This window comes from Erigeron canadensis, chromosome 4 (assembly GCF_010389155.1).
Source record: "Erigeron canadensis isolate Cc75 chromosome 4, C_canadensis_v1, whole genome shotgun sequence".
In the NCBI taxonomy this organism is placed as follows: domain Eukaryota; kingdom Viridiplantae; phylum Streptophyta; class Magnoliopsida; order Asterales; family Asteraceae; genus Erigeron; species Erigeron canadensis.
In genome coordinates this window covers 41,118,093-41,186,816 of record NC_057764.1, presented here as the reverse complement: position 1 = coordinate 41,186,816, position 68,724 = coordinate 41,118,093, and the positions used below count along the sequence as shown (strand labels likewise).

The window sequence follows — 68,724 nt, the reverse complement described above, 5'->3', positions numbered from 1 at the left end:
TTCATCTTCGATTGACATTTTCCCTAAGCCACGGTAAGTACTTTCGTTTGCCCACCACTTGTCGTGTTGCGCGTGTTCGCTTCCTGTATTAACCATTTAAGGTGCTTGTATCTAACACCTGCATAACAAAAGATCTTCGGATGTAGTCCACACTTGTCTTGCCATTTTGAAATTGAATGGTTTGATGAGGATAAAAATGAGTTTGAAATTGAATGGTTTGAAGAAATGAGTTGAAATGGTGTTTTGTTGTTGATTGATTGTTGTAAAATGATAAGGTTTAAATAGAAAAAAAAATTTTAATTCCTAAACTAGTCGTTGGAAACAAATTAAAAAAAAAAAGTTTTTTTTTTCCTTCGTCCGTTCCCTCGGTCCCACGCATGGTCGTCTTCAAGAGTCCTCGTGAAGACTAAAACCTGGGACGCAGCAAATTGGACGCTTGCTGCCTATGGTGTCCTGTGTCTTCGGCTCCAAGGACTCCCCTATAAGCAGGGGCCTAAATGGAATTGAAATTGAATTGAATTTGAATTTTATTTCTTAATGCGTTTGATTGTTTAAAAAAGGAGAAATCACATTATGTAAGAATATAAACATTCTGTCATTTGATGGAATCTATATTCCTTATGGATGGAGGAAGGAATTTGATTCCTTCAGACAACTGAATCTGCAAAAAATAAAAAACATTCCATCAAATTTTTTTCCTTCAAATTCCAATTCATTTGATAAATTCCATTCCTTTCAAAAACATTATGTGAAACAAACGCGCCCTCATATTCTTAAAAATCTCTTGGTAATCTACTCCTACAAATATAGGATATGAGATTATAACTAGTATAATATATTTTACATTTTACTAGTAGGTAATCTGCGCAAATGATATGACGACATCGAGACATAAAAGGTAACTAAGAGAGTGGTAATGATAATATTATTGAGATTATAAACAATTTACAACAATATTTTACTAGCTGGACATATTACAATATGTTTTTTTTATTCACTTTCTTTTTTTTATTGGTGAACCAAAACTTCATTTGGATATAGTTTGTCATTTAAGATTTTAAGGTATTTTTTTTTTTAACAGCAAACTTTAAACTACACTACTCTACTTAAATACACTAAGAAATACTGTTACCAAGGTTTGAATCTTGGTTTTTTCCTCAAGAGGAGAAAGTCTCTACCACCCCACCAAAGTGGTGATGGCATTCTAAGTTTTATAACTTAAAACGAAAAAATAGAACTTTTTATATCTTTATAATTCAACAACAATGGTCCAATTTTTACAATTAAATCTGTTTCATCCTAGTTATGGTTAAAAACCAAACTGAAAGTCAAATCCAATTACATGTATAAATAATTATCTAAAACAACTTGGAATAGTAAATGAAAATATGAACATTTATATTAATACATGGTATATATTCACTTTTGATAAAAAAAAAAAAAAAAAAAAAAATTCTACCCATTCAGAATTCATTTGTTGGAAAGAAATTTGCGCAGCAAAAAATCTACATATCTTGGAAAATTTCATCACCGTTCTTTTGCTCTAATCTAACTTAAAATTCTAGCTCGATCTATCTACCTCTAATTTTTATCTGTCCTTGTGAAAAAATAAAAATATTCTTTTCTTTTTTAGTGTCATTTTCTTGTGTGTGGATTTGATGAAATAGCCCAATTGCAGTTCATGGACTCTTTGAGTCAAAAAATCAATTTCACATAAAAGGTCTTCTTTATGTGATATGTGATGCATGTGACATGGGTTCAAAACAGACCATCTAATGGGCTTTCCTCATTTATAAAATTGGGCTACACACCTCAAATAACGTCCACAAAACTCAATTATGTCACTAAAATTTATAACTTTTGTGTACTATGGTATAATTTATTTATTTATTGCATAAGGCACGGGTATTCCTCGATGAAATTTTTGTACGGATAGAAACTTTTTGAGGTTACGGTGTTTTTAATGATTTTGGTTGAAATCTTTACAAAACTAATATTCTCGACGTTTTAAACTTGATTTTTATGGTAGGAGTGACGTTTTAAAAGTCGAGCTTGTATTATGTGGCGTTACTTTTCATTTTTGGCTAATTTAGTTTTCCCTTACTTTTTATGAAGTCTGGCATTTAGAACGCCACTTTTGCCATAAATATCGAAGTTTGTCACTCTTTTGTTTAAAATGCCGGGGTTTCTAGCGTTGCAAAGTTTTTAACCAAACCAAAAACACTAGAAACACCACACAACCTTATAAAGTTCCTACCCGTACAAAAATTTACTCATTGGTAGATTAATTTGGGAAGAAAAAAAAAAGAGAAAAGGAAGATGAATTGCCGCTGATGGTTTAACCCAATCAATCAATCTATAAAATAAAGAAAGTTTATGGGAGGAGCCTTTAGGTCTTATGTACAGTTTTGATATCCAAAATTCACATTGGATAGAACTTATATGCGGTTACTTACCATTCTCACACATATACTTCAAGATATAACTATTTCACTTATTTTTGATAGATTTTCAACTTGTGACATGTAGTCGATGACCATGTGATCACATGGATTATACCAATTGGTCAATCAATTTATAGTCCGGTAGCAGTCCTATTAATAAGACACTTTATATACATATATCATTTATTTATTAATAAATGCAATAGAATATAAGTTTTTGTTAAATAAACAAAGACTTTTAGGATTTAAGAGAATAAATGCAATATAATATAAGTGAGAACATCCCGGTTTTTTCGCCTCTCTGCTCACTTTGAAACATACACCTCGAAACAACCCAACATCTCTTTAATCACGGCTCATTTGCGGATCTGTTATGGATCCACATGCTAAACTGGTGCCCTGTTTTCATCTCCAAACCACATAACCTGTGAGACCTTCTTCTCTATCATTCTCACTTTGGTACAACCCCAATCAAGCGAAAGTCGGCCTAACTTGTCATTCTGGTCTACCCTTGGATAATCTGAAAAAGTAGGAATGAATGCATCTTCTCAAATAAACAACTTTCCATCTGATTTGCTTTCAAGGATCTCAAGGAAATTAGCTTTATATGTATTTCCAATCAATCAACTTCACTCAACATTACTTGGCCTCAATGGCAGGGGCGGATCTATGTAGTGTGCATACCCTATGGAAAAAATTGATAGTGTAATAATATGGTTTTCTTATATTTTTTAAATAAGTAATACATTAATGCATACCTTATAAAAAAAATGTGTGTACGTCCTATATTTTAGAACCAATTGAAATGAAAGGGGCAAACAACCATTCTGGTGAAATTGAAGAATTTGTAAGTTGTAGGTGACGGCACGACAGGTAAGAATGTAAGAATGAAGAAGAAGACACACTTCACATGTTATTCTTTATTAGTTTTTCATTTTAACCCTTGAGTTAATAAAAGCTTTTCAAATCAAATATATGAGTTTCAAAATATACACTATTACCCCTTGAATGTAACGACCCTAATTTTCTAAATAATACAAAATGATATCAAAGAACCAAAAAGGCCAAAAGGGCGTTAATCTTATTCAAAGTCAAACAAAAGTCAACCTTACAAATCAAAATTAATACTTCTAAAGCTTGAATTAAAACTCTAAGGCAAGGGTGCTAAGTCCCCTTCTAGCTACTCTCTTCTCTCGATCCCAAAGCCCGCTTGATTACCTGCCTTATAAGAAAGAAAAAGGAATACGGCTGAGCAAAAGCCCAGTGACGGATATGACAAAAGCTGAAATATAATATTAAAAGCAAAGACGTAATTCAAAAAACAAACTTATTACCTTAACAAACTTTTCAAATCAAAGCACACATACATATAGTTTCACAAATACCTTATACTTAACAAATAAAAATATATTATAAAACCAAACTTCATAAAATAATGCAACATAAGAGCCAAACAAATAACTTATCAAAAGGGTCGAATGAAATCATAGGGTAGCTACTCCACTAATCATTGATTTATGGTGCAAACGCCTCGTATGACACTACAAAAACGTCCACCGTCAAACTTATCAAATTATGCCTAGGACTGATCCATACGCCTCCTATCAAAATATCAAAGTGCGCATACCACTACCGGGTAATCAAAAGGAGACACTGTAGATCAGATCAAATACACCGCTACGGCCGGTGCCACGTCATCGGTGTCACAATAACGCGCCCATAGGACCTCCATGGATAGGTTACTCTTATATGCACATCTTAAAAAACCGTTTTGACCGATTTATATACTTAAATACCAAATATGTTTTGAAGAGACAAAATAAGATTTTGAGACTAACCAAATAATTAAAACATTTTAAATAATAACTTAAAAGCACATCTCTGTTCACCCAATTCTTACAAAATTATAATGTAGTCACTTATAAATTTTCGGGCCAATCAATATGATTCATAATATGCGATTGTATTAATTTTTGTGGCCAATAAATATGATTTATAATATGCGACTGTATTATCTTTCGGGCCAACGAATAATCGAGGGACATTAGTGTATAAATTGGGACAAATATGTAACACACCAAACCCACCTTTTTTGGGACAGTTTTCGAATCGGGTTTCAAGAGACGGTTTTGACACAAATATAGAGAATAAAATAGTACATCAAAGTTAGGGATATCACAATACTTATACAAAGGCTACAAACAAATAGTTTTCCAAATAAATTATCGAATCCATAAAAATTTCTACAAAATTTAAACAAAGTTTTGAGATGAAAGATTTTACCGGAAGGATAGATCTTAATAGCACTAAAAATATCCGTACCTTATCGCTGCTTACAAATATTGCTAAAGTGAAAGAACCACCAAACGAATGCGATCAACGAATCGAATCTAATAAATACAAAAAGTATAAGCACAAAACATATCCATATAAGGGTATGTGATATCCTTCATGTTTTATGAATTTAATATACATTTTATTGAAATTATTTCTTTAATTTACTATAATTTCATTTCTTATGACTCTGTATTTTACCCCATGAAACCAGACTAGATTTCACATGAACTTCATACACCGCCTTTTCTAAGATTTCACTTATATTAGTGTTAATTATTGTGGACATACACGTTACGAAATTAAGAGGATAAATTCATAAGTCGATGTGTAATATTATATTTGTCCCTTTTTACTAGCAAGTAGCCATGAAACAATCTTTTATTATATACTATAACAAAATTATCTATTAAACCTTATTTTAAATGTTACTGTGAAAAGATCATAAACTTTAATTTCGCATCGCATGAAAAACCACACGGATGTTTTATACCAAACTCTTTACTACAAAACCAAGACCATGACAAATTCATTAAAAGTGAATATGAAATCCAAGTCTTCATGCTAACAACTTTAAATCTAGAAAGTTAAGAAAATATTGGTACGGTCATACTTATAAACGTATACTATTAGTTGTAATAATTGATTCAATTAAAGGGAAAGTTTGTTTAAAATAACAAAATAAAAGATATGTGTTTAAAGCATTAGAAAATTTATAGTATAAAATCTATATAAAACTTATCAATAAAGATGATATTTGAAGCCTCTTACAATTTGCAGATCCCCTTGACTAATCGACCAAATCTTATATTCCTAAAAAAACAACCCAAAACTATGTTGTCTTTTAATCCTTTTCCTCACAGCCCTTCATTTTTTTTGTAATATGACCTTCTTTGGATATCGCTTGAACGAAACAATGGATGAGGACTCTAGTATTTGGTGTTTTTGTTGTTGAATATTTGCTCCTGTATCTTCTCATTTTCTTAACCGTAAAAATTCCATGAGCCATTCATATAAAGAGCCATGTTATTAAATAGTCATTACCTCACTTTCAAGAACCATTAATTATATTGATTAAGTAAGTATGATATCTATCATTTACGTTTTCAAATTCATAAGTGTCACCACCTCAAAAAATTTCACTAGCTTTACTTTATCTTTTATTACAATCATTCATTATAAATTGATCATTTTAGAAATATTGTTACTTCCGACTACGTATCAACTTTACCAGTAGAATACTACTCAATTCTTTTTAGCCATGACTAGTTTTTATTTTAATCTTTATTGCTTAGCATAATATTAATTATATTAAACTTAGGTAAATTATATCTCTTCAAATACAAATGGTATCCCTATAAATTTATGTCTTACGTATTATCTTTTTCTTCTTCTTCTTTTTTATATAATGTTTTAATTTTTATGGGTTATTACACCTACCCTTGATCTTATAACTATTTTAAGATAAGACTGTGGTGTTATTATCTCATTTTATTTAATTTGTTGTGTTGCTAAACCTTTGTTACTAAATTTTAGGCAACACAGTGATATCCATTTTTACGACATATTAAGGTTTAACATTTGCACTTGTTTGTAAACTTTTATTAGTAAACTTATAGTTAATTGTTCATATTCAGAAACTTTTGTTCATAATTTATTTTATATGACATTTAAACTTTCTTTTTTTAAATTGTTTATAAATTTTTCATTTATAACTTTTTTTCTAAACATTTGGATATTATATAATATTTACTTTACATCGTAAATTATTCTGCTATAAAGTAACTAACTTGTTGTTCATTTGTATTTATTTACATTTGCTTGTTTTAGTTCATAAACACAAATGAACGAATATAAACGTGGTTACATGTTTTGTTCTTTGTTCATGAACCATTCGTTGTTTTATGCGAACAAACACGACAAGGTCTCGTTTATGTTTGTTCAGTCCGTACCCTACTAAAATCCAAAGCGAGATACCAAAAAATTTTTTTTATTGAAAAGTGCATACCCAATTACGAATTTCTAAATCCGTCACTGCTCAATGGAATAGTTTCAATATCTAATTTTTTATTGTATTTTTGTGCTTTTTAGATGTGTTTTCTAACTCTTTGTTAGAGTTCATATCATCTTAATAGTATAATGTAACGAAAGAAAAAAAAAAAGAACAAATTAATTGTATAGAAAATTAGAATATATACAACGAATTTAAAAATATAACCTACGAGTTCTTATGATTACCACACCATATACGTGGGACTCGGTTGCAAAATTTCCACAAAAAGAGACCATGCATTAATCATGTCCATATATAGATCGAGTTAGATCAATTACCAAACTTCATGCGCATGCAACATCCTGCCAATTCGCACTCGCTACACCTCAACTCCGAGTACTCCCTGCGGTTCGACTCCCCGAGTACTCTCTGTTTAGACCCCACTCGGCCGGGTTGATCGCACAGCAAGTTCTGCAGCCCGTACTCTTTGAAGAATACTGGGTAAACCATTGCAGTTTTGGCGAAATAAATCTATTAACATCAGTAGCATATCATCTCCGAGGTCAAAAGTAAATCGAGTCATAGGAATTGCATTTTCTGGTTGCAAACTATAGGAGATGGGCTTATCATCAACAATCACCACTTTTTTAAGATCGCGCCCCAAAACCGATAGATCCTTCACCCTCCCTCCCTCGACTTTCTTACAAGAATCGCAGTACAAACGATGTCTAATCAAACCCTTAGGTCAATTTGGGTTGATCTTTAAGTGAGGGTAGTGGTCAAGCAGGAGTGTTTGGTTAAAAGGGGAACAACTAAGTACATTGTAATAATAATAAGCTTTTGTCATCTTATTTGCCAAACAAGGTTTGTCCACGGGAAGATTAACATACCAAACATATAAATAAAAAAATAAGTGACCCGGTTTAAGATGATATATTGAGAGAAGACTACAAAGTAATACTAAAATTAAACGGGTTGGGTTGTATGTAACTAATTAGGAGGTTCCTTATGCCTGGACTCATCCTCCAGAAGACTAGTCCTAATCAGCGTCACATCAGCAAAAAACTATCCAAAGACTAATCCTCTTAAAACCAACCTTATATCTAGGACTAGTCTTGGACCCACCATTTATTTTAAACTACACTCACATATCAAAAAAAAAAAAAAAGTTTAAACAACTTGTCCTTGGGGGGACGAATGGGCCAAGGACTAGTCCAACCCCGCGGTATACAAGGAGGGACGAATGGGGGACGAACCAAGGATGAAGGCATAAGGTAGCTCCTTAGTGCGCACCATGCATAATCATATCACTTGAGTCTACAACAACATCGAGAAGCAACCAGCAATAATAAGCAACAACACTAAGTCCGGACAAGAGGGGTGCATGATGCCCTTAACGGTAGAAAAATAGACGGAACGTTACTGTTGGACCAAAATTGCAACAGGTGTGAGGTGTGATATTAACAAGGATGTGTTTCGCGACTTTGCACATGTTTGTATCAAACTTGCAAAATGTGTGATAACACAGGGACCAAAAATGCAATTCGTTCAATATTAAAAGGTTTAGGTTGTATGTAATTAGTGTGTATCAGAATCACTCCAGACAAGAAGAAGAAGCAACCAGCAATAATAAGCAAGAACACTAAGTAGACTAATACTAATCTACAACACAAAACGTCCACAAACAAACTAGCGTGATGCATCATATAAATGCTTGAGAGGAGATGACGGAGGCCTAGCTAGCCGGCATTGTTTCCAAAGGCCAACGGGCACCATTCATGATCATAGTGATCAATATATCATCAGCATCATTTCTGTTGCGTATTTCAAATATCTTTTCGACTTCTTCAAGAGTCTTGCGATTAAATATTATAACAGCAACCTCTTCAAACAACAGGTCAAAGAGGCTATCAATCTGCAACTTGCAAGCAGCCTGCCGAGAAATGAAACAATCAACAACATATTATTAGATTCTACTTATAATATAGTAATTTATTATTGATTGATAAATACCGATAAATCAATCTACCTCATGTACCTAAACATCAACCTAATCATAGGATGATGATATGTGAAAGAATCAAAAGATGATATTAGGAAATAGACTTAGTGGATTCCACATGTCCAACTAATAAGGTTTTAGGTTAATTTTTAAGCATATGATTAATTGTTTTCCTTGACTGGTATATACACATCCTTACAAACAAACAAACAATGAAAATGTAGTAAATTATTCCTATATTTATTATTATTATAATAATAATAACAATAACAATAAAAGGGGGCTCCACAATGCACACATACATGGACGATCATAATGCGGTCCAAACCGAGAAAACCGAAAAACCGGACCTATGTTGGATCGAAACCGAACGGAATCGAAGATATCGGTCCGGTCCTCAGTTCTATATATTATTGAATTTCGGGTCTCGGTCCGGGTATATATCATAAAGACACATGTTCAGACCGAAGAACCGATAAAAGGAAAAATATATAATACGTGACCATAAGAGATTAAAGACATGTACATATTTTTATATATTTAGCATAATGATTCGATCATATACATGATTTCTTCAAGATTTATCTTTTTTCTCTAAATATTAGACTCTTTCAATAATCCTAAAATCTAACATACTTATATCTATTATTGGCTCCAACATTCCCATTGTTATCAATCTCTAATTAATGAATTAATTCATGCATTTGTAAAAATTTAATGTTTTCTATTTTTGAAATACTAATAAGTAATAAGTTTCCGAATTCCTGTTTGTGCTTGATTTTCAAAGAGTCAAATTGTTTAATTAACTTTGTATCCCATCAAATATAGTTATTAGTATAGATACATTTTGGTCTAAGGAAGTTAAAATGTTGACGTACGTAAAACAAAATTACTACAGGTGGATGGTGAGTTGGTGACACTAAATTACTAAATATGCATATATGATTTAAATTGTAGAATGCGGGTGTTGAAAAGGTTAGGGAGTTGCGGACGTGGCTGAGGTGGATGATAACATCAAAACCTCTAACTCTTCATCACAAATGTTTCGGTCTCGGTCCATCCATTTAAACCCGAAAACCGACCAGGACCCGAACATGGACCGAACCATTTCACTTGGTTTGGTCCTCGGTTCTACATTTCTGACATTTTTGGTTCTCGGTCCGGTCCTCTAAACCACCGGTTCGGTCCAGTTCTTGGACTGAATAGCCCTACTGACACATAGTCCTTTGTGTCAACTTCACAACAGCCTAGGACTAACCAAAGATACCCAAGGATGAGTGAGGGACAAGTCCCATCTAATTTGGTGTTCACTCCACCCTAGCATCTAGGTTGCACCGAAACGAGTATGGCAAATGGGTACGGGAACGATATGGGTACGGGAAACGGCAAAAATAAAAAAATAAGATATGGGGACGGCAAGGATACGACAATAAAAAAAATATAAAATAAAAAATATATTAAAGAAAAATCAAAATAGATAGACATTGATGTAAAGTGTAAACTCAAAACATACACATGTTCCTAATCCACAGGTCGATTAGAGTTTTTTTATGGGCCGGTTCTAATTTGAAGGGTATACAAACACTAAACCCTAAATGAGCTAGGAAACGTCCCCAAATTCCCCCGAAACGTCCCCAAAACCCTTCCCCCGCCGTCCCCCAAATCTGAAACGTCCCCATGCCGATTCCTAGCCGTCCCCGTCCCCAGGACGGGTACCTTGACCAATCAAACGTCCCCATGCATTATAGCCTAGCATGAAGATGGATGGCATAGTGAAGCCTCTAATGCTATTGATTGATATATACACCTCTCTTAATAAACGTAGTACGTGATACCCTAGTTGACATCTGCTCTCGGTCGGGCTTCTAAAGAGGTTGACATTAGATATGGGTTTTCCCCCTTCGGGGAACCGAAAGTTCCCCAAATTTCTCGTGTGACTCAAGATATCCAGGCAAGTGCAAATTCTAGAATTTTTTAATAAAGTTTAACTTTTTTTAATAAGAAAAATGTTATAATTATAATAATAATAATAATAATAATAATGCCTTTATCCCTTTCTCGTTTTCTTCCTTTCGAGAACTTGCAAAGGATGCGGTGACCCTCCTCAAGCGAATACGAAAGTTCTCCTTCGCCCGAGATGTTAGAGCACGTGTTGTTGCTCATATATTTAATAGGATTAGTTATGTTATAGCTAGAGGAATGGGGGCCATATAGTATCTCGGGTTCCATTAATTTCTTGTAAATCTTATTAATTTATAATGAAAGTGATGATTATAATAAATATATAAATAAAAATAATAATGATAATAATAATAATAAAAAAGTGTAAATTCTACGTAAATTCATAGGATTAGCTTTGCTATAGCTATGAGGTGTGGGAGCTCAGATAGTATCGCAGCTCCCCATTAATTTCTTGTAAATTCTATGAAAGTTTAATAAAAGTGTTATTTACAATAATAATAATACCTTTGAAGCTAAAAAAAATAAAATAAAATAATAATAATAATAATAATAATAATAATAATAATAGTAATAGTAATAGTAATAATAATAATAATAATAATAATAATAATAATAATAATAATAATAATAATAATAATAATAATAATAATAATAAAGAGAAGAAGAGTTAGGTAGGTACATCAATAAGATCGATAAGATCGTCATCACGATGGTTGTCCTTCATGTATTTTAGAAAACCGGAATCATATTCCTTGCACTTGCTTTGGAGGAGGTTTTGGTCATGGGCATAAATGGTCTTGATCTTCCCACGTTCCTTGCAAAATCGAAGAGCCAATTTAAGGATGTCGGTTTTACTGATATTCAAATTCCTATTTTCGAAGGATGGACTCCTGTAAAATGTACGGAATAAACCAGCCTCCTTGATACAATTCTTATCGATCTTGAACCACCGCCCGTTCTGCTTAACACGCCACTTCTTCCTCTTCTTCTTCTCCTTCTTGTCTGTTTGCTCGGTCGGTACAAAGTCTTCCTTCTTATCTGACATTCTCTCTCGGTTAGTCAAAACTGAATTGATTTGATTTGGGATTAGAAAACCCTAACTTGGTTTGGGATCACAAATGGCCCCTATGGTTATGAAAGTTAGCATTTTGTATTCTGTGTATTTATGTATCACCACGTAGGCACGTACCCTTGTAGTTGCAATTTGTATCATTTTTTATTTTAAACGTTCGTTTTGTGAAACCCAAAAGTTCAGTTAACAATTATTGCATTTTACAATACACGAGAGTAACTACTTTCACGTTGCGGCGGTGAGATGATGGGGTGATAGGTCATAAAGTGTGATAGCCAAATGCCTTAACCATACGGGTTCCGCCCTCAGATTTAAAAATTCGTCGAAAGTATATATCAAATGGCATCTCTAATGAAAGAGCATGAAATTTTAAGAATACCCATATAATTTTTATAACTTATCAATGTACGGTTTGTGAGATAAAAGATTTTGAATGAATTGGAAGAACAGATGATTTATGTAGGAGAGGGAAAAAGATGATTGGTTGAGATTTCAGGAAAGAAAAAAGGTGTTTGGGTATATATAATTGATCGAATGAGCATTTTGGGAAAGTAAAAAGATGATTGGTTGAGATTTGAGAATGATTGGTTGAGATTTGTCAATGGAGACACAAGAAAGAAGTCAGACTCGTTGAGCAATCGACTGCCAAACATCCTCATAGTAGAAATGAGCTTGCAATCACCCGCATATCAGATTTAAAACCCCTAATTCAAACACGATGATATGAATCTGCTCCAAACTTTACTTAAGTCATACAATATTAGTGTCTATAATGTAAATATACTGATATATATATATATAACAATATGCAATATTAATATTTCCAAAACACAATTCAAATAAAATACGATTTATATTTTCAAGATCCAAAACCCATATATAATTCATACTAATATATATACATAAATACATACCGATATACTAATATATATATATATATAGGGTAGGGATCCAGAGAGAAGGTGCTTAAGGAGAGAATAGAGAGAAAGTTTATTTTTTTATTTTTTTTAGCTTGTTTTCTTGATATTTTTCTATTTTTTTCACTTTTTTCCATTCTTTTTTTAATTAACTTAATCCATAAAAAAAAATTAAAAAATTTTGAATTTTTTTTTTAAAAAACTTTTCTAACCCGAGTTAGTAAGTCATATATGTAAGGGTACGGTATGGGCTTCGCCCTTAAGGATATTAATAAGGGGTAGCTGGTAGGAGTGATAGGTCATAGAGGGTGATAGGTCAAAGGGGGTGATCGGTGATGAGGTGATCTACCTAACGGGCTTCGCCCTTGACTATCATGGCTCCGCCATAGTCTGAGAGGCTTCGTCTATAGCTTACGGGCTACACCATTGAAAAAAAATATTTTTTTAAAATTTTTAAAATTTTTGTATGAATTTGATTAATTAAAGAGAGAATGAAAAAAGTGAAAAAAGGAAGAAAAAAAAAAGTTCAAAAAAAGAAGCTAAAAAAAATAAAAAACGAACATTCCCTCTCTTCTCTCATTAAGGAACCTTCTTATTTGATCTCTTTCCCATATATATATATATATAACAATATTCATGATATATATTTACAAACATCCAAATAAAGATTCAATTAAATAGAAAACCTCAAACAAAAAGTCAAAAACACACCTGGAAGAAATAATCGAAAGAATGCGCAGAGAAAATAGAAACCTTTGAATGATGATGATTGATATATATGATTAGTTCCATTTTATTTGAAACCCTAAACCCTATTTGAAGTTCACTTTAGAGCATAATTCATGGATCCTAATTTGGGGTTTATATATCTCCTTTATTTATACTACTATATAATAATTATAAACTCTATGTTGAAAGTTTACATAAATAGGACATACGAATTGACCAAAATACCTTTAATGAATTAAATCATCATCAATCCTTAATATTAAATTACACCATTAGTCATTTATATTAGAAAATATCAAAACTAACCCATTTAAATCAAATACTTTTACCTACACCAATAGATGTCACCATCACCGTCATCGCCGACTCGCCGCCGCATTGCGCGTGTACCATGTTCGTTACTCCAAATGATTGTTTATGAAATGTGAAAATGGGATAAGAGGGCAAGTTTGGTAAATGGGATAAGAGACTGATTGTTTATGAAATGTAAATTCCCAATTAAAAAGCAAAGTAAACAATAGCTCAACTGGTTGATGCGTTTCCGTTAGTACCCATAGGTCACGGGTTCTATCTCTAATGTTCTATCCCTAATGATTGGATTTTTTTTTAGTAACAGAGTCTTTATTAAGACTAATATATATGCTTAAGTGGGTTATGACTCAGCAATAAAGTTGCTCACATGGCTAATGACGTGTCATTTAGATCGTTCATACGATAAAGAAATATGAATATGCCTCATACATGATTCGTGAGTACGAAATAAATTATGGTTAAACTAAACCGATGATCAAAACTAAGTTATAATAAACAATATTGATAAATATAATATATGTTTAGTTAAAGTTTGAATTTACATTAAATTTTTACAATGACATCAAAATTGGAATTTGTAAACATAGTGGATGACGACAAATAGCCTTGTAATTTTGAATCGTAAACTTTAATTTTTGAGCTTTGCATGCTAATAACTTATTATAAGTAATATAATTGATGGAAGATGAAAAATTAAAAAAGAAAAAGAGACAACTTTATTAATGAGAAAACGATCAATTAAATAGGGTTATAATTAATGTGTTTTGTATTTATAAGTTAAGAGTTAGAGTTTAACTCTAAGTCTAATAATGAAATTGAATCTATATACTATTAAAAAAACTAATTTAATATAAATTAATTTAATATAATTAATGTGTTTTATATTTATAAGTTAAAGAGTTAGAGTTTTACAGGGCTGTTTAAAATTTGTTTTTAAAAAATACGAGTTTAGCAATTGAGAATCATCAGGTAGAATGGCATATTATATCTTCGTGTGACCTTTACCTAATCAATATTTTCATGCATACTTGTCATCTTTGACACCTGTGTATCAGTGTATCCATTATTTACAAACTTTTTTCATACCTATCATTCTTTTATGTCTTCTTTTTCCTTTTTGATGTTGTTAATAGTAATGGAGAAGATTTGTGTTGCTGAATTAGTAGTAATGGAGACGATTTGTGTTGTATCTATTTATTTATGCATATTGGATATGATATTCTGTTTCTTGATATTTGTCAAAACTACTGTTTACAGCCTCTTCTTTTTTTAAATTTGTTGACAGCTTTTAATTTCCAATGTTTCATTAACTCGAACAATTATGTAGACATTCTGGTGAAAATGATGATGAACAACTGTCGATTAAAATCAAGTTACTCCAACAAAATGTGGTTCTAGTTTAAGCCATGTTCCAACTCGTTTGGCCGTTTTGGAATCAGTTGTGATCATTTTGGTCTTACTTATTAGCAGCAACATGGCCTACACTGGAACTGCTGCGGTGATCAAAGTTAAGGTTTGTTCTGATCTATGTATGGCCATACAGGTCAATTTGGATTAATGTTTTATCTAAGTAGTCAAATAGAATTGTTTTGTAAAATGATAAGCTTTTGTCAACTTATTTGTCAAAACCTGACACAGAAATTAATTTTGTTCAAGAGAATGTACAAACTAAAAAAACCGAAGTGACAGGTTTAAATTGATACCTCATTGCCATGGAACAGATTTGTGGGACTACAGAAATATCATTTTACAAGAACAATAGGTTCCAAAACATTTCCAACAATTATACTCGTATTTATTTACAAAAAGGGTTCATACATGAGACACAGCAATTTTGTTAAATATAATACAACCGCTACAACTATTTTATGCTATTAATTAAGTCGAAGGCTTTAATATGCCATTTCATCATCATAAACATATAAATATGTAACATTTATGATCTATGGTACAACTTTCTTATCCAAAACACCAGGAATTTGATTAGAAAAATGTTGCAAATGTGATTTTAAGACTCTTAATTCTTCAACCAAAACCATGTAGCTCGAGTTTTTTGCTAAAACATCGATCGATATATCTTTCCTCTCGACCATACCCCAAGCATACTGCTCGAACTTCTCGATATTCATCCACAAGACCGTTAGCCGCCTCGGGTCACTTTCACTCCTAACATTCTCTACCCACTCTCGAGCCTCCTCTACTTTCGCCCAAAAACACGAGTCTTGGGTTAGACTCGCAAATTTACTCCTTTTAGAATTACCATTACACTCGTTTTCTCCATATATGTCTCTTTCCCTCCACCATTTATCAAAAATCTCATACCGCTTCTCCCTCCCGTGCTTTAGATAGTGTCCCTTTTTCCGATAGTCACCACTACGGTAGTATTCAGCAATGTCTAGGGGCTCGACGAGGAGTTTATAGGATTGGGATGCGTTCACCCACTTGGCTCGTTTGTGAAAGTCGTGAGGGAGTTGATTCTTTTCCAGCATCCCTATAACGTCGTCCCAGAAGTTTCCAAGTTTGATACGGTTCATGGACACTTTGAAATCACGCTTTGATGCACCCCTTATCTTGAACGAATCGTAGTATCCCAGTTGATCATCAGATTTGTCACACAAATCTTTGTACCACTCGATTTGTGCTCTTAGAGGCACAACTTTTGACAAACGGATTGCTAGCTCTGCACTATTGAGATTTGGGGTACGCCCAATTCGCCTAGCCATCTTTAGGCAATCTTTTGTGAGGATCATTGTATCTTCCTGTATAAGAACATCAATATTAAGACTTAAACTATCAAAATTGACAATGTCACGTGTATGATGTACATCAATATAGCTAGTATATGTGACGGGAAAAGTGAAGGCGTGAGACAACACCACCCAACTTGGGTGAAATCTCACTTACATGCTAATTTTTTAATCTATAAATATATAATGCATAAATAATGGGCCCCATGATTTTTATGGATTAAAAAAATTAATATGTGAGAGGGATTTCACTCAAGTTATGTGCCTAACAGCACCACCTTCACTTCCCCCATATGTGACTTACATGGCCAGCCGACATAGATTGTGATGCGAGTGTAACACCGGCTTCATAGGAGTTGGATTCACACAACTCTTCTTCATTTTGGTTCAAGAACTGTAAGCTAATCTTGCCAACATGACTTTCATATTCGAGATGATCGTTGATACTAAAACTAGGAGACCCGGCTGCAAATGTTAAATGAAGCATCTTAACAATAGCGTTAGAGTCATCAATGCAAACCGCGCCATCACTAGAGCAAAACATGAAGTTCCCAAATGGCACAAATGAACTTGCAGCCAACCCCGGTGATCGGGCAATGGACTCAACATAATGAAGAACATAATGAAACAGCTCGGATTTTGCTTTTTCATCGAGTTGAGTTCCGAGATCACAAATAAAGAAGGGTGAATTCATGGTTAGGTGCCAAGATTTTAAAAGGGTATGAAGGTGAGTTTTGATGGGAGCTAATGGTGCAAAAAATAGGCGTGGAATTATGTCAAATTTCGATACAAGGTGACAAAAGTTTCCACCCCATCGTTGTCGATGAATGGCTTGAGACAGAGATTCGTTACCGATCAAAGGTGAACCAAATGTGAAGCAAATCACCGATGGAGGGGACGAGATGGATTGGAGATACGATAGGAACCAAAGCGATGACAGGGCGGCCATTGCGCCCCCTATGGAGTGCCCGGTGAACACAACAGCTTTTTGTTTCTTCTTGATCTCAAACATCTACAAGATCAAAATTTAAAAACATTTCATTAGATATCAAAACCTTTTTACTTAATTGTTGTAAGGAACTAGTACTTTTTTACCTTCGGTTTTAACAAAACTTTCTATAATAGCATATGTTGCAAGTAACATGTTGTTACATGTCATTTTACATTATCAAAATATCAGTTACTATATATATATATACTACTAAAACAGTAAAAAAGACAAATGTTATAGATTACATCCTACTGAAGATACAAAATTAATAATTACATACATGCTGATTGATTATAAGTTAGTTAAAAAATTTTGATATCCTATCATACTTAAGTACCTATAAATAAATAACTATATATGGCTATATGCAAGTGATTTACATTGATATAAAGGTATAAAGACAAACCTGATTTTGAAAAACAGGGGTGTGATAAATAGTCAAAAACAAGTGAAGCAAACCAGCATCCACCATCACTAGGTTATCATCACTTTGTTTTTCTAGCGCGGAAAACATCCCTCCGTCGCCGCCGCCACCAGACGATAACACTCCGGTGGTGGTGCTCGACAGAGGAACCAAGTTCCCGCAAAAAGGGTCCAATCCGTCCACAGATTGGACCCCAGAAAACGCTACATAAGTAACACCTCCAACTTCTTCAGTCAAGAAGCCTTGAGGTGCCATGATATTTGATCTAGCACATAATTTCCATGATTCAGTCAACAAAGGCGTTGACCCCAAAAACCTAGCTAGCATCTCACTTGTCTCGAACCTGACCAGTTCACCAACAATGAAATATAAAAGATTACAATATATGAATATTAAATACTCATAAAATAAAAGAAATTTTCTATGGCTTTTATCCGATTGAATTTTCAAAACAAGAGAAGATAGAATAGAATTGAATTGTGAGAACTTACGGTGAAGCTTCTTGTTCCATATTTGGTGAGATGCTTTTTTGATTACTTTATCTTTGTTTTTTCTTCAACTTGATATTGAATTTTGAGGATGAAAGTGGTAAGTGATATAATGACTTTTTGAAAACTATGTGTCACAAAAGTCGTTGATATATCGGGCGGCTATAGGAAAGTGAGGTCCATTGTGGGGTCAACTCATAAACAATCATTTTACCTTTGATGCATGTGTTTCTGTAACGTTTTTCCTACTCAAATAATGAAATTAAAAAATAAAATAAAAATAGTGCCGGTTTGAAAGGGGACACAACGGCATGTAATATTTTAACAGGATTTGTTGAAGTATAAACAAAGCAAATATTCACGTGTTAGCGACGGTGAGGTGATAGGTCATAAAGTGTGATAGTAATATGTCTTAGCCGTATGGACTCTGTCTTCAGATTTAAAAATTCGTCTAAAGTATATCGAATAACATCTCTAATGAAAGAGCATGAAATTTTAAGAACACCCATATAATTTTTATAAGTTATCGATGTACGGTTTTTGAATGAATTGGAGATATAAATGATTTATGGAGAAGAGAGAAAAAAAATGATTGGTTGAGATTTGATAAGAGAAAAATGGTGTTAGGTAAATATATAATTGATATATGGACATTTTGGAAAATTAAATGTTGAAACTTAAAATATAGTCAGGGGAAATCTGCTTTATAATTTAAGAGTAAATAGTACGAATAAATAACACAAATAAAAAATGATAAATTTTTTTAAATATTAGCCAAAAAATACTACTCAAATTATAAAAATGTGACTTCGTTCAATTAGAATTGGCATCAATAGTTGTCGTTTTGTCTAGATTATGTTTTCTTTTTCACATTACAACAACAACAACAATTGTACCTAATCCCAGAGCGGGGTATGGGGAAGGTGAACTGTAGACAGTCTTATCTCTACCCAAAGGTAGAGAGACTACTTCCATAAGGACCTCCGGCCAGGAAGATGTAAAAGCCGTAAAAGGGTAAAGCATTGGGACAAACTTGGGTACATACTAATCGCAAGGACGAATTTAGCCTATTTAGTATAAAACACAATCATGAGGATGTATAATGTTTAAGGCATTTCCAACAGAGCTTTTTGTAAAGTTTTTTATAAAGCTTTTTACTAATTGAAAAGCTTTTGCAAAAGCTTTTTATCATTGGAATAAAAAACTTAGAAATTTTAAGTTTTTGTAAAAACATGAGACTCTCTCTCTCTCTTCACTATTTCATAATTAAAAAATAACTAAAAGACTTTTTTTTTAGTTTTAACCATTAGAGCCATCATTTGATGAAAAACTTTTTATAAAAAACTTTTAAAAAAATCTATACCATTAAAGTTGCTCTAATCAAAATTTTCGGAGACACCTTGATAAGTATCCACTTGAAAAATATACAAAGTTTTAGCTTTAATTTTAAAATGTTTAATTATTGTACTCTATAAGATGACACTCTATTCGTGTTTTTTCACAAATGCTTAGAAATCGGTTTTGTAAAAGAAGTCAGTAAAAGGGTAGATGATAAAATTAATATGGTATTTGTCGGAAGTGAAAATCCCTTTTGAGACAAACTAAAATGAAAAGATAGAGCCAATGGATTGGTGAAGAGTCATTAACTTTCGAATTTAGGTAAGACATCTAGCTGGATTGGATCAATGGTTAGAACTCTTACCTTTGGTGACAGAGGTCAAGGGTCGATCTTCATGCGCAGTTAGGCTGGAGGTCTTTTTCAACCAATGGTAGAACATGGAAGCAGTATCTCTACCTTTGGTAGGGGTAAAGTTGTCTACATGTCAACCTCCCCCATCACCGTCTAAGACGATATTCGGACCCAAAACCCGTGGAAGGCGACATTGGGAGTTATTTTACTTTTTCTTTTTTTTGTAACTTGGATATACAGGGTTAAGTCTGAGGAGATAAAACTTATTTATCCGTCGTGCATTCAGACGGATTAGTAGAGAGTTTTCCCTTTATTGGGTATTTGAAATATGCATTACTTCGAAAGAGCTCTCTAGTGCGGACCCACTTAAGACAACGTATGCTAAACCTCCCGCTGTCGAATCACAACACGGAATTTCTAGCGAAATTTATCTTTTTGAAAAAATAGGTTGTTGACTTTTGAAAAATCTATAAAGTTTTGAGTTTCATTATTCATATTTATGTGAAAAATGATTTATCCTCTTAAAGATTAGTATAAAAATCCTTCTAAAACTATTAGATGATAACATGTGGAATCCACTAATTCTTTTTTCTAGTTTTATCCCATGATTTTTTCACATGTCTCTATCTAATAGTTAAGGGATTTTTAAACTATTCTTTTAGAAAGATTTATCATTTCACATATGTTGAGTACTGCATAAGTAATATTCAGGGGCATTATTGTGTATTTATAAAGTTCAAAGGTCTAATTTGTAACATCGTTTAAAAGTTTTGTGTATAATTGTAAGTAATATTGGGTCTAGATGTTGTACCCATCATTTCTCGTTCACATATTATGGGGTGGATTCATAAGTAGTTTTTCAAAAAATAATAATAAATAATTTAGAAAGATAAATATTTTATTAAGATGAAAAGAGTAATTTTAAATAAGAAAAATGATAAATCATCATAAACATTAGCTTAAAAATCCTTTGAAAACTATAAAAACGTGATATGTGTTATCCACTAATTCTCTTTTCTAATATTGTCCTTTAATTTTGTCACATGTCTTCATTTAATAGTTAGAAAGATTTTTAAGTTATTCTTTTAGGATGATTAATTTTTTTTCCAGATAATTAAGCAAATGACGAGGTTCTCTTTGTCTACAATCTACATAGAAGGAATATCATTTAAATGTATGTGGCGTGTGATTGAGATAGACAAAGTTATTACTTACTCTAATAAAAGAATAAGTTGTGAATAATTTTTTTTGTCTTCTTGTGATAACAAACATTGCATAGCTTATATATTTAATGACCAGATAAATAACATAATGTTAAAGATAGATGGAGTGGCAAGTAGCCATCTTTATATTCTAATGGTCAACAGGTCAAATCTTGGCACCATCTTTCCCATTTTTTTTTCTTCTTACTTTCTTAAATTTCATAAAGCACCCTGATTTTTTGGGAAATGTTACCAACAGCCTCTTTTACTTTTTTTTTTCTTTTTAAACCCTTAAAGTTTATATCTCATGAAATAACATCATTTTGTAACTTTTTGTAATTTTTGTACCATAAGTTTTATACTTTATAAAAAATAAAAATAACATCATGTTGTTAGTTTACTATGTTAGGTCGTCGATAAGAGTCAGCCCAGCTGACCAGAGACATTCTCGGTTTACTCAAGGTCTTGAGTTCGATCTTTAGGGATGACAAACCTTGGAGTTTTTCTTTCCGAATACTTGTAGCGGGCTATAGTCAACATCTCATTATCTAGGTATGTAGTAAGATTTTCCTGATATTATATTCCGAATGAATGTTCGAAAAAACATTGGGTCACAATACATTCAAATAAATCTTCAAATGCATAAATTAGTGAACATTTACAAACACAAAAGGTTCGAACAATCATAATTTTAATTTCGTTAGTCACTCAAAAACAATACATCATTGTAAACTACCAAAGTCAGGACTCAGGAGCCTATCAAGCTTACAAGATATTGAACCTAGATTTTTGTAACAATGATAATTATACCGTACTGTACCTATAATCATTCCTTTTAGTTTATCAAACAAACTAAAAAGGTTAGTTTAGCAAGATTACATAGCCAAAAGGATGGGTGACCGCTACCTACATGGTGCTATTACCTTGTCAATAGCCAACTTTCTACAGCGGTGTTCTTAGGCCTTTCCCAACAGTGACATATTCTTCACCTTTTCTTCGTCGCCACATCATCTCTTCTTCATTTCTAAATCTCATGACACATTCCTGCCAACAATAACTCTTCCTTCTTTCTTCCTTACTTCTTACTCATTATTTAATTATTTTTAATTATAAGCAAAAACAAAATACACATATTTTAAATTATTATTTTTAATTGTAAAATAGAACTATACATTATCAAAATAAACACAAATTAAAAAATATCAATAAGTCTAGTGTGTTCCTATTTAATTTTTCAAAGGCTGAAAATAAAGTAGTAACCTACGTAGTACGTGTCTTTGTATACAAATCTTCATAGATATATATACAATACACACGTAACCATCATATTACATTTATATGTCTATCTCGATCTATCTGTATCTATCGTATTATGATATTAAATTAGATATTTTCATATCCATATTAATAGATCAAGCAAAAACATATTGCCATTCCAAAAAGACAAAACATATAAAAAATGAGAATAGATGTAATGCAATACGTGAACCATGGATTACTATGATCATCTTTGAATCCAAACACTCCAATGGTACATTTCCTTAGTTTTGTGATCTCATTTCCCGTGAATTCACTTAAACGGGAACTCACAAAAGAAAGCTTCTTTTTGTGCTAGTTGTTGGCCCTCAACTTGCTACATATCCTTCATATTGTTTCCTCTCATTTCCCCCAAATAATACATTTTATTTAATGGGTCAAACAGTCTCTGGGGCCCTAGTTCCTCGTCCTCTCCTATTCTTCTAGGTGACGAAAACTGATGACGAGCTAGGAAGACGAGGGCTTGCCAATGGCTTCCCCCCATGACATGTTGGAGACGGGGATGTGACACTTCCGTTGGGAACGGTCTTAGTGAGTTTATAAGACAAGGAGTTATTATAGTAGTATTATTCTACAAAATTTGTGTTGTAATCTGTTAATTTTCAATTTTAATTAATTTGAATTTTTTATTAAATTATTTTATATTAAATATTACAATTTATAAATGTAATTTATTGTATTCAATTTTATTGTAATATTCAATGTATTAAACTAGTAAGTACTTCAAATCTTAAGACACACATGTTTTTAATTAAGAGTAAAATTGAAATTTGCAAACATTTTTTTTATAAGAAAATGATATATCTTTGTGTATATATATATATATATGCTTACAATCATTTTAAAATAACAAGATAATGACATGTGAATTTTACTAAATCACTTGATTTTTTCACAAGTTATCTACTTATCTTAAGGAAGTTTTGTTTATTCATAATTTGGAAAGGAAAAGTACTTTGTCTTCTGAAGAATGGAAGGCAAATCTTTTACTTTGATGAATTTTGTTTGTATTTTCTTAGTTCTTTGGAGCTTGTATGGGGTTTCAATAAAAACATCGCGAAGTAAAAACCGTTAGTTTGACATTAGTCGATGGTTGTGTCTAGGTTGTTTTTTTTTTCGTAATTGACATAAGTTTTTTTCCTCTTTTACATCATTGCAGTTAAAATTTTGAAAAGAGTCTAGTCGGTTGTATTTTATGTACTTTTAGATTTGTACTTTAATCACTAACATTTTGCTATCCTTATATTAACGGTATTTTTTTGCCGGTAAAGGAAAATTTAAGGGGAATTTTTAGACTTTCCCTTAAAAAAATTATCATTTTTCCTTTGATAGTACTCGTACAGTCTTATAAACTAAAATGTGGTATTGTAAACAATTAAATGGAAATGCGATTAATAAAATGTGTAATGGGAAAAATCTAGACATTTAGTTACTTTACTGGAAGTAAAAGCATGATCTTAACTCTCATCGGTCCACAATCCACATAACTAGCTAGAGTGCTAGACTATGTCAATGACAGCTAGACTATGTCAATGACTTGAAAAGAGTGAGGACAGGGGCAAAGAATCCAACATCATACCTTCAATTTGTACCTTGCTTTTTTTCTTTTTACACCTTTGCCTCCATAAATTTTTTACTATCTTTCTCATCAATCATCATCTATAGTTTTTACTTTTAATATTTTCAATTTGTTCATTTTTACTTTTTCTTTTCTCATGAACTTGTTTGTTGCTCTTTTTCTTTTTGTCATATACTTACATGAAATCATTCACTAATCACACACACAAAATAAGATATATATTTTAATTAAAATTTTATACTTAACCATATATATATATATATATTGTGTATAATAGTTATGTTTATCAATATCGATTTCTTTTAATTTGTTCTTTAGTACCATAAGTTAGACTTAAAGAATTATTTTCTAATTTCTAGTTCATAATTATCTATATTTATAAAATCTTATATATCTAATGAATATGGTGTCAATTATTAGTATTCGACAACAAAAACTTTATAAATGCTGGAATACTAGCTAGAGTACGTATTAGGGTGGAGGGAGCCGAAAGGCTCAGCCTTTTAATATCCCTTCAAATAACCAATCAAATTACCCCATCTCATTTTAACCCTCTAACTTTTTTTCAACCTTTTTTTAGTGGCAACCGAAACTCCCAACATTTTTTTTCACATTTTAATAATTTATCCTTAACATTATAAACTTTACATAACTAACCCTTTTATAATTTATATCTTTTATTAATAACCAAATATTACATAACACTTAAAAACATTACATTTTAAAAGTAAAAACACACACGTACGTAATAAAAACACACAATACATAACTTAAAAAAAAACATAACTACTCTTCATTCTCATCATTGTTGATTGACATATTTCCTAATCCACGGTAAGCGCGTTCGTTGAGCCACCACTTGCCGTGTTCCAGGCATTTGACTTCATCCGTTGTTTTGTCTTCCCCGCAATTGTCGTGGTGCGATTTGGCCCAAGTGCATTGGTCACCCAACGTGTGACCCGCCTGAAAACACATCATCGACCACCCCCTTGACCCTCTTGATCTCATCTTGCAGAAACAAAGAATATGTCTCTTCGTGCTTCGAGACCTTGCGGCCTGGTGCTTCTATAATAGCAACATGTTGCTCGCATTGTCGTCTTTTCTTGCGTAGATAACCCAGGACCCTGGAGAGATCAGTTTGAAGGATGGTGTCCTTTTCGATATCAGCCATGATTTGTGTTTTCATCTCATCTTCGGTCAGATGAGGTCGGTGACCATTGTGTTTTGATGATGAGGACGCCATTTGGTTAGAATGAGTGAGTGACTTTGTAAAAGAATGAAATTTAGAGTTGTTAATGAATCTAAATTGTGTTGTAAGTTTCTATTTATAGAGTGACAATCCAGGTAGCTGTTCAGGGACTATAAGTGTAAATGTTTTTGAATTTTTGGTTGTTTAAGGGACTGAAAGGGTAAATATTTTGAATTCAAACGTTACAGGGACTAATGATGTAAATATTTTGAATTCAAACGTTACAGGGACTAATAGTGTAAATATTTTGAATTTTGAACGTTGGAGGAGCGTCTTTGTAATCTACCTATAAATACTGGGACCTTATAAAAGATTTCAGATCAAAACTCAAACTTCTATATATCTGAAATGGCTTCTTCATCAAATGCCCCTAACCGAAAACCACCAATGACTGTTGATCAAGTGAATGACAGTATCATGGCTGATATCCTCGACCACCGAATGTTCAAAGAGGAACTTGTTGCCGTTGGTCGAAAACTAAAGGCGAAGAGGCAATGGTGTAAAAAAGAAATCGATTATATACAAACCGGACATTGTACTAATCTTGAGTGTCAATACTTTACTTATTTGCAAGGTAAGATCGACAAAATTGAAAAAACTTTGGAAGAACTTGCTGATGCGGTCATCAACTTGAACCATTTGATCATGAATGCCGAAGCAGTTTACGAACAAAAAAATGAGTGTTTAATATGTTGTAATATTAAGTACTTTTAAATTAGTTTAAGTAGTTTTAATTATGTTGTAATGTATTATTTTAATAAATAAAATGTCATTTTAGGAATTTATATGGAGTGTGTGTTGTGTTTTTGGAAGTTTAAATGGGTAATATAAATAAGAAAATTAAAAAAAAATAACTTTCATCAACTTGTCACTTTAGGTCCCTGGCTCCATCTTTCTTCCACCTTTAGTCCCCCCCAACGGTCACTATAGGTTTCAAAATTTGGCACCTTTAGTCCTTGATGACACACGCCTTCTTCAACCTCTCGCGAGCTCCTAGCTCGCGCCCTTCAGCTCGCGGCGAACTCGCGCAGGTGGCAACCGGAACTCGCTCATCCCTCCGCATCTCGCTTCCATCTCGCGATCAACTCCCCTTCGGCTCCTTCCTCCCTTACTGTTGTTATTTGATATTTATCGTCATAAATATGTCCTATCCTATTTAACTATTTAATTTGATGTACATTGTTGTAGTTTAACAGTTACTCTACAACAAGATTCTTGATATGGGTGTAATTTATTTAATACCATATTAAAAGTGCTCTTATTAATTTTGATAACAGACTCTTGAGATGCTACTATACATTTTAAATTTTTTATGTTAAGGAGTCGATCCCCATCTTCACCTCTCTATGAACATGGGATTACGATTTCACCCATAACTATTATTATTGTCCTATGCAAAAGTCAAAAGTCAAGGATGGAAGTACTACTTATGACGTCGTCATCTCATTATTCAATATATTGTGACTACATAATTATGATCAATATTTAAAATAAAATCCTCTAGTTTGAAAACCAAATATGTTTTACGCGCTAAATAAGTAAATAACCAAAATCTTGTCAAAATCGAAACAGATATCGAAATAACCAAAATCTTTAACCAAGGGTAAAAAGGTAATTAAAGTAATAACAAGTCTTTTCTACAAAATGCTTTGACAGTTGTACCCATAATCATACCGTATATCATCCATCAACTACCCACGTCTCCTAAATTTCCGTCAAGTCTCTATATAATATAATATTCTCCATTTGTTTTTTCTTTCTCCAAAAATCTCTCAAATGGGTTCATTAGTTGCAGCAGAAGAAGAGCGATCAGAGATAGTTTTCTTCGACTTGGAAACAACCATTCCTCCGTACGGATTCGACCGACCTTATGCCATCTTGGAGTTCGGGTCGATTTTTGTTTGCCCAAAAACACTTACTGAGCTACGACTCGTTGGTTAAACGTCTCAATGTTTCGCTTATTACTCCCAAGTCCGTTTCAAAAAATCACATTTCTGCAAAGGACGTCGAAAATGCACCCACCTTTTCGGAGATTGCTGACAGGGTTTACGACATCCTTCATGGTATTTATATATAGAACGTAGAAATTTTAATTTTAGTTTTTTAAGAATATACATATAGAGAGAGATAATTTGTAATTTCCAAAAAAGTGAATGTAGAACCTAAATGTTAAGAGAAATTTATATAATGAACAAAATGGGTGGTATGTAATAGAGAGTTTAAATGACAGGGAGAGTATGGGCGGGTCACTATATATTGGGGTTTGATTGTAAGAGGATAAAAGAGGCGTACGCGGAGATTAATAGGCCGCCACCTGTACCCAAAGCAATCATCGATACTTGTTCCATTTTGGAAAAGAGGTTCGGAAGGGAGAGAGCCGGTGACTTGAAGGTACGATGATATATAGTCATTGTGTTGGGTTTTGTTTTGATTGGATCTGTTAAGTGGCTTATAAAATTCAGATGGCTACTCTAGCAGCTCATTTTAAGCTTGGAAAGCAAATTCACCGGTAATTTGCCTCTTTTACTGCATTGCCACATTTTTAACTCCAAATATGTAGACTACATTTTCTATCCACATCAATCTTAAAGCATATGGGTAACTAATTTGTATTTGTATGTGACTGATTTCTCGATTACGTACTTTCAGGAGTTTAGCTGATTGTAGAATGAATCTTGAAATTGTCAAGCACTGCGCCGGGGTTCTCTTCTTGGTACGTGTTGCATTCAGATACTTACTTTAGCCGCAGCTTTATCCTCCCTGGTTTCGGTATAATAGGATATTATGATTAATTTTCCATTTTACCCATTTGCCCCATTAATTAGAATTATAAATGAAATGATTTAACTGGGAAATTTATTTGTGAAATGAAACTCAACAATATCTCATTTCTTCACTCATGAAGTTGCAATTCTATAACTATTTGTCGTATTGGCATTCTGCAATTTCACTAGTACTCTTTATGCAGGAATCTGGCCGCTCAGATATACCCGTAGAAAATAACTCACCGTCTCTGAATGCTACTGCTGATCCTGTTAATGGAAAACGCGCTCGAGTGGGAACAAGCTTGAACACAAGCCCTGATAAAGGTGGTTCAAACTTGGGTTTGCACGTGGAAGCCACGTAGGACAAGGTTGCTTGAGAACCAGAATTATTGAGAACATGTCTTTGGCAGTTTAGTATTTCCTTTTATTTAGTGCACTTTTAGTTTTAAAAATATTTGATCGTGTGTATGTGTCTGTCAGATCTCATACCGGGTCATTAGGGTTGATGGCAGTCGTTTCCTTTATTCTCGTTACTAGTATTCTCTTCTGGTTCTATGAAATGTATGCAACTTTCCTAAATATTACTAGTAGTTGGATGTATCTCTCTGTGTTCTCTACTTCTGGTTCTATGAAATGTATGCAACTTTCCTAAATATTACTAGTAGTTGGATGTATCTCTCTGTGTTCTCTACTTAATATATAGTGTGTGCGTGTGAGATCTTTAATACCATAACCCTCTCTTGTTTAACAAACACATCAAAAACTGCATATCCATATCATATTATGAGCAACCAAATACAGTTAAATCTGCTGGCATTCTACCCAACCTGTTTCAAATGAGCTCATTTGTGAACAAAATGGATAGTGAACCCCTTCAAATGAAGCCATGGTGGAAGAATCACCAACCTCCGCTGTATTTAAAGCCTTCAGCAATCACACTGAACTCATAGAGCCTGATGGAGTTAGTATGGCTTAAATCACTGTAACCATTGCTCCCTTTTCTCATGGGTCCAATAGGATACAAATACTTCATAAATATCTACCTCTGCAAGTTCATTGTGATAGCATGCAATTAAGTATGCTTTGGATTAATCAGCACGCAATTTGTTGATCATGCTGGAAGACCACAGCTAAGTTTTGTGGTCGAAGCAAACATTTCAACTCTATGTATATACTAGAAAATTTGTGGATTCTGATAGCAATTCAGATTAAAGATCTATTGTACGTGACCAGAAAACCTGGTCTTGAGAACTCACCGATTCTTAGATTACAGTAAGTAACACTAAAAACACAAGTAACACAAATACAAACCAGAATTACTCTTCATCAAGGTGACAAGGCATCAAACACAATAATAGAAAAAGAAGGGACAAGATATTAAAATATAATTACAAAATTATAACTTCATTAGCTAGTAATAATTATTAAGGGGGAACTAATTATCGTGTACTTATCATGAGCAGTCATCGCTTAACTCCGGAAGACGCGTAGTAGCTGACCATGTGATCACTCTGGTGCACGCTCCCGCAACAGCAAGATAACATATCACAAGACAAATTGGGACAAGACTTGTAATTTGACAGATAACAAGAGTCGTTAATAGATGTCCTATATACAGGTTCATAATCATGTGCTTGACAACTCGGAAAATCTTTTTGTTTCGGTAGGGTTGGGCTAGGACACGCGAATAGACAAAATGGTGTTTCTGTTCCCTGACAATTTCAGTCCAATGCTTTTCGACTTTGAAAACATGTAGAAGCTGGTTCAGAGTGCATCTTTCGGAGAGTATGGTAGCATTGAAACATCTAAACATAAGCGTGATACCGCCTAGTACGATCCCACTTGATTGTACTAAGATAATTACTTTAACGCTAAAAATTGGTCTGAAACCAAAGGAATATAAAGTAGCAAGGGTATAAAGGGCGAAGAAGGTGCATATAACCCCGCAAGCAGAAAAAAACGGAGAAGAAGCAATCATAAACTGAAGGTGTTCTGTTTCTTCCATGATAACATTTGAAGGCAATCTTCGTAATTGTTTCCTTCTGAAAGCTGGAACGGCCAATGCTACCAAAAAGGGCCATAGTAGGATATTTATAATAAATATCACTACGAAAGAGGGTATATCTGACGCCTGGCTACAAGTTTGGTCAAGAAGTAACGAACCAATCCAAAAGAAAAAAAGACCCAAACATTTCATGCTATCAATAAGCTCTTCGTTATTCATAAAACCTAGTGAAGGGAGATAGTTGGCTAGCATAGTGAATACAAACATAATGTAAACAAATTTTGCAAGATTAAGGTTGTAACCAGTTAACTCACTAGTTATATCATCTGGTATGGCCATTGCGGAAGAACATTGTATCATCAGTAGGATGTACACACCATCTATAGACACAAACCTGCAGGGAAACCACAGTTCATTGCGGTGAAATCCTTCAACGACATCGGCTACTAACCCGAGAATCAAAACCATAGATAGTGCTCCAACCCACACCCCAATGATCAATGGTGTGGCGTCGAGAACAGATTGTGGAAACATCTTTTATGATCAGTTTTCGGTATGAAGTGTTTAGGTGCTAGCTAGTCATGCAATTTATGGACAAGGGCTGGTAGTTGGTAGGCTAAGAGTTTACACAATCACACCAAACTGCAAACTCAATGTTGGTACAGTTGATGGGCCTTGCCCCCATTTCGTGTATGTGTATAGACAACAACCCTATTTCTATATGTGCTAAATATAGTATTGGAAAAATTAAACACTTGTGAGTTGTAGGCATTTTTTAATGAATAAACTGAAACAAACTTTTTTAAACCAAAGTATGCAACACAACATGTATTGTTTTCTACTATCACTTAAGTTGACAACATGTATTGTCGTCTACTACGGAGTATTACTTTGTATGGCTTTTGGCTAGAAATTTTCAATTGTGTTATAACAACAGTTACAAGCAAGCTAATATTGTGAATCGTTTGAACCGTCTCTTGATGGAGACTAGAACCAGCAGTCTTGTGATCATTTTCTGTTTTAAAAGCACGTACCCAGACACTATTCTTTCTGGAAAGATCGAGACTGAATTTAGCTTCCAACACACTTCACATTCGTGGCTTGATCTAACGACCCACATCTACTCTAAGCACTAATTGTAAGTATTGAAAGTGTGGTATAAAACTCGCTCTTTGCATCTCCTTAAAGACCCCCGAAACTTCACTATCCATTCCATTTTGACCCAAAAACGCCAAAAGTGTATTTCATGCAACAATATGAGGAACACAGCCACACTCTTGAATATCCTAAACAACTTTCATCATTTCCATAAACTTCCTTGTATTATCGTGTATCTTAATAAGAGCATCAAATGTACAAAATATTCGGTCATTTCATCAAAAACCCTCATAGCATACTCATTATTCTCGGCTTTCTCAAGCCCCAAAACAGAGTCTTGTAGGTAAAAAAATCTGGTTTTATCCCCTTTTCCAACATTTGACCCTTTAACTACATTGCTTCAGTAAACAACCTATCTTTAGCATAACAAGAAATTAATTGTAAGTCACAACACTTGGGGAAAACCCATTTATCTCCATCTCCCTTAAAACATCCATTGCCTCATCAGGCTTCCGAGACTATGCATATACATCCAACAATGTATTATAAGTAACATACTCCGGCACAAATCCCGCCATTTTCATCAACCAAATTAGCAAAAGTAAAAGTATGCGAGGAACCCCATCCACATTTCAGTTGAGTTATAATATTCATAGTGGTAGGATGTAATTTTCCCAATATTGCATGGCTAATTTACAGTGCATTTTCAATGTTACTGGTTCCACATTCTGTTGTTTATCTATTTCTTCATTTCATCCGCTTCCAATACCATACACATGCCAGGTTGCAACGATGGCCCGGCCCATACTTTTCTCTGCACCTGGAGCATCCCCCTCAGAGAAATTGTTGTTTTACAGCATCAGAAATTCGGGAAGGTGTTTTATTTACAGTCTTTTGGGGGTTGGAAGATATTGATGAGTAGGTAGCAGGTATAAATGGTTTAGAATTAGGTTTCAGTTGGGAAGTCCAGTTATAAACTGACCGGGGCTTGTGAATCCGTACGTCAGCTTTCAACTCTTCTTTAAGCCCATTTAAGAACCCAGTAAACAATGATCAGGCCAGTTTGTCGCCCGAGAAGATCTTCTAGCAAATTCTTGTCGGTATCCATGAACAGAATCTATTTGTTTAATACCACACATCAATTCATCAGAATTCTGGAATTCGAGAGGCCAATTTTTTTTTGTAGGGGCGTAGGGCACTGGTCAATTCTTTCCAGTAAGAAGAATCCTGTTCAGCAGATAGCCATGAATAACGATCCAGTGAGTCTCCCTCCAAATGCATTGCAGCCACGTCCACCTTCTCCTCTTCATTGGTGTTATAAAACCAAAAATATTTCTCCGCTTTTAAGATCCATCATCTTGGATCTCCTCCACTAAAAGTACGGATTTTCAATTTTGTGATTTGGACTGACTGGACGTTTCATCATCCACTTCCTGATTTCTCTTTGGCCGCTGCCTGCCTTTTCAATTCAGCCATGTCCTCCTTTGAGGACTGTCCAGCTTTAAGCTTGGTAGTGATGGCAGCCAATTGTCCTGGGACAGAATTTGGGGGTTTCTTCCACCTTCAGAACTGCTCCCGGTGGTCACCATGTTTGCCCCCAACTTTGATTCCTGTCAATGGAACCAATGATAAGATCTAGTAAAAATAAGCAAACAATTCGATTACTTAAATTAAACGGCCCAATTTGAGAAGGGAAATCTCTCCAAGTACAAACAACTGATAATAAAAATTTCTGAACTAAAAACAAGAGAAAACAAAGCCTGCTGTTCATGCTACTAGCGGTTTCCTAACTGCTCCTGAAAATGTGTTCATGAACCACTCCCCACCGATCCCTAATTCATTGTTGTCTTCACCCATTGAGTTCATCCAATTCATGACCATAATATTAAGCCCAATAACCTCACTTGCTTTGACCCGGTTCTGTTTCCTGCTATAAACTTGCAGGACTCTATCAGAGGCGTTCAAAAGTTCAGTGGTTACTTGTTCAAACTGTTCAAGGGTTTTCTTCCGAGCTTCGAGTGAGTCACCCATGAGAGATCATGGCTGGTCTGATACCACTGATGTGGTACGACCAGTTAAGCAAAACAAAAAAAGATAAGTTAAACAGAAACAGAAATAAGAGAGAAGTGATTGGCCAATATTCTTTCATATCTTCATAATGCAAACCGCCAAACCGAGTTACAAATTAGATAAGAAAACAATTAAGTGTCAACCTGAAAGCTAGCTAACTGACCACGTAAAAGATAAACAAAGAAAAAATAATATGGAGATTAAGTGCTAACAAAATCAAAAAATTTCTCCATAGTGGTATATTCAACCCTCTCTCCATAGTGAAATATGTTTATAGGATCATTGGGTCGTTGTAGACATTTAATCTGTCGTGAACATCTTTTCCCTATCTGTCCCTTGAGATCAATGAAGCAACACATACGCAAGTCAAGCGATTCAAGGTGAACACAGCCATCGAGAATCGCCTGCAACCCAATATTTGACACATAGCTCCAAGTGAGTTCAAGATGGTGTAACTTAGGTAAGCTTTCTCCAATAGCTATGGCCATCTCATCTTTTACCAATGAATGTATGTTATTAAGTTTTAATGTTTTTAGGTTGGGGCAATAAGAGGCTAAAGTTGCAACAAGGTCGCTTGGTATATCTGTTCCATAAACGCTGAATTCCTCCAACAATGAAAGCTTCTTCAACGCTTCAGTCCAGACAGATAAATCAAACCACTGGAAAAATCCAAGGTCAAGATGCTTAAGCTGACTTGATCTGTTAATAGTATAAAATAAATTAAAAACTGCTACATGTTGTAGTTGTATTATACCATCCTAATAAAAAAGAGTTAAGAATATAGAGTCGAAAAGTTGTCTATTATAATTAAGCAGAGAGGCGGGCAGAGCACAAAAAGTGGAGCGAACAACTCACATACCTATCAGCAACATACCGAAGATATTCATCGTCACAAGAGTCCACCATAGTGATATCAACCAACTGGCCTTGGCTTCTATCAACAGCATCCTTACACAACTTTTGCGCTTCTTTTCGTCTACCGACCAACGAAAGCGAATGTTCATAGATTCATAGTCCATAAAAATGACCCTCCACATGGCAGGATGTTCCTTGCAGAGTTTATACCTTTTTGGGCATTAACAAGTATGTCAATCAAACCGACCCCACTAAGTATGTCCACCATTAAATCCGGTGGGAGCTCCAATCAGTTCCTTTTTGTTGTTGGTTGTGTCACCACTTTCATTTTACCATGTCTACTCTTTACCCCCTTCTTACTAATGCCACTCACATAATTCTTATTATTTTTACTATTATTGCCCCCGTTCTTTTTATCATAAATTTTCCCCAAATTATTAGGAATTTTTTTAGTAGACATTTAGGGCATGAATACGATATAAGAAATAAAGATGAATAAGAGAGAAACTAACCAATGGGATTGATGGAAATCACACAATTAGCGGCTCATAAATTCGTACTATTAGGTTTTGACTTCCTAATTTTCTTTACATTTTTTTTTCTTTCTTGGCAGCCATATGCCCATATATGGTTTTCTAAATATAAAATAAATAAAAATAAAAACAAAAAGGGTTTAAGCGAGAATAGGTGCAGTGAAGATTGAACAAGATGTAGTGATGTACAGTAAGTGCTTTTTTTTTTTTTAATTGTTGACTAGTTGTTGCAAAGCTCCGCGTTACGGGGGCGAAATGATAGTTTATGTTGTCATATGGGTGTTTTTTTCATTAACGACATTAAACACAATATTGTATCATAGATGTGTCTAACTCCAAAAAGCACAATTAAATTTTTTTATGTATGAAAAATCAAAATATAGATATAAGAAGCTAGAACAAAAGAATTGACTCACTAAATACTAAATAAGTATAAAATATAAAAGTTTGTCCGAGCCCAAAAATTTTGTTAGGGATCCTACACCTTTTTTCTAATTTAAAATCCTAAAAACAAAAAAGTTATAGTTAAAAAAAAAAGTTAATGGTAAAAGAAAATTGATAATTTAATGTAAGCCAAAGAAAAAAAAAAAAAACTCTTTCCATGAGGTTTTTTTGAAGTAAGAAGTGGTCCATCAAACAATTCTCATCATTTATTTGCTAAATCTTCTATGTAGTAATGTTAAAACTTCAAATAATATAAAATAGAAGTTTGAATGGCTTAATGATTGTACATTATGTTTTTAAAGTTATATTTTACTGTTTACATTGGTTTGCTTTAATAAAGGGTATAATTTATGTATTTAAAACAACTTTTAGTTTAACCCCTAAACTATGAAAATATTTACAAAAATAGTTAATTTGGTTTTCTAAAGGTTTTTAATAGTGATGTTGTACTATTAAGCTTTTGTTACTGACTTGCATTATTTTTAACAAGATTGTAAATAATGTGTCTTTTTTAATTTAATATAATGTGATTTTTAATATTAATATAAATAATGATGTGATGCTAATAAATTGCTATTTTAGTATGAAGATTATTGGTAAAATGGTTGTGATTAGTTAGTGTATTATTGTGATTAATGGTAAAATGGTTGTGATTTTAGTATGTGGCACAACTTCGTTTGCTGGTTTGTCGTAGCCTTACTTTTTTGCTAGCCTCGCACTCGGTCTGTTTTTTCTTTAAAAGAAAAACTCACAAACTTAGATTTTCGTGAATCAGAACACGCAATTTACTCTAAATATATAAACTAAACATGACGTAGACACAACAGATTTGGCGAACCCTGGGGCTCCCAATGTCGGGTATACCTGTTTTACAATTTTCTATTTCAAAAATACATGTTCTATAATTGTCTTCAAAATATATATGTTTTTATCTAAAATTTTCCAGCCACCACATGACCAACATTATGACTCTCAAGAACCCCTCCCATCCATTTGTATATCACCATCAATAGCACTTAGAAATAATTTACGTTACTCATTAATCACAATTAGTTAATAATAACAAATATAAACGAGAGTTACTCTTCATCAAGGCATCAAACACAATAAAAGAAAATGAACGGACAATTAAGAGCTTAAAATTTGATCACATCATATATAATAACTTCAATACTTCATTACCTAGTAATAAACTAATAATTACGCGAAAAAACTAATTATTGTGTACTACTCATGAGAACTCGAAGCAGCATACACATAGTAGATATATAATAGCTAGCTATCTGATCACTCTGGTGTCTGGATACCTTTTGACGTTGATCTCAACGGCAACATATATAACATAACAACAAGACTTTCAAGAGATATAGCTAGGGACGAGACTCGTACGCAGTTTCACGCTAAACAACACGAAAAATCTTGAGAAATCTAAACATTGTAGTAAAACTGCCCAGTACAATCCCACTCGATTGTACTAAGATCATTACTTTAAATGGAGTTATACCCCTAAATATTTGTCTGGTACCGAAGGAATATAAAAAGACAAGGGTAAAACTGGCAAAGGATGTGCATATAAACCCACAAGCAAAAGAAGACCAGGAAGTAACAATCATAACCTGAAGGTGTTCTGTTTCTTCCAAGAGAAAATTTGAAGGCCATCTTAACATTTCCCTATAAGTATTTCTCAATGCTGGAACCGTCATTGCTACCGAAGAGGGCAAATGTAGGATTAATATAAAAAAAAACACTATGACAGGAGGTATATCATCTAGGACATAAAGTACGAAGCAAATCCAAAAGATTAAAACCCGCAACTTAAGAAGTTCTTTGTTGCTCATAACTCCTAGTGAGGGTAAATAATGGGCTAGCATAGTGAATACAAACATAATGTTAACAACTTTTGCAAGAGTAAAGTTGTAACCAGTTAAATCACTAGTTATATTAGCTGGTATGGTGATTGGGGTCATTGATACTAGCATCAGTTGGACGAACATACCATTTATAGACACAAACGACCTGCAAGGAAACCACATTTCATTGCGTTGAAATCCTCCAACGACGTCGGTTACTAACCCAAGAATCAACACCATAGATATTGCACCAATCCATACCCCATTGATCCATGGTGTGGCATCCAGAACAGATTGTAGTGAAAACATTTTCAGTGATCAGTTTTTCTTTTTTTTATAATCAGTTTAAGGTATGAAGTGTTGAGGTGCTAGCTAGTCTTGTTTTAAGTTTACACCAAACTTCAAACTCAAAGTTGGTGCATTAGATGGGCCCTACCCCCATTTCGTGTATGTGTATAGACAACCCCTTTTTCTATGTGGTAAAACCGTAAAATTAAATTAGTATTGGTAACATTAAACAATAAACTACACTTGTGACTTATGGGCATTTGTTAAAAGGATAAACTGAAACAAACTTTTTCAAACCAAAGTATAGATTTATGCAACACAAGTACACAACATGTATTGTCTTCCACCATCACTTAAGTTCACAAGTCACAACACGGATTGTCTGTGTACTATTATTTTCTATGGCTTTTGGCTAGATATTTTCAATTGTGTCATAACAACAGTTACCAGCAAGCTAATATTTTACATGGTTTGAACCGTCTCTTAATGGAGACTAGAACCGGCAGTCTTGTGATCATTTCCTGTTTCAAAAGCACCCAGACACTATTCTTTCTGGAAAGATCGAGAGTGATTTTAGCTTGATTAAAACATATTAATAATTTGCTAGAGAGTAAACAACACGGATGGTGACCTAATGATAGACGTTTGGGTTTTAAGTTTTAAGGATGAAAATATCTAGAGGTTTCTAATTCTTAAAAAAAAAGAAAAAAACACAACGTGTTGGTGCAATTCTGGGTGAAATGACAATATCATTATAAAAGTTTGTGTTGAGTCATTTGTATATGTAATTAATTAAACAATACGTTTTTGCACAGAATAAAGTCAAACACAAGACCAAGTCAACCATAGAGTTGACCCAGTCAAACTCAACCAGGTTGAGTTCGACTATGTCCAATGCCTATATGGCTATATATACAGATGTAAGGTTTAGGTTTTAGCAGAGGTTTTAGTTGCAACATGTTAAGCTCTCTAGTTTTTTATTTTTGGTTTTATCTTGTTAGTAGTGCTCGTGTCTTACTTGTAATCGTTATTATTGAAGTAATACAAGGCTCTGATAATTCATATATCGATAGTGTTTATTGTATTGTTAATTGCTAGATATTAAGAGTTGTCGCACTCAATAGTTTATTATCTAATCTCGTAGATCCGGTTGCTAGAAGGACTTACAAGGAGCCCTTTAATTTTGTGGCTATGGATTCTTCAATGCTTACTTTAAAACTTGATAAGTTTTCAGGATTTTACGTACTCATGATCAAGACGTACTGTACTTTTTAATGTTGGATTCGCTTAACACTTTCGCAAACCCAAATGTTTAATAAACTTTGTAATAGCTTTTTATTAAATAGAAAAAATTAAATCTATGCAATCATCATGTATAAACCAGAGACCCAGAGTTGCTAATAATATAAACCAGATAGCTAGACATCAAACAAAAATACAGAATGAAAGAAAATTAAAGAAGCTAGGGGATCACAAGAGCTTGATTACAACATACTAATAATTAGCTACTTATAATAATAATAAACGGAAACTAATTATTGTACATGTGCTAATGAGATCTCGAAGCAGCACGTATAGTAGCTACTATCGATCTGATCACTCTAGTGCATACTTCTCTCCATTGTTGACCTCATCAACAACGCCATGACAACATTTCGCAATTAATATCGGGCCGACACTTATGATTTGACAAATAACAACCGTTGTTAATTGATATCCTATACACAGGTTCAATAACATATTCTTGACATCAACACGCTTAATACATATGAGTCGGTAGGGTTGGGCTAGGAAGCGCGAATAGACACCATGGCGTTTCTGTTCCCGGCCAGAGCACTTTAGTCCAATGTTTTTCAACTTTGAAAACACTTAAAAGCTGGGACTTCAGAGAGCATCATATCTTTTGGCAAGTATATGGTAGCGGTGAGCGTACATCTAAACATCATATACATACCACCTAGTACAATCCCACTTGATTGTACTAGGATCATTACTTTATATCCCTAAAAATTGGTTGCTCATAACTCCTAAAAATTGATTGTACTATCATCATGTTACCAATAAGTTCTTGGTTGCTCATAACTCCTAGTGAGGGGAGATGATGGGCTAGCATAGTGAATAAAAACATAATGTTAACAACTTTTGCAAGCTTAACCAGTTATCTCACTAGCTAGTTATATTAGGTGGCCGGTGGTATGTACATTGGGAGCAAACACTGAAATGTAACTAGTGGGATGAAAACTGCATTGATAGACCAAAACCTGCAGGGAAACCAGAGTTCATTGGAGGATAAATATCCTACAACGGCATCGGCTACTAACCCGAGAATGAGAACCATAGATACTGCACCAACCCACGCCCCACTCCATGGTGTGGCCTCGAAAGCAACCTGTGCATACATTTTATGATTTGATCAGTTTTTAGTTGTGGTGGGTACTAGTTCTAGCTTGTGTTGCATTTTATGGACAAGGACCGATAGTGGCTTTTGCTAGTTTTGGTAGCTAGCTAGGCTAATCTATTCTCGATAAAGAGTTTAATTCCAATTAAGGAAACATGAAAAAGAAAGCCATGCTTTATTGGACACGAGAACGGTACCCGTGTGTTGCGGCGGCCGTCGAGTTAGTGGCAGTGAGATGGTGATGTGATAGGTCATAGAGTGTGATTGGTCAAAAGAGGTGATAGGTCATAGAGTGTGTTAGCCAAATGCCTTAGCCGTCCGCCCTCGGATTTAAAAATTCGTCGAAAGTATATCAAATGACATCTCTTATGAAAGAGCATGAAATTTTTAGAACACCCATATAACTTTTTATAGTTTATCGATGTACGGTTTTTGAGATAAAAGATTTTGAATGAATCGGAGGAATAAATGATTTATGGAGGAGAGAGAAAAAAAATGATTGGTTGAGATTTGAGGAGAGAGAAAAGGTGTTAGGTAAATATAGAATTGATATATTGGCATTTTGGGAAACTAAATGTTGAAACTTAAAATGTAAACAGGGGAGATCTGCTTTATATATACGAGAGCAAGTACCCGCGCGTTGCGGCAGTGAGATGATGGGGGTGATTGGTCATAGAGTGTTATAGCCAAATGCCTTAACCATACAGGCTCCGCCCTCGGATTTAAAAATTCGTCGAAAGTATATCGAATGATATCTCTAATGAAAGAGCATGAAATTTTAAGAACACCCATATAATTTTTATAATTTATCGATGTACGGTTTTTGAGATAAAAGATTTTGAATGAATTGGAGGAATAAATGATTTATGGAGAAGAGAGAAAACAAATGATTGGTTGAGATTTGAGGAGAGAGAAAAGGTGTTAGGTAAATATATAATTGAAATATGAGCATTTTGGAAAAGTAAATATTGAAACTTAAAATATAAACAGGGAAGATCTGTTTTATAATATAGTATAGATATTGGACATAAAGTGTTTGAATACTAATAAATAAAGTGATGATATAACTTCTACTTGTAATGACACAAAAGAAAAAAACATATAGGAAAAAATGTGAAAGAGAATCTTGATTCTTTAATTGATAACCCATGCTTCAATACTCTTCCATCTTTTATTCCAAAAAAATTTCAAATAAATCCATTGTATAGTTTATGTTTCTTATGTATGCTCATCCAATGTTTTGAAAACCGGACCGGACATTAAACCGGACTCACAAAAATTCACTGGTCAGACCGGTCGAATCGGTCGGACCGTAGTTGGATCGGATTTTGACGAAACATATATTTTTCCAAGTAATACCATAAGATTTCTAGTTAAAATATAACATAAGTTTAATAATATTAAAGTTCAAGTATTAATTAACTAGATTATTGTCCCGCGTAATACGCGAGAAAAAATATATATTTAATGAAAAATTATGATCGTGAATACAAATTGTCTCATGATGTTTTTAAAACTTAGACCAGATTATAACGTTATTCAGTCTATTCTTAAAAGCTATGAGTTGAAAAAGGTTTTAGAGTTATATTAAATAAAAAATTTAGAATTTTAAAATATTCTATTATTTTATTTTATTAATAAATTATTTTATAATGTCCTTCACTGATTACCTCAGTGGTAGGACACCCGGACTTTTGTTCAAGAGGTCACAGGTTCGATACTCTCGGCTTGCGATTGCCCGCCTGGATTTTGTCCTGGCTTTCGTGAAGCTTTTACCGGGTGGGGCGGACGGGGGGAGGAGATCGGGTAGGTCCACGGTATCCAGTCCGGATACCCATGATCCGGCCCTTGCTGTTCTAAAAAAATAACAATAATAATAAAATTTATTTTATAGATGAAAACCTTGGTATTTATTTGATGTTGCTTCACATATGAAAACAAAATTAATAATTTAGAATTTCAAATTGGAAACAACTTAAATGTTATATTTGTAAGAAAATACATCATGAATTTGTTTAATTTAATAAAGTATAAATACTAATGTTGTAATTTTTCAATAAATAAATATAGAAATAAGATTATCATTTTAATCTAAGGGTTATGACTAAAAAGTTATATTTTATGTAATGAATCTGGTTTCTATAAAATAGTTTAAGTTACACATGTTAGATTAAACAATATAAACAAATATTGTATAAGAAAAAAATTATAACAGATAAAATACAATATTCTTTTAATTTGATTTTACCTATATTTTTTACATTTAAGTTTACATTTTTTTAAAATCATCTTATTTAGAAAATGTTATAAACAATCTCTGTTTTTAACACAAACATAAATTTAGTATATACTTGAAGACAATTTAACCTCAATGTCCAATTACACTTTTTGATCTTTATTAAACATGTGACTATGTTATGTCTGGTTAAAAATAATTACAATTGAAGATTAATTATAGTAATAATTATAGTAAAAGTGTGTTAAGAAATTAATTATAGAAAAAGTTAATATTGTGTTTACTTAATAATAAATTTGGTAATGATATAATTATTTTGATTTAAGGGTTGTAACTAAAAGTTTGAATTCATCTAATAGTCCTAGCAACTCTATATAAGAATTTAGGACGCTGTCATATATATTTTAGATTATATATAAATATATCAAGTGAAATGATATATTATTCTAAAAGATATTTTTAATTATATAATTCTCAAAAAGACATTATCTTCGTATTTTATAAAAAAAAATCAAATATCAAATTACTAATTTAAACTACAATATATATCTATTCAATAAATCAATATAGTATTACAATAACCACACTACAACAAAGTCATTTTGTATCATCTCATCTATTTTAAAATAAATATTTATAATAAAAATCATATGCGATTGTAGAAATATATAATCATAATATATATTAATTAGTTGATAATTTTATCATTAAATGTTAATGAGGCCTTTATAATATATTTGTTTGAAAAAAGGATTAGAGTCATTATAGCTTAACAAAATGGGCATGCGGTAATATGGTTAATATAATTAAATGAGCACTAAGACGTTGTCAGGGTTCAAACCCGGCATGAATGTAACAAAACTGGGGGTGTTAATCATTTATCCGTTCGACTTTAAAAGAAAATTTAAATAAATTAAAATGAAGATGTAACGATAACTTTGAGATAGATAAAGTTATGTAATTTTCTAATATAAGAACAATATTATGTGTTTATTATAAGAACAATATTATGCTTTAATTAGTGTTGCTTAGTAGTTTAAATATTGTGTATTTTCATTATAAAGGCTTAAAGTTAGTCCATGTATTTTTTTTAAAATCCTTATTAACTGTTTGTTTTATAATCATATAATTTATATTATTCAATTGAGTCTGGATACCCTTGAATTTTAAAATCTCATGATAATTATGTATAAACTTATGTGAATTTCAATAAAATTCAGATGCTAATTTTAAGTTCATAAAAGAAATACAATGATACCAAATATAAGGTTTTAAATCACAATTAGCAAAAGATTAAAATGCTCAATAGTCCGCTAAACATCACGGTAATTAATTAAGGGTAAAATCTTTGCCTTTTTAGGTTTGGACCAAGGTCTCCGTAGGCCAAACCTCCACTGAGGAACTTAGGATACTGTTGGGGTATTGTCACAATGATATTTTTTGTTTACATTTTTGCAAAGAAAGTATCATTTTTTCACTAACATTACATTTTAAAAGATATAAATAATGTAGGTAATTAGTCTTTACTCTCACAACTTTATAAGTGATTTAATGCTACCAAAGCTAGATGTCCATTGTTTGTGGTTCTAAATGTGGAAGTCACAGACTCACAGTGGCCTCTAGGAACAACATAAAGTTGTTTAAGTGATGTAATTTTAGACATATCCTAGCTGAAAGTTCACAACTCGTTACACTAAATGATTTATTTGTTAGATAGTTTAATATAATTAACGTGATTTAAGGGTTATAAATTATTTGATTGAAATGTTTTTAAAGATAATTTTAAAAACCTCTTTTATAGATATATTTGTTTTCTTTTTCAAACATTTAGTCGGTATATGATATCGGAATATCCTTATCATATATTTATTAGATTGTTAGATTGTTAAATAATATATAATTGATTGAATAGGTTTTTAAGGTTTACTAAATATTATATGTTTCTATTCTTATTCTTATAATTATTAATAGAAGTTTAACTTGTCATAAAATCTTATTGAGAAAAATGATGAAAACTTAGATGTGAACTTGTAAATGTATTAAAGTCATACCTTGTAAATATCCATAATCTGATATGTACGTATGAAAGTTTTAAAATACCATATTTTTTGAATAAACTATTTCAAAATTTACATATATCTAAAATATATATATTTTTTTTGTTATTAAATATATATTGTTATATTTTGACTACTTTTATAAAATAGAAGGACTAATGTTGTGTAAACTTAATAATAAATTTGGTAATGATCTAATTATTTTGATCTAAGAGTTCTAACTAAAAGTTTGAACTCATCTAACGGCTCTTGTTTCTCCATAAAAGAATTTAGGACCTTGTTATATATATATTGGTAGATAATAAACCAAAGTCTAACACGAAACACATGATTGACAAGTTCTATTACTGTATAAGTTTAAACACATTCAAATGTCATCCAACATCAATAATCATTTTCTCTATTTTCTATTTAGTCTTGGCCATATTCAAATTAAGATATGAGTATATATATAAAATTTGACTAATTCTCACATAAGATCACTTTGAAAAATACAAGTTAATTTTCTATAAGAAAGTCCAAAAATAAGCTCATTATTTAGCATTCTCATTCCTACATCAGTAGTAATGGCTTCTTGTTACCCCACTCAAAATCAACAATATAAGTTCATTTTTTTTATTCCTCACGTTATTTAAACATGGATCATCATCGATTTAGTTCTCCTATTTTATTCAATCCATTTTTCCAAATCTCTAACCAAAATCTTCCCCCATTTCATAAATCTAAAAAAATTCAGTTTCATCTTCTTCAATCTAATAATAATAATAATAATAATAATAATAATAATAATAATAATAATAATAAGTGACGAAGGTTGATCTTGCAGTGGATGTTGCGATCTACTCTAAATAGGATGAATTCATTATAAACGTAAGATTTAGATCTTTTTTCCCCCAAAAAATAGAAGAAAAACAACATAAAAAAGACGTTGACTTTGTTTGACCCGGTTCATAGCGGTTCGATAACGGTCCGGTTCGCACGGTTCAGTCCGGTTCAATTTCCACCATTAAACCGGGGTCGGTTCGACCGGAAGTCTTGAAAAATCCGGTCAGACCGCGGTCAAACCGGTCCAACCGGCCGGTTAAACATTGTGCTCATCAATCATCATTCAGTCCAATATATGGAGACATGATAATTAAATTTAATTTATTAAAAAGGTAAAAACACAAGTAACAAATATCGTAAACCAGACACCCAGAGTTGCTAATAAAATAAACCAGAGTTACTAGACATGCATCAAACACGTACAATGAAGAAAAAGAAGGGACAAGAGCTTAAGATTTGATTACAACTTCATAATAACTTCATTAATTAGCTACTAATAATACCTAAGCGGAAACTAATTATTTTGTGCTACTCGGTCATGAGCAGCACCCATATAGTAGCTAGCCATGTGATCAATCTCTCTGGTGTGCATACTCCCTCAACATCAAGATCACATAACATATGAGGATGAGACTTGTAATTTGACAAATAACAACAGTTGTTAATAGATATCCTATATGCAGGTCCAATAACATGTTCTTGACAGCAAGTAAAATTTTTTTGCGATCATAGGGCTGGGTTAGGACACACGAATTGACAGCATGGTGTTTCTGCTCCTGGAGAATTTCAGTCCAATTTTTTTCAACTTTGAAGACATGTACTAGCTGGTTCAGAGAGCATCTTTTGGAGAGTATGGTAGCACCGAAACATCTATATGTTAGCGCGATACTACCTAATACAGTCCCATATGAGTTTCTTAAAAAGATAATTAGTTGCTCCGGGTATGAAGTTAATTATATCCCTGAAAATTGGTCTGAAACCCCAGGAATAGAAATCAAAAAATCCATAAAGGGCCAAGAAGGACCCTATAACCCCACAAGCAGAAAAATTCGGAGAAGAAGCCAACAGTTCTGTTACCGCCACGAGTTTACTTGGAGGCGATCTTTGTAACTGTTCCCTGTAAGAACTTCCAGGAGCTGGAACTGCCAATGCTACCGAAGAGGGCCATAGTAGGATATATATAATAAAAACCACTAAGAAAGAAGGTATATCTGACGCCTGGCTACAAGCTTGGATAAGAAGTAAAAAACTAATACAAAAGCTTAAAACACCAAAGTATTTCATGTTATCTTCGTTGTTCATATCTCTTAGTGAGGGGAAATAATGGGATAGCATAGTAAACAAAAACACAATGTAAACAAATTTTGCGAGATTAATGTTGTAATCAGTTAACGACTCACTGGTTATATCAGCTGGTATGAACATTGGGGAAGAACATAGCGATAGCATGATCAGTTGGAAGAAAACAATATATATAGACCCAAACCAGCTGCTGCAGGGAAACCAAAGTTGATTGTGTCGTAGAGATAATCCTTCAACGGCATCGGCAATCAAAACCATATATAGTACACCAAGCCACACCCAACTCCACGGTATGGCCTCGAGAAAAGACTGTGAAATCATTTTTATGAGTTTTTAGATATGAAATTAGCAGGGAAGTAGTATTGTTGTGCTAATTGCTAATTAAGTCTTCCATTTTAAGGACAATGGGGTAGTTGGGTTATTGCTAGTTTTGATAGTCTAGATTTGATAATAAGAGTTTCCAATATAAGGAAATATGAAAAGGAGAGCCACTAGCATCATTGCTTTGTTTTGCACACGTTAAGTGTTTGAATAACTCCTTCTACATGTAATAACAGAAAGAAAAAAAAAAACAAATAGGAAAACATGTGAAGAGAGTCTTGATTCTTCTTGATTGATAACAATAAATAATACTCGTATTTGTATTGGAATGTGGACCTGTTTTTGTATATGTGGTAAAACAAGTATTGGTAAACCTTACTGCCTTATAAAGGCATTTGTTAATGGATGAACTGAAACAAACTTTCTTTTATCAAACGTATAGATTTATGTAACACAACATTTATTTTCATCTACTATCACTTAAGTTTACATATAACTCCACAAAGTACAAGTCCAACTTTATATTCATTAAAAACTACTCGTAAAACCTTATCAAGCAATCAGTTGAAACCAAGAACAAACATGTGTCCGATGAAAGAAAGAACTACGTGCACACATTTGTTGTCATATGACTTGTTTATGGTCTAACAGGTATAAATGTCTAGATTTATTTCACTTCCATCATAAGAAAAGATATTTTAAATTGTACATCCCTAGCGTAAAAAGTTTTTCACATATGACATGGCATGAAGCGGTGCCAAGTCAACCTTTCCCAGAAAGATAATGTAACACCCCGAACTAGGGCCCGGAATATTACGGAAATTAAATAGCACATGATGGAATTATCGTAGGCAACTAAATGAAAATAAATGAATTCGGTGAATTCAATAAGTTTAAGACAAGTACAAACACAAAATGCATAAGGAGCAAAGAGCCATCACAAGTTTACAAAACAATCTAAAAGATGGCGATCGATCCTAAGCATAATGCAAAAGAAGGGCATGTGAATCCTTGATCCATGTAAGTCTAAGCCCGGGTCCAACAATCTATCAAATCATACGTCTTGCCTTGGGTTCACCTGATTACCTGAAAAAGAACAAGCCAACACGAGGTTGGTGAGTTCGTAGAAATGGTTCACAAGGAACCATTGTCGATAGTCACAATGTCTAATCACAATAAGACCATATGGCATAAAATAGTTACGTGTAATAAATGAATACAAGTGATGTAAATGTCCAAGTCACGTATCGTATGTATGCATGTGCCATGATGAATATCAAATGTACGTAAAGGGTTTGCATGTGTGTAATTCGCATAGACTAGTGAGCTTGCGTGTAAAGCGCGTAAATAAGTATACATTACGTGTAAAGCGCATATATAAGTATACATAACATGTAAAGCGCATAAATAGGTATACATTGCGTGTAAAGCGTATACGTTGCGTGTAAAGCGCATAAATAATATACGTTGCGTGTAAAGCACATAAATAAGTATACTTTGCGTGTAAAGCGCATAAATAAGTATACGTTGCGTGTAAAGCGCGTAAATCATGAGTAACAATACGTATATGTCCATTCCAACACAATCCAATATCCATCCATTCCACTACACAACACGTACCTACACTTCGGAGGATTTTACTTTCATCAAGTTCTAGATGCTTGTATACAGGATCACTCGCAACCTTCCCACCACATCTAAAACCCTTTGAGAAGCATAACCGACTTCCATGTAGGCACAACTATCCTAACTAATCATGATATCACAAACATGCGCAAAATCAACCAAGTAATGGATAAACCGTCAAGTAAATCAATCAGACAATCAAACGACTAACAAGTAGTTGTACACTTTCCAGCTTGAATCTCAAGCGAGTAGGGAGCCACGGAACTCACCTTAGCCTTAGATGTCGTTAGAATGAGCTTAAACGGATGAGTGAGGAGCACAACGATCACAAACCTATTACATCAACATCTTATCATCACATTATATCTTAAAGTATGCCTAGTACATTTGGTTAAAGATATAAGGGGTTTGGTTGAACACGAGTTGAGGTTTGACACTAAATTTTGAAGGAGGAATCAAAGCGTTACACGCGCCTTATTATGGATCATTAACATGTAAGAATGAATTTGGGTTAAGCAACTAAGGATTTGACACTTTAGAACACAAAATATACATAATTAGCAAATATGTGGCACGTGAGAAATGCATGTGGCACATATTTAACTTTTCCAGATTTTTGACAAATATGTGGCACATGCATACATGCATGTGGCGCATATTTGACAAAAATCTGGAAAAGTTAAATATGTGCCACATGCATTTCTCACGTGCCACATATTTGCTAATTATGTATATGCATGTGGCGCATATTTGACTCTGTTCGGGCTTTACACAAAAACTCCCATACATGCATGTGGCACACCTGGGCATGTTCTTGCTTACAACGGGTTTTCACATCAAAATCGACCCGAACTCGTTTTTTTACCATTTTGGAACCATTTTGAAGCTACAAAACATGTTTCTAACATAATTTAGACAAAACCCATCATCAAAACTCTTTCCATTCCACAAATCCAAGACAACCCAACCTAAAACCCTAAATTTGACCTAAAATGTGTTTTTGAGCTCAAATTCGGCCAAGGGTCATTCAATCTCGACCAAGACATGTTTATTTACTTATAATGATGCTTGAGAGTGAGAATTAGCTTACCAAAAATCCTTCAAGTGAATAACTCCGAAAATAAGCTATAAAAGACAAGTTCTTGCACTTGAAACCCTAAATTTTCGATATGATGAAGGTAAAATAATGATGATGATTAATCTTTCATGTAATTATTGTGAAACTCATTAAATGTTGATGATTTGCTAGAGAGGAGGAGGAGAAAAGGTTCTTGGAGTAAATTAGAGAGATAAAGGGAAGAGTTTGTGATTGGGTGGTGAATGGTTGGGTGGGATTGGATAAGGTTAGGGTTGTGGTTAATCCACCGGTTGACCCATACAATTAACTAGCTAAATTATGTATACGTCATATCCCGAGTCATATAATAATTTGGTAAATCGACCCGTTTAACATGTCATCTAGCCAATTAATCATAAAATGAGCCCAATAATATCATTGAATATGAAAGTTAGTCAAATTGCACATAAAGTCAAATGAGTCAAAATAACGGATGTTACAGATAATGCCGACAATAAACACAAGTTTTTGAAAGTAAGTTGTTACTTTGTATGGCTTTGGGCTAGACATTTTCAAGTGTGTAATTAGAACAGTTACCTAGCAAGCTAATATTGTGCATGGTTTGAACCACCTCTTAGTGAAGACTCGAACGGGCAGTCTTGTGATCATCTCCTGTTTCAAAAGCACGTAAACCCTATTCTTTGAACTTTAACCGTTCGTTAAGGGGGATATTATAAGCAAAGATAGGATATAATTCAAGAATATATTAGTTCTCGCCTCAACAGACAACTTGACACTATGAGTACAGGAATTCTAATCATGTGCAGCTTGTACAACAAAAGGTGAAATAATTTTTACAATATCAAAGTACCTCATAGACTAATTTGAATCATTTAATACACATGGCATTGAAATTTACATCCTCCTCCTGAAATAAACAAACAGGTGATTAGCTCCAAACTATAGTTACTACTATCCATCAACTAGATTGATAAGTATACACAACTTTAAGTTCGTCAGTTCCTCTGCAAAACTATAAGCATATGTACAGGCCAAAACAAGCATATACAATACAACATCCTTATGCAATCTGTGCAACACGTGCCGATAATCTACTAATTTCGTCTTTAGACACACGTGGGTCAACCTCACGAAGATTATTTATAAAGAGAACAGCATCATCCCTGTGATGAAACTTACAATACCAATCAACGATAGAGTTGTATGTGCTTTCATTAGGTCTACACCCTTGTTTGATCATGTATCTGATTACATCAATGGCTTCCATAAACAATTCATCAGCAGCATAGCTAGCGATAAAGGTATTATAAGTGATCACATCTGGAATAACACCAGATTTCCTCATTTCACTCAAAACCCTCGATGCCTCTCTCATCTTTCCGTTTCTGCAGTATCCGTAAATCACTGTGTTGTAAGAAATAACATCAGGTTTGATTCCCTTTGACAAAATATCCTTCAAGATTTCTTCTGATTTTGGGAAATCTGAAGATCGACTGTACATGTACATCAAAGAGTTGTATGTGGTCAGATTGGGAGAAAATCCACTTTCTTTCATGAATGAAATGATTTCATTTGCTTCCATCGACATCTGCCTTCTACCATATATTGAAACCATAGCATTTAGAGTATTAATGTCTAGTGAGAAACCTCTATTTCTCATTTCAAGAAATGCTCGATCTGTTTCTCCTATAAGATCCGTTTTGCTGTTGACTAAAACAAGAGTCTTTAACAAAACGACATGTGTTTCGATTTCACCAGAATATATCTTCTCTCCAAGAGCACGCATTTTTTCGATCTGTTTACTGTTTGCATAGGCATGAAGTAAAGAACTGTAAGTACACTCGTTGGGTTTACAACCCCGGTTGTTCATTTCTTCTAGAATCTTCTCGGATTGCTCCCAAAGACCTCCACGAGCTAATGCTGCCAAAACTGCATTATAAGTGGAAAGATCGGGACTGATTTTCGCTTCCAACATACTTTTATACACATTCATGGCTTGATCTAACGACCCACATCTACTATAAGCACTAATCAAAGTATTGAAAGTGTCCCTCTCAGGTATAAAACCCGCTCTTTTCATCTCCTTAAAGACCCCTGAAACTTCACTATCCATTCCATTTTGACCAAAAACAGCCAAAAGTGTATTCCATGTAACAATATCAGGAACACAGCCACATTTTTGAATATCCTCAACAACTTTCATCATTTCCATAAACTTCCCTCTATTACCATGCATCTTAATAAGGGCATTAAATGTACAAATATTCGGTTTGCAGCCCGAAGTAATCATTTCATCAAAAACCCGCATAGCAGACTCATCTTTCCCGGATTTCTCAAACCCCGAAAACAGAGTCGTGTAGGTAAAAACATCTGGTTTTATCCCCCTTTCCAACATTTGACCTTTTAACTCCATCGCTTCACTAAACAACCCATCTTTAGCATAACAAGAAATCAACGAATTGTAAGTCACAACACTTGGGGAAAACCCATTGATCTCCATCTCCCTTAAAACATCCATTGCCTCATCAGGTTTCCGGGACTTTGCATATACATCCAACAATGTATTGTAAGTAACATAATCAGGCACAAACCCCGCCATTTTCATCTCTTCAAAGATCCTATTAGCTTCTTCATGCAAAGACCCGCGCTTACAACAACTAATCAAAGTATTATAAGTATACAAATCGGGGAAAACCCCTGACCTTTTCATATTATCAAATACCGATTCAATTTTATTCCACGGCATACCCATTTTTCCATACACATTAAGTATCACATTATAAGTAATCTTAGTAGGCTGACACCCTTCTTCTTCCATATCTTTAAAAACCGAGACAGCCTCACGAAACCTCCCGTTACTAGCATAAGCACTAATCAGCGAAGTATAAGCATAAACATCAATAACAAAACCATCTTTCTTAAGGCCACGAATTAAACTGGCGGCAACAGAAACCCGACCATCTTTACCAAGCATAGAAACAATTACAGCCACAACCGAACCTCGTAAAGCCTTACCCGAATCTTTATAATACTTCTTAACCCAATCAAACACAATTAAAGCTAATTCAACTTTCTTGTAATGACCCAGACCCTGAATTAACCCCAATACATCTAAAGATAACAACTTGGAGCCCGAAATTGATTCGGGCTCATGAAATTCAACTAAAGCAACTAACTTTTCATCAATTTGGGAAAAATCAAAACATGGGTCAATTAGGGTTTTGAAAATTACCTGACCTTGTGAAGATAAATGAGAAGCCCATGGCTTTCCCCTGTTTGGGTCATTATGTTTTCCAATTTTTCTAGGTGTTTTGTGGGTCATGGGCAAAAGGGGTTTTGTGGGCTGTAAAATTTCATTAAGGAGTGGTGTTAAGGGCTGTGATTGGTGGTGGCTGATGGGTTTTTGATGATTGAAATCTTGAGAGGAAAAGGGCCTTGAAAGTGGTGGACTTGGGAGAAGAAGAGGGAGAGCTAGCTTATCCGCCATTGATGATGAGTGAAGAAAAAGAGAACCCTGCAAAATTTACCAAAGATGGAGGAGTTGGAGGTTTAAGATGGGGTTTTGTTTCAATAGCTCAAAAATATCTTGGAGAAAATGGTAAATTTGGTTTAAAAGATACTAGTAAAACAGATTGAGCCATCGAGGTTTTACATGATATAGGTTATGGAAATTTGGTAAGAAAAACCGATTAACCAAACATCCATTGTATTAAATTTCTGTTTTTAAACATAAAATAAATCATACATATGTCTTAAAAAATATGTTTAATAATTTACTTTTATGTACAATGTATAGATCATTATATATATCGATACAAAAATTTTAATTATTATGTTACAATACTAGATTTTAGACCCGTGTTAAATACACAGGTTTATTAAATTGTATACAATAAGAAATAAATATATGCAAGACAAAAATACTTATAGGTGAAAATGTAAAAATGGACTCGAAAAAATTTCATATATGTCATTGATAAACTTCAATATATCATATATGCCCAATTAAATTTTGAAATATCACAAATGCCATTATTAAACTTAAAATATATCAAATTTACCCAAATAATTAAATTTAATCAAACTAAAACAATAAAATCATTCAAAACTATATATACTCTTTTACAATTGACTACTGTACCCTCTTTATTATTATCTCTAATTACATAATATATATCCAAATCCGTATTCTAATGTTTATAATCCGCTCGTTATCATCTATTCTATTATAGAACCCATCTTACTGCTCGTGATCATCTATTCTGTGTATGATTGTATGCCTCTTTCTTTTCAATCTCCTAATAACATGTGCAAATATATATTACTCATTGACACGATGAGATACAAGACTTTTTGCACTCGCATTAACATTTGAAGATACTGGACTTTTTGTTTTCCATAACAAGAGTCAATTATAGTTGTAAAATATAAACATTTTTTCCACTGAGTCGTTCAAAATTATGCTCTTTATATGTTATGTAATTAGACATAATAAAAAAAATGACATAATGGTCAATGTAAATGGTATTTATAATTTTAAAGGATTTTATGTTTTATTTTGATTAAATTTATTCATTTGGGTAATTTTGATATATTTCAACTTTAATAATGGCATATATGATAATGATATTTGAAAATTTAATTGGACATATATGATGTTTTGAAACTTATTAGTGGCATACATGAAATTTTCCATTAAAAAACTGAAATACTCAAATGTAAATTCTTAATGCTAAATCAAATTGTTTAAAAAATCACATATCTTCCTTCATCTATTGAAACATTTCTTTGTAGACGACATTCGTTATAGTGTTTTTTGTCTTCTCATCTTTGTCGCATATCAGCACCTTGAGTCCCTTTTTCGACTTAACCTGAAAAATTGCAACATACAATTGTCCGTGTGTGAAAACTGGACGTTGTAAATAGTGACCAACAGTCGATAAAGATTGGCCTTGACTTTTGTTGATTGTCATTGCGAAAGAAACGACCAACGGGAATTATCTTCTATTAAACATGAATGGTATTCTTTTATCTGACGGTATTAGTTTCATTATGGGGTTGTCGGATATCGCTTCCGCTTCAATCATATGCTTTCGTTGTTGCCTCCTGCCGTCCCTTCACCGACTGTCCATCAATAGATTCGACATGATTTTTTTCATGAGCATGTTGCATGCCATCTCGATGTTCTTCCCATGCTTGGACTATGTTGATTGATGGACTATGTTGGTTGATTCAAGATTTCGGCATATTGAAATAGATATACGGCCGATAAGATAGTGTATTGGGATCATATACAAATGAGGGTATAAAAACTAAATAAATAGATATAATTATAGATATAATCAATGAAGAATAATTAATTAATCAATTATACAAATGATGAGTTATTAAAAAAAAGGTCGGCATATTGTATATATCTAGAGGTGGAGAGAGTTAGAATCTTTATATATAATTTACAAGGTTTTTTCCCCGTACGTTGCACGGATTAACATAAATTTACAATAAATAATTCAATAAAAGTTCATTATAAAAACATTTTTAATAGTTTTTTATTAAATTCTTGTAACCTTAAACATATAACCTCAACGATTTCAGAGCAAATTTGTTACATCTATTATCTGAAAGCAGATAGTTAAGAATACACTTAAACCTACATATCATATGATTACAACAATATTTACATTTGAGGTAAGAAATACCTTGTCATGCGTATATAAAAATTTTTTTATCATGTATTTTTGAATTAAGAATGGAATAAGAATTTTAGGTAGAATGTAATTGAGTGACATAATTAGAAACCAAATTAATATTACAATAATTTGCAAAGAACATACTTATATTCAAATTAATGTTGCATCTATCTAGAAAAGAAATATCAAAATATTTGAAATAGTTGAAGCTATTTAAAACTCATGTCTTGAAAATTATATAAAAAAAAAGAATGAACAAAATCAACTTACATGAATCTTTAAAACCCAAAATCACATGCATAAACATATATTAGATAATATGTAGTTAAATTAAGATTTTCATGTAGATGAATGATGCCACTATGGGTATCTTATCTCGCTCACAAAAGCATGGTAGCTTATATGTGGGAACAAATCTAAGAGCTATAATTAAGCTTATAAGTAAAATATGAAATTTATCTACCATTTTCTAGTGCATATGGTGTTGGCCACGACCTATATTAGACATCGAAATAACAATTAATGGTTAAGTTTAATAAGCATACAAATTTGGGTCAGTAAATTAATCAGTGACTTTTCGATACTATATTTGAGATGTTCTATAAGCATTCCGCTCATATATCAACAAGAGATTCAACTTTATACAATGTCTTTCTTAAACTTAGACGACAACTTTATACAAACAATAAATTGTTAAGTTATTGATTTAAAAACAATACATGTATCTACATGTATGTATTAAAAAGGACAAAGAAATATACTTGGAAATCGGCAATAGAATCATATAATGTACATATTATATCACATAAACATTAAACTTGAAATATACAACAGTAAATTTGAAACATTAAATTGTTAAGTTCATGATTTGGAACAATAAATGTATTCATTGTAAAAAATAACATAGAAACAAAATAATTTGAAAATCTTTCTTTTTAATACGGGATTTGTTTAATATAACAAATTGTTAAGTTATTGTTTTGGAATAATAAGTTTATTTATAGGTGCCGAAAAAGATAACATATAAACAAAATCACTTAATTTTTTATTATTATTTATTATTATTACTTTTATTAGATTTATAGATAAAATAGATAAATATTGTTGGAAAATATATGGAGATGATATGTAGGAAAAATCATACGTGGCAAAGTTTGAAGATAGTTTGAGTTGAGGTGGATGGCTTTAGAAAGCTAGAATAACTACTATTTTATTAGATATATAGATATAGATATAATACGGATGAATTAATTGAATTAAGTTGACAAATTTTATTTAATTGAATTAAGTTACATGTTTAATTTAAAAAATTAGCAAAATTAAACGTTTTGATTGGTCAATTGATGTTTGGTCAGTTGCCTTTTAGTATATATAAAGATAAAGATATTATAGTTTTTTTATTACGTAAATGCCCCTGCATGTGACTATCACGTGCGTATTTAATGGCCCCTCATAACGAATCCGTCAAAAAGGGACCAACTTTGCGAAAAATAGTCAAAATAGGGACCCGTATTGCGAAGAAAGTCAAAAAAGGATCCCCATTACAAAAGTATACAAACCACATGAACCAATCTTATAATTAACTCAATAAAATATCTTGAAATAAGTTTTTTTTTATTTTGTTCACTTTTAATTTTTTTTTATGATGTCATAAAAATATCAAGATCATGTATTAACATGTTATGAAAGTTTATTTTTAATTAAAATGACATCATCACAATTTTGTTTTATTAATATAAGAGAAGAGATGTTAACACATGTATATTATAGATTTTTGTTTTTGTAAATTTTCATCGTTAATTTTATCATGTGTCCATTACTTTTTGTTGAACTCATATTTAAGCTTAAACGTTAAACATTTTCAAAATGAAATATGAATTAAATCATTGAAACTGTACAAATACAAAGTTTTTTTTATGAGAGTATGTATAACATGACACTTTTCATTCGAAAATAATAAATATCATGTCGACATTACAAAGTGAATAAAGTGATGCCTGCAAACACAACAAAAAGATGTAGTGTTGCCCGTGAAGGTGATAATGGCTTGCAATATGGAGATCTCGGACAAAAATATATTATAGTTTATTATGTACTAATTATATCTACTATTTATATTCTGTAAACATATTAATAAATTTGAATTTTTACTTGTTTTTAATGTACAAATCAAATTCGGGTGTATATTTTATAAATAAAAGTGGATCAATTCAATTTATTAACAAATTATATTAATTTCAACCCCAAAAAAGTATAACTAAATAATAAAAATCAATTATATATTCTAATTTAACTTTTATAACTTATTAAGTTAAAAGTGTTATAAAAAAAAAAACACACACCATACTAAAAATTGGACAAAACCTAAAATTTATCTCAAAATTATTGGTTTTTTTTTTAAGGATATGAATTAATAGTGAATATCTAAGTTTAACACATATTGTTTTAACCGTACTAATGTTAAAGAGTCCCCCGCCACATAGATTCCCGATTTAACCGTACTAATGTTAAAGAGTCCCCCGCCACATAGATTCCCGATTTAAACTTCTCCATGAAAAACCTTTATCATCATCCAAATATCTAGAAGAAAAAATCAAGCTAATCATAATAGAACTTAAATTATTGTTTATTCTCATGTTGAAAACTCCACAAAATTACTGAGAGGGAATAATTTTTCTTATGTACAAAAATTTAGGTTGAAAATTTATAATTTTAATAATATTGGCTTATAGTAAAAGATATACTTTATTATTTTTAATTTTAATCTAAAACTCGAATGGTCAAATTGAGTCTTAAAGTTATCCTAATTTTTATATTTAAATATAGTTGTAAAATTTATTCGGGATATGATAGTAAGAAAACCTCATTGTATATTTGTGAAGTCTTGCATGTATTATAGACATTGAGATGTTGCCTTTAGTATTTGGAGGAAAAAACCTCATGCTTACCGTCCGTGAGGATCGAGTTCAAGACCTTGGGTAAATCGGGAGTGTTTGACCAGCTGGGGTTGACCATCATTAGCAATCTTTTTTTTACTCCTTTATAAACAAACTATCCACCTCCCATTCTCATGTAATTTCAAAATGCTCTTTTTTCCCACTAGGTTAAATATATATTCATTTAATATACCAATAATACTCTTAATATACTAATAATACTCTTAATAAAATTATTTACATTATATATTATCTAATCCTTAAAAAAACTGTTATAGATGCTACCGCTACCACCCGTCACCATCGTTATTACTACCACCACCATGTGCCATTATTATGATTCATGATTTTGGAAAAGGTGTACAGTTTAAGTACTGTACTTTGATGGCTCGAAAGCCTATTATTAAAGGCGTTGAAGAAGCTTGAAAATTTTTAGGGGGGTTGGGATCTAAATTTTTTTCCCCTAACACTTTTTTTTTAAATAGGGGGTCGAAAATGAGTATATCGAAATTTTTCTACACGAAAACAATATATCCCCTACATCGCGAAAAAATTTTTGGGGGTCGGGCGCCCCTCCCCGCCCTTATATAGTTGCGCCCATGATTAAAGGTCAATTCATACGTCCCAATTCCTATTCATGAATATATAGATGACGCCGTTACCACCCGTCACTATCGTTATTATTACCACCACCATCTGTAGCTATCGTTATCGTCGCATTGTGCGAATCATTATAGTACTTTCCTTAATAGCTCAATGGTTGAACACCCGTTTTTAATGCTGGAGGTCTTGAGTTCGAGACATGAAAAAAACATTTCAAGGTATTTCACAAATAAGAGTCCTCCAGTTTTATCCTAATTAAATGTCGTACCTTCGGGCGATTTAATTGGGAGTTTCTCCTTCTACTAGATATTGAGGGTGAGGGGGCTCTCTAACACAGACCCAGACAACTTAAGCTAGATCAATCCCTATTGCAAGCAATTTTCAAAAATAAAAAATTACAAAGTAACCAAAAAGGTTATTAACCATTTTTGTAAGTTACGAGTAGTATTTTCTTTTACCCAAAAAAACACCACCACAAGGTCCACAACACAACTATAGAGTCCGCGCATCAGTCGTCTTCAGATCCTTACTCCCTCATTATTCATCTTTTGATTAATTGAAATAATAATTATACTTAGAATAACAAAGGCTCAAATCAATTCAATCTAATATATATTTAGGGCTCCGATGTCCTTCACGCACAACTTGATCCGTTTCCTTCCCTTGTTTTCACTCCTGTTGATCGTAAGTTAATTAAAATATGAATTTTAGTTGATTGTAATTACTTGCTATGTTAGTTTTTAATAATTTGAAGTGTAATTCAGTTGTTATGAAATGATTATTGTATCTCTCATAATTTAGTAATTAGTTGAAATGGAAAATATGGGTGGTGTTTGTGTACCTGTATCTATAGTGTATCTGTGTCTATAGGTGTATTGTAAAGTGCTGAATTTGAATGTATGGAATGTTGATTACATGCTATAATGTAACACGAAAAAGGACCTTATAGTTGAAGGCTAGCATTGTCTCCGCATAATGCGAGGTTAAGATAGAGTTTGTAGCCGGCTGCTGAGGTGTCATTTGGTTGTGTTGTAAGATAGGAGTGATGTGTCACTTTACTATTTATTTGTTGCAATATGAAAAGAGGGTGATCTGGTTATTTTTACGTTATCATAGAATGACCGAGGTTTAGATAATTATATACTTATAAATAATTTGTGTATATAATGTATAATTATATACAAGAACATTAAGGACGTGTGTAGTTCGAAACGGTGACATTAATCTTTAATGTAGATATACCTTGTGTTCTTTGAACATGTGATTACATTGGCAACTGAATGGCTGAATGCGAGTAGATTATGTCTTTTTCGTATGGCAATGTAATTATTGTTAATTAATAGCTGCTTTGTATACTGTTTGTACTAGTTAATAGCAGCCAGGTCATATGGATCTCCTGGTGGGAATCGTAAGACTGGGAAGTCATCAGTATTTTCGTTGTTTAATCTTAAAGAGAGGAGTAAGTTCTGGAGTGAATCTGTCATACGAAGTGGTATGCATGTCTCTTTTCTCTTCTATTATCGCTTTATCATCTTGTTTCTGTCTGTTATCTACCCCTGTTCCACCTAGTAAGGGAATTTGTTCTATGCCAACTTTGTTTCTCTAGCTATTTCCTTTAATATCTTGTAAATAATTGATACTTGTAGATTTCGATGATATGAAGACTGCACCTGTTAAAGAATCAAATGTTTTTAACTACACCAAGGCAGGTACTCATTTTATTTCTTTCTCCTAACTTTAAGGTGACATTCTCTTATTTTTTGAACAATACAGTGAAGCATAATGAAATCATTAACTTCAAGTGTGTCTTTGATAAGATTAGTGATGTAATAAAGTTAATAATGTTATTATTAATCCTAGAATTAAGCATGACCTTTGTTTCTTTTTTCAGGGAATATCGCCAATTATTTACAGATTTTGGAAGTTGAACATATGTATCTTCCAGTTCCTGTGAATTTCATCTTTATAGGATTTGAGGGGAGTGGTAATCAAGGTATATAGCTTATCTGACTTCACTGACTTAACTCATTGGTTCATGAAATATAAAGTATTCCAGTTGGATGTTCATGAATATATTTTTGTGATATTGACACAGCCTTTAAGCTACATGCTGATGAACTTGAGCGCTGGTTCACAAAAATTGATCATATATTTGAACACACCAGGATTCCACAAACTGAAGAAGTTCTTGCTCCATTTTACAAAAACAGGATAGATAGAAGTCATCTTCAGCATCATCTTCCTCTTGTCAGTCACATTAATTACAAGTACTATTTTTACTTGTCTTTTCGTGAACTAGTGTAGTATTAACAGTGTATTTTGTGATTTACTAATTTTCTGTCTTTGAGAATTTACTTATTGCCACTTACTCCCGTAGCTTCTCGGTTCAAGCTATCTTGATGAGCGATAAAGTCAATTCCCTTTTTGAGCATGCTATTGGTGTCCTATCTCGTAGGGATGATGTTAATCATACCAGGTAGATGTCAAAGTGTCTTCTACTTTTCCTTTTGCATCATGTTAGAATATTGTTATAACCTGATTATGTAGTTATTGATAGATTATTTTATTTACTTCACATTTCTTCTTTCATGGGGGACTGGGAAGGGTATCATATCTTCTAAGTTGCTTAGTTGAGGAGGGGCGTTGAGCTTGATGCTGATAAATAGGCGAAAGCAATAATACCTTGGGTGGAGCACACAAATATCTCATAGACACATATTCGAACTGATACACTAGTGATAGTTTTGTTGATAAAAACCAAATGATATGATTCTTGTTACTAGAAGAGAGAAGAAAGTTAACAAATGGCATGGAAAGAAGTGTAATCGATGGCTGTGCCAATGATTTTATTAAGTGAGAACAAATGAGAAGCGCATGTATGCAGACACCAGAAAACTCAAATCAGCATCTGAAAACTCAGACTCTAGAATGATTTGGTTTAGGATTTGTTGGGAGTTGAGACTGTTCACTGGCAAATGTGGAATCATTGCTTGCATGTTCTTTTTATCTCCAGTATTCTCCAACCAGTATCTACACCTGCTTTGCTTTATACCTTCGTTTATATATGTCTTAAACATTATATTCACAAAAGGTCACGTTAGTGAAAGTCATCAATCATTAAATATTAGACTTTTCAATTTAACTTCAAAAACTATAGTAATATTCCCTCTCTTGGTCTGAAAAAGTTTAACCAACTTATTGTTCAATGCTCTGATTCCAAGCTTCGTATCTCACAGAAATAATCATATATGTACCTTATATGTGTACATTGTTATTATATATTGCTCATTGCATATACATCCGATTTTTGCATATACTGAACTCTTACCACCCACCTAAGTTTGGATTTGGTGACTGCAATATAGGCCTATCCCTGATATGATATATTCATATGCATGGTAGTGATTCATATACAATTCTTCACCGTTCTAATTGATAACTCTCTTTTTAAAGTGATGACCGTCTTTGGCAAGTGGATGTGGAAATGATGGATGTTCTCTTCACCAGCCTTGTGGAATATCTTGAACTAGATAATGTGTATAATATTTTCATAATGAATCCTAAGCGTGATGCAAGGAGAGATAAATATGGCTACAGGTGCGTATGTGTCTTGTTCTTCTCTTCTTTTAAGAGGCTCTATGTTTCTAGTTGCTATGTAATATTTGTATATAAAATGTTTATCAAAATTTTACGTTGTGAATCAAGCTCTATGCTCTACATGTTTATGGAACGACGTTGTTTTTTTTATATATCTGTTCATGATGATTGACGGTTTTAATTTTAATTTTTTTGTAGAGTATTTTGAACTGACTATAAGAACATTTGCATAGATCTTCCTATTTATATTTGGCAATCAGGATAAAATATGAAAATCTGTACTATAAGAGAAGAGTCATTAAGCAATTGGTAACCTTTTTCATGTTAATATAGTGCTCGCTACTTGATGTTTGCTTCTACTAGAGTTCTCTGTACCTTTTTTCAACCTCTTAAATAAACAAGTAAACAGATGAGGTATCCTCTATCAGGTTACCCGGTGAGAGAGTGTCTTTTAGACTCAGATATACGTGGTCTAAGAGGAATGTTCCGTCACCATTTCCGAACCCTTTCCTGGCCATCTTCACAAGATTTTACCTTGCGGGATTCTAACCTGGGATCGCTTATAAAGATCCGAAGATGTACCTAGCAATTATTTTACCTCTAAAATGTTTATGATATTCTGTTTAGCCACTATGAAGATCTTGTATGACTTCTTTGTGTGTTGCTTTTGATAGCAATTATTTTTGCTAAATGGTATGATGTTGAAGATGCATGACCCCATCCTATGTGCAAATATCGACACACTTGTGGTTGACAATGTTGTAAATTTTTGCAGGAGAGGATTGTCAGAGAGTGAAATAAAATTTCTTAAGGAGGTACTGCATATACACATATACATATGTGAAAATTCTTACATGAAGCGGTTGTACATTGTTTAATTGTCACGTAGTTCTTGCCTCTTGGCGACCTTTCATAAGTTCTAGATGAAGCACTGACAAGTGACTCCATGTATTTTTGCGTGCAGGATAAGAGTTTACAAGAAAAAATACTCCACTCTGGAAGTGTGACAGAAAATCCTCTTGGTGTGTACAGACTTATATTATTACTGCCTATATATATATATAAATATATAAGTTAAATGGGTAATAACCTAAGAAACAACTCTATGCTCAGCTATAAAAACAACCAAGAGACCCTTGTACGAAAAGCACCCAATGGCGAAATTTTCTTGGACAATAACTGAAGAAACGGACACGGTTAGTTCTCTTAAGCCCTCTAGGATAAAAAACCTAAAAACTTGTCTAGTTCTTTTTGTTCCTTTTCACTCCTCTGTGGCATCACAAATTAGAAGTTTGGCATGACATGACCATGAGACCACACAGGCACACACACACAATACATAAATATACGTTTGTCATTATACGACTTCTCATCTTCTATTCCTCTTTATGCTAGTTGATCAAGTTGTGGTTGTACTGATGTCTAATTCAGCTACATTTTTTTAGTAGAGATGGAAAATGGGCGAATGGGGATTTATTGGATGATATATTCAAGTTGTGGTCTCTACATTTTTTTAGTAGAGACTTGTAACACCAACTAAGTCAGCTCATGACTATTCCTCTATCTTGTAATTTTGCCGATAGACATAATTTGTGACTGACCGGCTTTGTTTTGATTCTTATAATGACAGTAGTGTCATGTGGAACCTCATATTTGGATCACTATAATAGTATAATATAAAGGGAAGCTAAAAGAACTTTTGCACTTGTTGTTAAAGGCATTCCTTAGCTTCTGTTTTGAGCATTTGCGATATCTTTTTTACCATTTTGCATGGCTGCATTGGTCCTGAGAATGATTTTAATATTCTCATGGATTTTGTTTAAGTTGCCTGCTCTGTGTACAAACTTGCTATAGATCTCACATTTAATGCAATGTACATATGTTCTAATATGTGATTTTACTTGCAAACTCAGGTAGAATGGTATAATAGCTATCTTAATGCTTTGAACAATGTTGAGAGGTTATACGAAAAGAAAGATGCGGCTGATATTATTCAAGTGAAAGTTGTTCAGGTTTGATATATTAAATATCGGAAGTATATAATGTTAAAGTGGGCAGATATTTTTGAAATTATCTATAGGTGTATACTGATTATGTGTTATTTGTTTTTTTTATAGTTGTTGAATGGAAAAAATGAGGACATGAAGGTGCAGTGGACAAAGGATCTGAAATCTGGCGATTTGAGTGGTCTCCATGCAGAATGTCTTACAGATACATGGATTGGAAAAGACAGGTGGGCCTTTATTGATTTAAGTGCAGGTCCTTTCTCTTGGGGACCTGCTGTGGGTGGAGAAGGTGTGCGTACAGAAGCGAGCTTACCAAATGTGGAGAAAACTATTGGTGCAGTTGCAGGTACTGAATTACCATTAAAACTACCTTTATTGCAGCAACATTGTGTTGTTCGTAAGTGGGTGTGCCTTACCTGTTACTTAGTGTATGGTAATTGGTATCATGGAATTATCGTTTTAAGTTATTTCTTTTGTACATGGTTCAAGGTTTCATTTCCCGAAGTTATGTTCAAAAACTGATAGATACTTTCCATTCTGAAGTCTTATTTTATTTTAGGCTATGTTTCTGAGCGCATTTGTCCTATTTATGTTTACTTATCATCCACATACCCTGCATATTTGTGAAATTGGGTATTGTTGTTGTATATATGCTTACTTATCATGTATTTCTTGTGGATATTAGAAATTTCAGAAGAAGAGGCTGAAGATCACTTGCAAGATGCAATTCAAGAAAAGTTTGCTGCATTTGGGGATGTAGGTATCTTAACTACAATCTATTAAATATGTACGTTATCCTTGATTCTGGAGACAAGGGAGCCGCCTTGCTAAGACAACAGTCCTGAATAGAAGTAGTTCTTCGAGAATAGAATCTTACTACCCGTGATAGAAGGAGGTGGAATAGAACAATGTAGGCTACATTCACTTTTGATTGGATGATGGAAAATCCAACAAGCTACATGGTTATCTCCAAAAATATACTAAAACTAAAATTTGAACCCTTTATATATAAGATTGTATAATGCTTAGCACTATCAGTGTCGATATATCGACTAGTTTTCAGCCATCAGATTACCCAAAATTGATTGAAAAAGCTTTTCAATATCAGTATATTTATTAAGTAAAATATTGTCAACATCTCCAGCAAGTACGCCAATGTTTCATTGTGATTTAAATATTTTCAAATCTGTTCTGTTATATACTCTTTCGCATTAGTTATATACTATTATCAGGATAAGGTTCCACACTAAGATTAGCTCAAAAAACAATTGAACAGCTTCAAATTCTTATTGTCAGAAGGGGTTGTAAGTTCTAACTATAAAAAATGAGGATTAAACAGATAGTTCATGTTTGATAAGTTAACATTGCCATCCATGATACTGAGGATTTACAATTACAAAATTTGATGGATATTTTGCATGATCTTTTTAACATTGTCATCCATGATACCGAGGCTAGTTTGATTGTAGATTTTTTGTTTCATGGCAAAGGTTGCGACACGATGCTATTCACAATTGTAGAAGTTCATGTTTGATTTAATGTTTTACAGTATATGGTACTGAAAATGAAGTTTACTTTCTGATTATTATCTGCCTAACGTATACTATATTCTAATTTGCCAGAAAGATCATCAAGCCATAGATATCCTTTTAGCAGAGATTGATATATATGAGCTATTTGCTTTCAAACATTGTTGGGGAAGAAGGGCGAAGCTTTCTCTGTGTGAAGGTAGTCTATCTGTTAATGTTTTATCCAGTATATCTGGATTATTCTTTTTGTTGATGTTTGGATTATTCTTTTTGTTAAAGTTTTGTCCAATATATATGGAATTTTACTTTTTGTTAATGTTTTATCCAATAGATGCTTTGCCTTCTTTGGTACTTTCAACAATTTCATGATCCTTCTATTAAATAGTTTTTCTTGGAAAAAATTATAATCCAGAACTTGAAGAAAGAATGCGGGACTTAAAAACAGAGCTCCAGTCATTTGAAAATGATGATTCTGTTGAAAGTCATAAACAGAAGGCTGTAGATGCTTTAAAACGGATGGAGAGCTGGAATCTGTTTAGTGATAATTCTTATGAGGTATACTTCCTTCTTATGCATGTGTTACGATCCCACATCGGCCAAGTATGGGATTGGTTGGTGGTTTATAAGCCTAGATGTCCTCTCCTCCTTTGAGCCTAGCTTTTGGGAGTGAGTTCTACACCTAGCTTATGGCATGATGCGAGCCTATTATGGGATGGGTTCGTATCAATTGGTATCAGAGCCGGCCTTACCTTTCGAGGTTCCAACACTCGGAGTGGTGGCCTATGAAGTGGTGGCTTGGACCCAAAAAGAAGGGTGCCAACTGTGACCAACATAGCCATGACCAACGAGGACATTGGCTCTTCAAAGGGTGGGGCATTCTTACGATCCCATATCGGCCAAGTATGGGATTGGTTGGTGGTTTATAAGTCTAGATGTCCCCTCCTCCTTTAAGCTAGCTTTTGGGAGTTCTACACCTAGCTTATGGCATGATGCGAGCCTATTGTGGGATGGGTTCGATTTAGCATGCTACCATCTGCAGTTCTGCACATAAATAACTTGTAGTTTGAACGATGTGTAGTAATACATAATGCATAGTATGTACAGGAATTTCACAACTACACAGTTGCACGTGATACCTTCCTTGCCCATATGGGCGCAACATTATGGGGATCTATGAGGCATATTATATCACCTTCTATTGCTGATGGGGCTTTTCATCATTACGAGAAAATATCTTTCCAGTTATTTTTCGTTACACAGGAGGTAAAATATGTGTTCATAAGAAGAAAACACATTCAGACAACTCAGTTAAAATTAATTCTTGTTTTTTGCTTCTGAAATGCAGAAAGTCAGGAGTGTCAAGCATTTGCCTGTGGATATCAATGCTATCCAGGATGGACTTTCCTCTTTACTGTTACCTTCTCAAAAACCACTGTTCAGTCAACATATGTATGTGCACCTTAATCATATATTTATATATCTACTCGTCAATAAAAACACACACCGATCGAGCTAAAAAACTTTTAGCCTATAAATATTTTTTTTAGGTTATTACAGTTTTGTAACCATCTGTATATTGGGTTGTGTATTGTTTTTAGGTTACCACTTTCTGAGGATCCTGCTTTGGCAATGGCCTTTTCTGTAGCTCGAAGAGCTTCTGCTGTACCAATGTTGCTTGTGAATGGAACATTCAGGAGAAATGTTCGCTCATATCTTGATTCATCTATTCTACAGCATCAGTTGCAGAGACTGGGTGATCGTGGCTCTCTTAAAGGTTCTTCTTTCTGCTGTTACCATTTATGTCTTTCTAAAGAAGCTATTCTTTCTGGAAAAAGAGGCGTTACCTCGTTTTCTCATTATTATCCTGTTCAAGTAAAAGGATCTCTGGGAGGGTCATTATTCCTGGCAGGTTATTTATGTCGATTGAAGTTTGTGCTTTTGATTTTGATGTAGGGGTTCATACCTTGTATAATAGACATGAAAAGAACTTATGTGCTTTATCACCCTAAGTTTGGTATATAGACCGAAAAGATTCTAAAGTAACTCGTGTTGTCCTTTGCTCATGAGTAAAGTGGACAGAAATCATTGCTAATAATGTAAATCCTTTAAGGCCGCATCTTATGTAAAGCGGACAGAAGTCATTCTCGAATTTCTGCTTTTTTTAAAGATACTAGATCATTGGATACTTTGTCAAAACTTTTACTTATGCCGTCAATAGTTGATATAGCAGTCAATGCCAGTGCCAAGTTTTATGTTTACTTCTACTGAAGTTAGAGTAATAACTGAACCCTCTGATTGTAATTACACCTGCCGGCTTCAGTACAATGAAGTAACTGTCATGTTTGTAATTGCAGGGTCTCATGCTCATAGTAGGTCCACACTTGAAGTACCAATTTTCTGGTTTATTCATGGAGAACCATTGTTAGTGGACAAACATTATCAGGCAAAAGCACTCTCTGATATGGTTATTGTTCTCCAATCTGATGCATCATCATGGGAAAGTCATCTACAATGCAATGGGAGATCCCTGCTGTGGAACTTGAGGTGGAGTTCTATGTATTATTTTAGCAAGTCTTCTGCATTTTTTTTGCCTACCATAGCTGTTGAATATATGTTTTACTTACCTCACAATTAAGCATGCCAGTACTATTATTTTGACCTGGTTTTGAGGGTTACACTTCTATGCTATATTCAGGAGGCCCATAAAACCTGCATTGGCTGCTGTTTCTGAACATATTGCCGGGTTGCTTCCCCTTCATCTTGTCTACAGTCAAGCTCATGATACTGCAATTGAGGTATTCCATATGTTGAAGTATAGAAAGAGATACATTTTGCAATCGTGTTCCATAATCCAATTATGATAAGTTAATTATTATTCCAAGAACATATAAAGACACTTTACAACTTTCTTTGCTACAAATATTATTTTGTTTTGCTAAAATGGTAGGTAGTTTACTCTCTAGAACAAGATTTTTTTTGTAGTCTGATTGATTGTAAGCGCTGCAACGAATCTACACATCAACTCCGTTTAATGTTGGGGTAAGTACCCTGACATGTAACCAACTATGACCAAATGTATATAGTAGGAACGAAATAAGGTTTTGGACATTGTATGTTGATATCTTAGGTCCAAATCATGTAACATGGTATATGTGGCAAC

The 68,724-nt window shown here is 33.2% G+C and overlaps 6 protein-coding genes and 1 pseudogene across 7 annotated transcripts in view; 2 read left to right on the top strand and 5 right to left on the bottom strand.

Annotated features, from left to right (window-relative positions):
* Positions 1–8,300: 8,300 nt before the first annotated feature.
* LOC122597757 lies at positions 8,301–11,876 on the bottom strand. The gene is made up of 2 exons (XM_043770323.1): positions 11,415–11,876; positions 8,301–8,704 (listed from the first exon to the last, which is right to left on the bottom strand). Exons 1-2 carry the CDS (start codon positions 11,778–11,780, stop codon positions 8,507–8,509), a joined length of 564 nt encoding a protein of 187 aa, XP_043626258.1. The 5' UTR covers positions 11,781–11,876; the 3' UTR covers positions 8,301–8,506.
* A 3,662-nt stretch (positions 11,877–15,538) lies between these two features.
* On the bottom strand, positions 15,539–18,521 carry LOC122595224 (lipase-like PAD4). Its single transcript, XM_043767561.1, has 4 exons — positions 18,419–18,521; positions 17,910–18,270; positions 16,817–17,524; positions 15,539–16,524 (listed from the first exon to the last, which is right to left on the bottom strand). Exons 1-4 carry the CDS (start codon positions 18,436–18,438, stop codon positions 15,709–15,711), a joined length of 1,905 nt encoding a protein of 634 aa, XP_043623496.1. The 5' UTR covers positions 18,439–18,521; the 3' UTR covers positions 15,539–15,708.
* An 8,707-nt stretch (positions 18,522–27,228) lies between these two features.
* Positions 27,229–28,579, top strand: LOC122597631 (annotated as a pseudogene).
* A 1,091-nt stretch (positions 28,580–29,670) lies between these two features.
* Positions 29,671–30,756, bottom strand: LOC122597630. Its single transcript, XM_043770205.1, has one exon. The coding sequence runs from the start codon at positions 30,754–30,756 to the stop codon at positions 29,671–29,673; it is 1,086 nt and encodes a 361-aa protein (XP_043626140.1).
* A 2,735-nt stretch (positions 30,757–33,491) lies between these two features.
* LOC122598649 (putative F-box/LRR-repeat protein 23) lies at positions 33,492–34,782 on the bottom strand. The gene is made up of 2 exons (XM_043771236.1): positions 34,250–34,782; positions 33,492–34,089 (listed from the first exon to the last, which is right to left on the bottom strand). The coding sequence occupies exons 1-2, from the start codon at positions 34,294–34,296 to the stop codon at positions 33,591–33,593; spliced, it is 546 nt and encodes a 181-aa protein (XP_043627171.1). The 5' UTR covers positions 34,297–34,782; the 3' UTR covers positions 33,492–33,590.
* Positions 34,783–50,033: 15,251 nt separating this feature from the next.
* LOC122596518 (pentatricopeptide repeat-containing protein At5g02860) lies at positions 50,034–52,786 on the bottom strand. Its single transcript, XM_043769106.1, has one exon. The coding sequence runs from the start codon at positions 52,688–52,690 to the stop codon at positions 50,264–50,266; it is 2,427 nt and encodes an 808-aa protein (XP_043625041.1). The 5' UTR covers positions 52,691–52,786; the 3' UTR covers positions 50,034–50,263.
* A 6,123-nt stretch (positions 52,787–58,909) lies between these two features.
* Positions 58,910–68,724, top strand: part of LOC122596158 — a 12,296-nt gene continuing 2,481 nt past the window's right edge. Inside the window, exons 1-20 of one of the 2 annotated variants that reach the window (XM_043768689.1) lie at positions 58,910–59,116; positions 59,801–59,924; positions 60,079–60,141; positions 60,324–60,425; positions 60,528–60,699; positions 60,810–60,908; positions 61,886–62,029; positions 62,805–62,844; positions 62,994–63,051; positions 63,143–63,225; positions 63,943–64,041; positions 64,147–64,381; positions 64,721–64,791; positions 65,658–65,763; positions 65,977–66,119; positions 66,669–66,827; positions 66,910–67,013; positions 67,163–67,338; positions 67,919–68,108; positions 68,260–68,359. In XM_043768689.1, the coding sequence (XP_043624624.1) occupies positions 59,060–59,116; positions 59,801–59,924; positions 60,079–60,141; positions 60,324–60,425; positions 60,528–60,699; positions 60,810–60,908; positions 61,886–62,029; positions 62,805–62,844; positions 62,994–63,051; positions 63,143–63,225; positions 63,943–64,041; positions 64,147–64,381; positions 64,721–64,791; positions 65,658–65,763; positions 65,977–66,119; positions 66,669–66,827; positions 66,910–67,013; positions 67,163–67,338; positions 67,919–68,108; positions 68,260–68,359 (2,325 nt within the window). In that variant the 5' untranslated portion in view covers positions 58,910–59,059. Of the gene's footprint in view, positions 59,117–59,800; positions 59,925–60,078; positions 60,142–60,323; positions 60,426–60,527; positions 60,700–60,809; positions 60,909–61,885; positions 62,030–62,804; positions 62,845–62,993; positions 63,052–63,142; positions 63,226–63,942; positions 64,042–64,146; positions 64,382–64,720; positions 64,792–65,657; positions 65,764–65,976; positions 66,120–66,659; positions 66,828–66,909; positions 67,014–67,162; positions 67,339–67,918; positions 68,109–68,259; positions 68,360–68,724 lie in introns of both variants that reach the window. The other variant, XM_043768688.1, reaches the window with a different exon arrangement.

What these genes read in the sequence shown, in the direction of transcription:
- LOC122595224 (XM_043767561.1), bottom strand. Translation starts at nt 18,438, where the DNA reads ATGGAACAAGAAGCTTCACC. An exon ending in ATGGAACAAGAAGCTTCACC is followed by an intron (nt 18,271 to 18,418) that starts GTAAGTTCTCAC and finishes TGAACTGGTCAG; the next exon opens with GTTCGAGACAAGTGAGATGC. An exon ending in CCCCTGTTTTTCAAAATCAG is followed by an intron (nt 17,525 to 17,909) that starts GTTTGTCTTTAT and finishes TTGATCTTGTAG; the next exon opens with ATGTTTGAGATCAAGAAGAA.
- LOC122597757 (XM_043770323.1), bottom strand. Translation starts at nt 11,780, where the DNA reads ATGTCAGATAAGAAGGAAGACTTTGTACCGACCGAGCAAACAGACAAG. An exon ending in ATCTTATCGATCTTATTGAT is followed by an intron (nt 8,705 to 11,414) that starts GTACCTACCTAA and finishes ATTTCTCGGCAG; the next exon opens with GCTGCTTGCAAGTTGCAGAT.
- LOC122596518 (XM_043769106.1), bottom strand. Translation starts at nt 52,690, where the DNA reads ATGGCGGATAAGCTAGCTCTCCCTCTTCTTCTCCCAAGTCCACCACTT.
- LOC122598649 (XM_043771236.1), bottom strand. Translation starts at nt 34,296, where the DNA reads ATGGTGGACTCTTGTGACGATGAATATCTTCGGTATGTTGCTGATAG. An exon ending in CTTCGGTATGTTGCTGATAG is followed by an intron (nt 34,090 to 34,249) that starts GTATGTGAGTTG and finishes TACTATTAACAG; the next exon opens with ATCAAGTCAGCTTAAGCATC.
- LOC122597630 (XM_043770205.1), bottom strand. Translation starts at nt 30,756, where the DNA reads ATGTTTCCACAATCTGTTCTCGACGCCACACCATTGATCATTGGGGTG.